Source organism: Oncorhynchus mykiss, chromosome 12 (assembly GCF_013265735.2).
Source record: "Oncorhynchus mykiss isolate Arlee chromosome 12, USDA_OmykA_1.1, whole genome shotgun sequence".
NCBI classification, from domain to species: domain Eukaryota; kingdom Metazoa; phylum Chordata; class Actinopteri; order Salmoniformes; family Salmonidae; genus Oncorhynchus; species Oncorhynchus mykiss.
In genome coordinates, this window is record NC_048576.1 from 13,496,141 (window position 1) to 13,562,098 (window position 65,958).

General features: G+C 43.5%; 4 protein-coding genes across 16 annotated transcripts in view; 2 read left to right on the plus strand and 2 right to left on the minus strand.

Annotated features, from left to right (window-relative positions):
- Positions 1-1,053, minus strand: part of LOC118937626 (probable RNA-binding protein 18) — a 30,162-nt gene extending 29,109 nt beyond the window's left edge. For 3 of the 10 annotated variants that reach the window (XR_005034881.1, XM_036936967.1, XM_036936969.1), the window contains exon 1: positions 223-1,052. The gene's annotated coding sequence lies outside the window, so the exon portion shown is untranslated. Of the gene's footprint in view, positions 1-222 lie in introns of all 10 variants that reach the window. The other 7 variants (XR_005034880.1, XM_036936970.1, XM_036936968.1 and 4 more) reach the window with 5 other exon arrangements.
- On the plus strand, positions 473-16,005 carry mrrf (mitochondrial ribosome recycling factor). Its single transcript, XM_021622676.2, has 7 exons — positions 473-556; positions 5,710-5,903; positions 6,178-6,333; positions 8,783-8,901; positions 13,973-14,064; positions 15,008-15,167; positions 15,351-16,005. The coding sequence occupies exons 2-7, from the start codon at positions 5,720-5,722 to the stop codon at positions 15,426-15,428; spliced, it is 789 nt and encodes a 262-aa protein (XP_021478351.1). The 5' UTR covers positions 473-556; positions 5,710-5,719; the 3' UTR covers positions 15,429-16,005.
- A 9,129-nt stretch (positions 16,006-25,134) lies between these two features.
- On the minus strand, positions 25,135-58,617 carry LOC110536995 (progestin and adipoQ receptor family member 3). Of its 3 annotated transcripts, XM_021622685.2 has the most exons (8): positions 58,410-58,617; positions 54,003-54,228; positions 53,624-53,786; positions 53,306-53,461; positions 52,942-53,139; positions 52,720-52,810; positions 48,405-48,453; positions 25,135-25,677 (listed from the first exon to the last, which is right to left on the minus strand). In XM_021622685.2, exons 2-8 carry the CDS (start codon positions 54,185-54,187, stop codon positions 25,641-25,643), a joined length of 879 nt encoding a protein of 292 aa, XP_021478360.1. In that variant the 5' UTR covers positions 54,188-54,228; positions 58,410-58,617; the 3' UTR covers positions 25,135-25,640. The 3 variants fall into 3 exon arrangements, with proteins under 3 accessions (XP_021478360.1, XP_021478357.1, XP_021478358.1); XM_021622682.2 differs by lacking the exons at positions 25,135-25,677; positions 48,405-48,453 and adding an exon at positions 49,756-52,589; XM_021622683.2 differs by lacking the exons at positions 25,135-25,677; positions 48,405-48,453; positions 58,410-58,617 and adding exons at positions 49,756-52,589; positions 55,005-55,632.
- Positions 40,724-48,988, plus strand: anxa3b (annexin A3b). 2 transcript variants are annotated; one of them, XM_021622678.2, is made up of 14 exons: positions 40,724-40,843; positions 41,481-41,517; positions 42,131-42,178; positions 42,280-42,367; positions 42,702-42,796; positions 42,952-43,065; positions 43,179-43,269; positions 43,851-43,930; positions 44,081-44,137; positions 44,385-44,478; positions 44,572-44,667; positions 44,755-44,813; positions 46,307-46,429; positions 48,556-48,988. In XM_021622678.2, the coding sequence occupies exons 2-14, from the start codon at positions 41,503-41,505 to the stop codon at positions 48,613-48,615; spliced, it is 1,020 nt and encodes a 339-aa protein (XP_021478353.1). In that variant the 5' UTR covers positions 40,724-40,843; positions 41,481-41,502; the 3' UTR covers positions 48,616-48,988. The 2 variants fall into 2 exon arrangements, with proteins under 2 accessions (XP_021478353.1, XP_021478354.1); XM_021622679.2 differs by having other exon boundaries at positions 40,765-40,843; positions 41,465-41,517.
- Positions 58,618-65,958: the final 7,341 nt, after the last annotated feature.

Genomic DNA, 65,958 nt, shown 5'->3' on the forward strand with positions numbered 1-65,958 from the left:
CAACCTACTTGTCACTGCATTGTTTAGCCAGAAACATTCGCTAGCAAGCTAGTTGACGTTAGCAATTCAGCTAACTATTATTGGCAAGGGATCGAACTAGATGACTAAAGACAAACTATAAAATACAGTTGTTTGTATGATGTTTATGCTCGCTTTACAATATGGATTTGCCATGAGCCTTTGCCATAGAGCTAACGTGTTTGTATCAGACGTTTAACTTACCCTATTCGGTAGAAACTTTCGCCTGACAGCGAACAGTTCAACTACTCCACGTCTGGTGATTACTGTACATATAGTACGTCAATAGACATCTAAAATTTCGTTAAAATACTTCGGTACACAGTACTCCGGTGAGCTAACTGCTAGCCGCAAGATTGCAAAACAAAGGCGCCATTTAATGACGTTGTGCACAACCTCACCCCTTTGAGAGCACACAAATTAATGACAGTCTACACATAGCATTTAATGTATGATGACGACGAACACAGCGTCAGGTTCAACTTTTTCCTATGCTCGTCACAGCCATGTGCAAGTAGACACATTTGACAAGATATAAGTAAGTAACTACTTTAAAATGTAGGACAATTGTTCTTGATATAGCTAGTAGTTACAATGTAAACATGTTCCAATCCCAAATATTCTCCTGCATTGATCCATTATTTATGTTTTAGTTCGACTGCGTACGCAACGACCTTTCTATAGCTAAATGCCACCACCGTTTAGCTAGCTAGCTTTAGTTAAATATCATCAAAGACTATGGAGGCATTGCTATCATATTAGCTAGCTTGCTTTTGTTTAACATTGTGTAACATGCATGAGTGATATTATTGATATATAGCCAACTGAAGTAGGCCGTCATTGTAAATCCGAATTTGTTCTTAATTAACTGACTAGGCAAGTGCCTAGTCAAATTAAGGTTAAATAATATGGGAGCCAAATAGTGCCCTTAGGCGAGTAGAAAGATGGCGTGCCCTTTAATTAAAGGGAAGTATTCTGACTGCATTTGTTCTTTGTTGTTCTGAATTAAAAGTCCTTAGTCCAGTGTAACAGGGCATCAATTTTACAATCAGAATTAAACTGTTAAAACAACATAAACATGAATTATTCAGAGGTGTCATGCAATGTGGGCATGCCAACTGGCCCCTTGCCGTTTTATGAAATATCAAAGAGATACAATATCTCACTGAACACCTGTGCTACAGTTTTTCTGCTTCACTTCACGTGTAAAGACAACCATCATCCCCCCCTCTATCCCTTCCACTGGACTCAGAGGCACGGCCAATGGTTATATCTATGATAAACACTGACGCTCAGGGGAGACACAAAAGAGTCATGCTTTTAAAAAAACTATCTCTTCCTGTAGCGTTACTACTAGCGGTGTTTGTCAGGGAGGCGGCCGGCTGCTGGCTTTGTGAAGGGAGTGATACAATCGCAGCCAACCTGGGTTTGTTTAGAGAATAAACCATGTGTATGGTCTCTGCCTTCTGGCCCAGATAGTATTGATAGAGTAAAGAGCTACAGACTGTACACAACACAGATGTTTCAGGTGAGGCTGTGCTGGATCCCCCTGCCTGCTTAATGTTCAGTCTCTATACACACACAAAGCAAGGTGGTATTATGACTAGAAGCCAAGCCCCTCACCCAGATGCAGGGTGTGTCCCAAATGGCACCCTATTCCTTATATAGTGCACTACTTTTAAGCAGAGTCCTATGTAGGAAATGGGACACAAACATTCTGTTGAGGTGATTTACGAGAGTGACGTTGACAGTGTGTATCCACCTGCGTGATAGTATAGTGCCCCATTTCTCTTAACGGTGTGTTCATCACACACAATGGAGGAAGTCATCCAGGGTATGATACACGGCTGGTTGTTCACACCCGTTGCCAATGAAAGGCACGGTTCAGAAAGACCCTCATGGATGAGTAGAGTTTGAGGGAGTTTTGGTGGGTGGCTGCTGAGCTCTTCTGTTCTGCACCCTGGAATGGAGATCCCCTGCCTCAGGAAAAATGTCCCTGGGGGGGAAATGTTGTGAAGTGTGTTAAAGATCTGAAAGAGCAATTTTCAGAACTATATGTTTTTTGTTGTTGTGAAAGATGGTGACTCTTTGTTTGGACTGATCTGTGACCCACTGACTAGCACCTCCCCCCCGTCAGAGGGGAATAAGTCAACCTCAAAGTTACACACAAGGATACTTTATTGACATGCACACAGTTGAAATGTACATGGAAAGGTAGTGGTTTTTGTGCATGCACACATCCCACAAGTCCAGAGAGAAGAGTCCAGTGGTTGTTGTGCTGGATAGAGATGAGTTTGCTGCGCTCTCTGACTGCTTGAAGGACTGACCATGCTACTGATCGTCGACTTTGGCGATGTCATTTACAAAATAGCCTCTAACACTCTACTCAACAAATTGGATGCAGTCTATCACAGTGCCATCTGTTTTGTCACCAAAGCCACATATACTACCCACCATTGCGACCTGTATGCTCTCGTTGGCTGGCCCTCGCTTCATACTCGTCGCCAAACCCACTGGCTCCAGGTCATCTACAAGTCTCTGCTAAGTAAAGCCCCGCCTTATCTCAGCTCACTGGTCACCATAGCAGCACTCATCCGTAGCATGCTCTCCAGCAGGTATTTCTCACTATTCACCCCCAAAGCCAATTCCTCCTTTGGCTGCCTTTCTTAACAGTTCTCTGCTGCCAATGACTGGAACGAACTGCAAAAATCACTGAAGCTAGAGATTCATATCTCCCTCACTAGCTTTAAGAACCAGCTGTCAGAGCAGCTCACAGATCACTGCACCTGTACATAGCCCATCTGTAAATAGCCCATCCAACTACCTCATCCCCATACTGTATTTATTTATTTATCTTGCTCCTTTGCACCCCAGTATCTACTTGCACATCAATCACTTCAATGTTTAATTGCTATATTGTAATTACTTCACCACCATGGCTTATTTATTGCCGTAGCTCCCTTATTTTACCTCAATTGCACACACTGTGTGTATATATATATATATATATATATATATATATATATATATATATATATATATATATATATATATATATATATATATATATATATATATATATATATATATATATATATATATACTTTTTCAAATGTGTTATTGACTGTATGTTTGATTATTCCATGTGTAACTCTGTTATGTCTTGAGCTGCTTTGCTTTATTCATGGCCAGTTCGCAGTTGTAAATGAGAACTTGTTCTCAACTAGTCTACCTGGTTAAATAAAGGTGAAATAAAATACATAAATAAAAAGGAGACAGGAGTTGGGGATCTGGGACCCAAGATGACTGCCTATGATTGGCTGACCCCTCTGTGTGATAAGGCCCCTGACCCCTAGCGACCAATCGATGGCTATGGCCAGAGGTGTGAAGGGCCAGTTTACTACCCATAGCCTAGCCTGCTAAGCTCCAGCGGAGGAGGGGAGCCTACTGCAGGAGTTAGAAAAGTCACAGAGTTTGTGTCCCAGAGAGAGGGCTGTTAGAATGAGAGGGTGTGCTTAAGGTTTGTGTGGAAACCTGTAAAATGGGTTACTTTGATGCATAGCCTATAGATCAAATCAAGGAACCAAGTGAGCTTCATTGCCTACACAACACTGCTCCATTACACGGCTTGTTGCACTTTTTAATATGGCACTGCAGAACGTCGATTGTTGGAGTGCTGTACTTTGGGGCCGCCCCTTTTGTGATGAAAAATGACATTGCGACGCTACGCTCCGTAGGGTCTGTCTCCGTAGGGTCTGTCTCCGTAGGGTCTGTCTCCGCAAGGCCTGTCTCCATAGGGTATAAATAGCCCTTAAGAGTCCCTGGGAGGGAATTTGTAACAGATTGATTTGACTGTTTAGAGCCCTACAGTGGAGGTGTCATACCCATAAAACCTAGCGGTCAAACAGGGAAATGGTTCTAATCATTTTTCCATAGGGAATGTTAGAAACATTTAAAATAAAGGCTGTGTTTGTGTAGACTTACCCTGGCGTGACGTTTTGATAACCCTGTGAATTTCTCTCGGATGTGTATCAATATTCGGCTCTATTTACACTGATTCGAAAATGCTAATTAGTATTAAAGTAGACATCATGCAAGACCACAGTCATCAATGACCTTGGACCACAGAAGGTATTTGCACCGGTGACCCACAATGCTGGGAAGATGAAGGCTGCTTGGTCTAAAGTGGAGGAGTTCTACCCTCACATCACACCCATTGGCTGTGCTGCTCATGCATTGAATCTGTTCCTCAAGGACGTCATGGCACTGAAAACAATGGATACACTCTACAAGAGAGCCAAGGAAATGGTTAGGTATGTGAAGGGTCAACAAGTTATAGTAGCGATCTACCTCACCAAGCAAAGTGAGAAGAATAAGAGCACCACATTGAAGCTGCCCAGCAACACCCGTTGGGATGGTGTTGTCATCATGTTTGACAGTCTCCTGGAGGGGAAGGAGTCTCCGAGAAATGGCCATATCACAGTCTGCCGATATGGACAGCCCCATCGAGGATGGGAGATACAATATGGCAGTCATGCCAACATATCTCATCAGCCACCTGGTGGAAGGGACTTTGTGGATCTGAGGCTCTTTCCCCTGTTGCCTCCATCCTCCAAATCCCTCTAACATCAGCAGCCTCAGAGTGCAACTGGTCCTTGTTTGGGAACACACACACCAAAGTACGCAACAGGCTGACCGATACAAGGGTTGAAAAATTGGTGGCCATCCAGGCAAATTTGAGGCTTTTTGAGCCTTACAACAAGCCATCCTCATGGTTGGAAAGTGACAGTGAAGATGAGACCTCAGTCTGATGATCAAGAGGTGGACATTGAGGAGGTCCAGGGAGAAGACATGGAAGCCTGAGAGGAAGACGACCAAAGCCTTAGTTTCTAGACTCTCATTTCTGATGTTGAAAACATATTTGGTAGTTGCGAGGGATCATCCCATATTCCCTTTAGTTCAGTGAAATCATCCCATGTTTAATTGACCTTATATTTAACTAGGCAAGTCAGTTAAGAACACATTTTTATGTTCAATGACGGCCTAGGAACAGTGGGTTTAACTGCCTTGTTCAGGGGCAGAACGACAGATTTTTACCTTGTCAGCTCGGGGATTTGATCCTGCAACCTTACGGTTACTAGTCCAACGTCCCATGTGAAGAGTCAACTCATTTAATTAAAGTTCAGTTTGTTACTACATTTTTATTTCTAAAGGAAGGATTTCATAATTTGGGATTGTCTACTTATAAGGTAAAGTTTTGTGTTTCTGGCTCCATGTGATATGGTAAATTTAGCCAATGCAAGAAACATCTACATTTTAAATGGTATTAATATTAATTTGCATATATTTCCATTAATTCCCACAGACAGTTTCCACCTCTGAATATTCCCCAAAATGTGCAACCCTAGTTATGACTCATACTGTTGTAATTGAAGCAGTAGTATACAGTATGTAGATAGACAGACACCTTCTGGTTAGTATTACAGATGCTACTACTGTACATGCGTGGTACAGTACTTCCATAGGATCGCTGCACGATGAAAAGAGAATTGTAACCAGATCTACAAACTGATATCTGATCACTTCATAGCTTTAGTGTTTTTATTAGCTTGACAGTCATGTTTTATCATCAGACAGTAATCATGTGTTGTCCATTCATCTTTGATGTTTCTTTATTTCTCCTTGTCACAGTCTGACAGCTATGACACTGAGTCTGCTGGGCCTAATGCGGCCGGCTTTGTGCCGATCCCTCGTCCCCATGGTGAGGTCTCCTCAGCTGGTAGTCATCTCCAGGGTCCAACTGCTGCTCCCAAATATCTTTCATCAAAACATGGTCCCCCCTGCTGCCTCCTGCGTACGCTTCTACGCCACCAAGAAGAGTAAAGGTGAGTGGAGGGCCGCTTGCCTCAGTAGCTTTTTATTTTAGCTGAAGGATTTAGCTAGCAGTGTTCCCATCAAAGGAAATATAGTGGTAGGGATCAAGACCTACTGAAGTGGTCAGAACATTCAGGAGGTTGAAAACCCCACTTCACTGTGTCTTGCTTTTATTTGTAATAACAGTGATAGACAAGACTACCAGCCCTCCTCTCCATCCTCTCCTTCTGTTATTCCCCTTTTGAAGTCTTTCTGAAGACCGCCTGCTTTTATTTCTTCCCTCAGCTAAGGCAGCAAAGGGCCAGGCTTCCAAAGTGAACATCAACTCCTCGCTGGTGGAGGACATCATCAGTCTGGAGGAAACGAAGGAGGATATGGCCGCCGTCCTCACCACCCTGAAGGACGACTTCAGCCGCAACCTGAGCATCAGAACCTCTCCAGGTGTGTAGGGGCCGTGGACTGTAAGGTAGGGGCTATTTCCATGGAGAGGATAGTCTCTCATGACCGACGGTTGATTATCTGGCCAGTGCACTCGGTTCTAGGTGCTGAGATTATGTAGAGGAAACCTTTCGGTTCTGTCAGTAGAGGAAACCTTTCGGTTCTGTCAGTAGAGGAAACCTTTCGGTTCTGTCAGTAGAGGAAACCTTTCGGTTCTGTCAGTAGAGGAAACCTTTCGGTTCTGTCAGTAGAGGAAACCTTTCGGTTCTGTCAGTAGAGGATACCTTTCGGTTCTGTCAGTAGAGGATGCCTTTCGGTTCTGTCAGTAGAGGATGCCTTTCGGTTCTGTCAGTAGAGGATGCCTTTCGGTTCTGTCAGTAGAGGATGCCTTTCGGTTCTGTCAGTAGAGGATGCCTTTCGGTTCTGTCAGTAGAGGATGCCTTTCGGTTCTGTCATTAGTGGTACCTGTCAGTACCACTGTCTGATGTTTCAATGAGGGATGCAAAGCTCTGAAGGCCTGACGTTTAAGTGTTGTCCTTCTTTGTAAGCTTTAAAAGACCAAAGTCAACTGTTGGTTTTCACTATTGATTGTTGGTTAAAAGATGAGGAAAAAGTGCATCTCCATCTGTTTACTTTCTCCCTGACAAATGGCCTTAGGGGAGGGAAGAGTGATCCCTGCCCTTTACCTTGACCCTGTTTCCTGAACTACATCCAGTTCAAAGCCTCCCCCTCTCCCCTCGTGGCAGACCAACCCTGAGAGGGGAGCTGAAGGGAGGGCCCCAGGGGGAGGAAGCTGTAATACCAGGATTTATACACCGATTAAATACCCCTCCCCTCTTCCTTCCTCCCTCACCTTCTCCATCCCTCTCTCCTTACAGTCTCCTTCTATTCTTCATCCTTACCCTCTTCCCCCCTCCTCCCCCTCTTTGCCCCTCTGTCCAGATGCACAGTAATCTGTGGAAGCAGCAGGATTTAGAGCTGACAGAAATTCTGACTGGAAAGATTCTGGAATGGGGGGAATCATGACATCATTTTGTTCTTGTGTGTGTTCGATAGTCTCATCTGTGCCTCATTAAAGTCAGCTTAGCTGAAGGAAGGGCTGTTGTATAGGACATGTTAATACGGTGAACCAGGCATCTGGGTACTCGCAGTCAGCGTGGAGGTATTACAGCCTGTTACTCTGTTTCTCTGCTGGAAGACTAACCTCTCTTGTCCATGGGAACGTTGGACTAACGTCAGGCTATCCAGTCCTCCCTGAACAGCTCGGTGTATACTGCCTCAGATGAATATACTGAAACGAGCATTTTCCCAACCCTTATATGTAACCGGTCTGGATGCCAGACATCCTCAACCCACAAACACACATTTACAACCCCAGTCTGTCTCCCAGAGATGGGTCAGAGCATTAGCTTCCATAGTTCAAAACAACTAGTTAATGTCATCCTCACGATCATAAGGTACCCCAGGCTAGAGCTCATGATCCCAGGGCACCCACCCACTAAACATCGCCAGTGTAAAGTCACACAGGATCCACCTGGAAGTCTGCTGTCTGATGGGACTTTATCATGAGGAACCCCGGGTCGGGTTGAGAACTAGAGAGAGGAAAGCTCTTACCTGAATATGTCCTGTAAGAAAACATTTTTGTATTCTGTTGCAAAATGTTTTTCTACAGTGTGCCCTACTGAACAAAACCCATGGTAAATGTTTATTTTTATTTTTGGAGAAGGCCTGTATTGTTGACTAGTAGTCTACCTTCTGCCATGTTGGGTCAACTGCCTGTGCCCTGACCAGGAAGAGTCCATTTGACTAATGGCTTTCCAGTCGATCCTCATCCCTCCTCATGCCGTTTAGGAAATTGCTGTGTGCCCTCTGGAAGCGCTAGCAGATGTGCAGGCAGCCAGGTCGTCTCTGGTCGACCAGCCGGCTCTAGCAGTTAGCCTGGAGACGAGGTTAGGGCTCGAGTAACACAGGCTAAAAAAGGTAGATTACTCTATGGTCCACCCCACCCTCCACACTTCTCCACTAGCGAGGGATAGAGTTGGTGATGTAAGCCAGAGGACGGCGAGGGAGGAAACAGCAGCGTCTGAGGTAAGCCATATGAGAAGAGGAGACCCATGTTGAAGCTTTGGTTCTGCAGTCTGCACTGTTAGGGGGTGACCGAGAGAGGAGATGAGGGTTGGGGGGGTACCTCCTGCACCCCAGCTGAAACCAAACCTGCATCCCACTCTGCCAACAGTCTGAGGCTTCATAGTGATCATACAACGGTTTAGTTGTCTTGGTCATGTCTTGTTTTATGCTGCGACTCAAGAATTATCTGTATTGTTTTTATATTCTGTTCATAAAGCATCTCAGAGGAGTAACATGACATGGACAGTGGGAACCTGATCCTAGGTCGGCACTCCTACTCTGACCTGCTGTATGAATACGGGCCCTGGTCCTTTTGGGTTTTCAGGAGCTCTGGATCACATCGTGGTGTCCACGGCAGACGGCAAGTTCCCACTGAACCAGCTGGGTCAGATCTCCATGAAGTCCCCTCAGCTCATCGTGGTCAACATGACTGGTTTCCCAGAGGTGAGCTCACAAATGCACAGTACAGACACACACTGTATGAACCACACTCTGGGCTGATGGCAACACATTTTGAAATTGGCATGTCATTTTAGAAACGTGGACTGAAATCGCCTACTCTTGTCTCATCCAGTGCATGGAAGGTTGAGCAGTGTTAAGTGTCGACACACAACCTCCATCGATCTCTCTCGTTCTCTTACTCCTTTCTCCTTCTCTGAAACTTGAGTCGGTTAGTGATCAATGGTTCAGGGAAGCTCTTTGTTCTGGGATAAGATTGAAACAAATGCCAAGACTCTGTGGTCAGCTGTCATCAGCAGGAAGTGACCGCGCTTTGCCCTCTGGGAAGGAGGAGAGCTAACTGCTCCAATAGATTCTCTCTTTCTCACAGACACACTGAAACGGAACAACTCTTTCCCTCTTCTCCCTGTGTTTCTCCTTCCCCTGGTCTTTTCTCCCTCCAGCATCCTATGTTGTTAATGAGGGTTGTCCCTGTCTAATTCTGGGATCAGTTTTAAAGGGAGCTTGATGCTCTTTGGCCTTGGCTCAGATCCATTTAGTACTGCAGAGTACTACATGAGCAGATGAACCTGGAACATAGTACTCTTGTCACCGTAGGTGTACTAATACATAATTCATGAGAGATCACAGCTTTTAGATTTGCAGATTTGTTTTTGTGAATACTCATACGGGTAAACTCATGCGGATAAGCATATTGTCATTATCAGAGACCCCCCCCCCCCCCACAAACTACTGTAGCATAAATACTGGAGGCTGACGGGAGGGGTCGGGAGACACTGTGGCCCCGTCCGACGTTACCCCTGAATGGGGCCAAACAGGCAGGATATAACCCCACCCACTTTGCCAAAGCACAGCCCCCACACCACTAGAGGGATGTCTTTAACCACCAACTTACCATCCTGAGACGAGGCAAAAGATCTCCCCCTTGGCATGAACCCAGGGTGTGAACGGCAGGACCAACGGGTAGGAGATGGGTAGGAGCAGGCCCATGTAATGCTTTGTAGGTAAGCAGTAAAACCTTGAAATCAGCACTTGCCTTAACAAGTCAGTGTAGAGAGGCTAGCACTGGAGCAATATGATCACATTTTTGGGTTCTAGTCAGGATTCTAGCAGCCGTATTTAGCACTAACTGAAGTTGATTTAGTGCTTTATCCGGGTAGCCAGAAAGTAGAGCATTGCAGTAGTCTAACCAAGAAGTGACAAAAGCACTCCCATTACCTAATAGTCTTAACAGCCCTGCTAAGGCAACACAGGGGTGACTGCACAGCACCCAGAGCAAATAGGATTATAATTATTCACATCAATTACCCATGAACCTAACGAGAGACCATTGTTTTCCAGCCATTCAGTACTGCAGTTCAGTGTTACTGCAAACCCCCAGTGTCTGTTGTGCAGTGGTGATGGCAGCATGAATTAAACCACTTAGATCTGAAGGAACAAAGAGGGTGTAAAAGGCCTGTGTGGGATCCTCAACATCATTAACCAGCTGTTTACTTTGGCTCTGTTCATTCCTCTTGGTTGGACTGTGGCTTTGAACTGGCTGTGTTTATTCACAATTTAACATATTAACCAGAACATGCCTGGTGTTTACAGAGCTGGCTAGAACAGAGCACAGCATTCCCCCACTTTTCCCTAATGGCTAGAGCTGTAGGAAGTAATGATGAATTCAGTACTGAGAACAATCAAACAGAGGTATGGGATGGCTCTCTGGAGTAACTTGAGAATAGGAGAGAACCAGAGAATGGGAGAAGCTGTTTATTTAATCATTCATTTTTAACCCCCTTTTTCTCCCCAATTTCGTGATTACAATCTTGTCCCATCACTGCAACTCCCCAACGGGCTCTGGAGAGGCCTCCGGAACATGACCCGCCTAGCCGCGCTTCTTAACACCCAACCACTTTACCTGGAAGACAGCTGCACCAATGTGTCGGAGGAAACACCGTTCAACACTCTCCCTCGGGCACCTCTCCTTTCTGTCTTCCCTGTTTCTGACGCTCTCCCTCGGGCACCTCTCCTTTCTGTCTTCCCTGTTTCTGACGCTCTCCCTCGGGCACCTTTCATTTCTGTCTTCCCTGTTTCTGACGCTCTCCCTCGGGCACCTCTCCTTTCTGTCTTCCCTGTTTCTGACGCTCTCCCTCGGGCACCTCTCCTTTCTGTCTTCCCTGTTTCTGACGCTCTCCCTCGGGCACCTCTCCTTTCTGTCTTCCCTGTTTCTGACGCTCTCCCTCGGGCACCTCTCCTTTCTGTCCAACCACCGTTAGTTCTAACATACATCTCCTAGATAATGATTCTGTTGTCTACCAGACCGTTAGTTCTAACATTCATCTCCTAGATGATGACTGTTGTGTACCAGACAGTTAGTTGTAACATACATCTCCTAGATAATGATTCTGTTGTGTACCAGACAGTTAGTTGTAACATACATCTCCTAGATAATGACTGTTGTCTACCAGACAGTTAGTTGTAACATACATCTCCTAGATAATGATTCTGTTGTCTACCAGAACTAACGGTCTGGTAAACATACATCTCCTAGATAATGACTGTTGTCTACCAGACAGTTAGTTGTAACATACATCTCCTAGATAATGATTCTGTTGTCTACCAGACCGTTAGTTCTAACATACATCTCCTACATGATGACTGTTGTGTACCAGACAGTTAGTTGTAACATACATCTCCTAGATAATGATTCTGTTGTCTACCAGACCGTTAGTTCTAACATACATCTCCTAGATAATGACTGTTGTGTACCAGACAGTTAGTTGTAACATACATCTCCTAGATAATGACTGTTGTGTACCAGACAGTTAGTTGTAACATACATCACCTAGATAATGACTGTTGTCTACCAGACCGTTAGTTGTAACATACATCTCCTAGATAATGATTCTGTTGTCTACCAGACCGTTAGTTCTAACATACATCTCCTAGATAATGACTGTTGTGTACCAGACCGTTAGTTCTAACATACATCTCCTAGATAATGACTGTTGTCTACCAGACCGTTAGTTCTAACATACATCTCCTAGATAATGACTGTTGTCTACCAGACCGTTAGTTCTAACATACATCTCCTAGATAATGACTGTTGTGTACCAGACAGTTAGTTGTAACATACATCACCTAGATAATGACTGTTGTGTACCAGACCGTTAGTTCTAACATACATCTCCTAGATAATGACTGTTGTCTACCAGACCGTTAGTTCTAACATACATCTCCTAGATAATGACTGTTGTGTACCAGACAGTTAGTTGTAACATACATCACCTAGATAATGACTGTTGTGTACCAGACCGTTAGTTCTAACATACATCTCCTAGATAATGACTGTTGTGTACCAGACAGTTAGTTGTAACATACATCACCTAGATAATGACTGTTGTGTACCAGACCGTTAGTTCTAACATACATCTCCTAGATAATGACTGTTGTGTACCAGACCGTTAGTTCTAACATACATCTCCTAGATAATGACTGTTGTGTACCAGACAGTTAGTTGTAACATACATCTCCTAGATAATGACTGTTGTCTACCAGACAGTTAGTTGTAACATACATCTCCTAGATGATGACTGTTGTGTACCAGACCGTTAGTTGTAACATACATCTCCTAGATGATGACTGTTGTGTACCAGACAGTTAGTTGTAACATACATCTCCTAGATGATGACTGTTGTGTACCAGACAGTTAGTTGTAACATACATCTCCTAGATAATGATTCTGTTGTCTACCAGAACTAACGGTCTGGTAAACATACATCTCCTAGATGATGACTGTTGTCTACCAGACAGTTAGTTGTAACATACATCTCCTAGATAATGATTCTGTTGTCTACCAGACCTAACGGTCTGGTAAACATACATCTCCTAGATAATGACTGTTGTGTACCAGACAGTTAGTTGTAACATACATCTCCTAGATAATGACTGTTGTCTACCAGACAGTTAGTTGTAACATACATCTCCTAGATAATGATTCTGTTGTCTACCAGACCTAACGGTCTGGTAAACATACATCTCCTAGATAATGACTGTTGTGTACCAGACAGTTAGTTGTAACATACATCTCCTAGATAATGACTGTTGTCTACCAGACAGTTAGTTGTAACATACATCTCCTAGATAATGATTCTGTTGTCTACCAGACCTAACGGTCTGGTAAACATACATCTCCTAGATAATGACTGTTGTGTACCAGACAGTTAGTTGTAACATACATCTCCTAGATAATGATTCTGTTGTCTACCAGACCTAACGGTCTGGTAAACATACATCTCCTAGATAATGACTGTTGTCTACCAGACAGTTAGTTGTAACATACATCTCCTAGATAATGATTCTGTTGTCTACCAGACCGTTAGTTCTAACATACATCTCCTACATGATGACTGTTGTGTACCAGACAGTTAGTTGTAACATACATCTCCTAGATAATGATTCTGTTGTCTACCAGACAGTTAGTTGTAACATACATCTCCTAGATAATGATTCTGTTGTCTACCAGACAGTTAGTTCTAACATTCATCTCCTAGATAATGATTCTGTTGTCTACCAGACAGTTAGTTGTAACATACATCTCCTAGATAATGACTGTTGTCTACCAGACAGTTAGTTGTAACATACATCTCCTAGATAATGACTGTTGTCTACCAGACAGTTAGTTGTAACATACATATCCTAGATAATGATTCTGTTGTCTACCAGACTGTTGTGCTGTATAGAATATATTCTATAGTGGAAAGAAGCTACTCAGAATCTCCTTTTCCAATGCATAGTGAGTACCCAGCCAGGACCCCCCCCCCCCCCCTGTTCCCAGGAGACCCCGCTCTGACAGCATCCCACAGCACTTTCACACTGCATGTGCTCCCCACACACACACCCTAGCCCCCCCCCAACCCCCTCTACCAGAGATTCTACACAGTTCACCCAGCTCGCCATGGATCAAAGCCAGCATGACCAAGGACCGCCTGTGTCTGCAGTGAGAGTACTCCTGCCCCAGTCCCAGCTGGCAGTCATTAGGTTCAGGTCGAATGTGTGTTTGTGTCCCCAGGCTGTGGCTGCTGCCACCCGCGCCCTACGAGAGAGCAGCATGAAACTCAACCCTGAGGTGGACGGAACCATAATCAGGGTGGCCATTCCCAAGTGAGTCAACCAGGCTGGGCCAGAACACTGTCTCTACTCTCTCTGTTTTACCATTTCTCTCCATGTCTTTATATTTTATCCTCCTACTTTTTCTCTTTCCAGTAATGAATTATCTCGTCAGTCCCTTCCCTGACCATCTGTCTCCTTGTAAAGAAATGCATGGATCTGTCTGTGGTTTCCAGGAGTGTCTGACACATTTATCTGACTGTCACCCAACTGTAACAGTTGTACAACTTCAGTTCTCTGACCAATTCTGCTCCCTGCCAAATCAAATAGCTTGATGTGCAGCCGTCATTCGCTTAACCACAAAAACATGTGGGTACGTCACAAATGGCACACTACTCCCTATGTAGTGCACTGCTTTTGACCCTGTAGTGAATACATTAGGGATGCAGGCTGTGTGATTAATAAGTACGCTCAGCAGCAGGTGCTTGTCTGGCAGCGCAGGATAGGGGGACGGACAGACGGACGCCGCCTTCCTCTGCAATCAGTCTCAGCACGCAACAACATTTGCATTTCTAAAGAGAGCGAGCGTCTTGATTGGCCCAGAATCAGTAATTACACATTATTGTTTGCAGTAAATAGACACCACTCTTGGATTGTTTGCAAATAGTCCCAGGCAAAAATACCAATTACAGAAAATAAAGTGTTAGCTGTTACACCAGCAAAACAAAGTTGTTGACTGTTCTGTGACCATAATACGTTTATTTTTGTATTTTTTTGTGGCACAGAGAGCCAGTCATTTAGCCAGGTATTGTTTTAAGGAATTTAATGCTTTGGGCATTAATATGATTTGTGCCTACTTTCTCCCATAGAGAGAATATTAAACAGTGTGTTTGTGCGTGTGTGTATTCATGCTTTGTGTGTGTGTATTCATGCTTTGTGCGTGTGACTGTGTGTGTGTTTATCGCTCGTAACACTGTGTGCTAATGTGTCCATGCAGGGTCACGCGGGAACACAGGGAGAACCTGGCTAAGCTAGCTAAGCAGTTCGGTAACAAGGCCAAGGAGTCTCTGAGGAGGGTGAGGTCCAACGCTATCACTCAGGTGAAGAAGGCCAAGGACACCGTCTCCGAGGACACCATCCGATTGGTGGAGAAACAGGTACTGAGATCCCTCAACCTGTCTCCTATCGGAGGACAGAAATACAATGGTTATAATAGTCAAAGGCTACAAACGTTCAGATGAATCCTTACTGTTTTTTGTGGCACCCCGTATCGTTTTACAGTATTTCTATAATATTAATAGTTGTCTAATAAGAATGTGTCTGTTCTCCACCTCTCTCAGGTTGGGCAGATGGCGGACAGCTTTGCAGCAGATGTAGACAAGCAGTTGACTACCAAGACGAAAGAGCTGCTGGGGTGACGACTAACAGCACCACACCTTTATTTTTGATACTGTCACGTTTGGAACGGTTCCTCCTGCATATATGACTGGACACGATACTGGACACTAGTTGGAGGTTTGTTTGGCGCTCGTTGGGGGCTTGTTTGTGTGTTCCAGAAGTTGGCATTGCACAACAGCGGCTGCTGGGTTCCTCACTCACTCTCGTCTTCAAACAAACACAGAGGGGAGAAATGGTATTTTAATGGCTTCTGGGAGCCTCCTAATCAAACTGATGCTACAGAGAGCTGTGTTTATGTAGGAAGCACCTCTGAGACAGAGACAATCTCCCAGAGGACAGGAAGAAGAGATATCTACGTGGTGCCAGGGTTTGTTTCAGATTCACCCTTAAAGGGATAGTTCAGCTATTTTACACGTGACATTTTTGTTTCCTTCCACTTGGAAGCAGCCTCTCGACATGGTGACTGCAACCCTTGTAACGCCACACCAAACTCACTGATTCGTTCTGTCAGTTTGTCCAGGATTAATCCTACAGCTACCAATGACAAAACAATAAAGTGGCTACTACCATTCTGTATGGGTGCCATTACCTGAAACACTGCTTTGTACGTCCTCTGTTCTTTCTTCTTTACCTTTGATGTTAGTTAGATGTTAGATTAGTGAGTGGTAATGGTCTACTTTCTTGCTCTGTACTAAATCATAATGTATCACACCATTCATCTATTAGGCAGGGTCTTAATATGGTGGTTTGCTTGGCCTGAGATGCTACACACACACACACAGATGGTCATTGGATAAACAACAGTTTAGAGGAGTGCACAGATGAGGGACCTGGCAGTGTTTCTTGTGAGTCTGGGTCCATATGTCAGTAATTTGGGGGCATTGTGTACCTTGGCCCAGAACATGATCGATGGAGGAGTGAAAGACTCAAGTCCCTGGCCCCGAACGCAGCTCTGGAAATTGCTTTCAGCTGAATACTTTAATTTCATTTGACATTTATCAACTGAATTACTGGTCCTCCGCTCGCAGCCTCGCTGTGTTTTACTACTGCTGCCATGGAATAGAGGGACGGTGAGGAGAGAGGAAATTGATTTTCTTGTACATTTTTACCAGCGGCACGAGTCTAATTGGCTCAGTAAACTTTTGAATTGACAGTGTTAGTGCACTCCCTTTGGACACCAACATCTGGCTGGGAGGTTAAAGTAAGGAGACTTACTGTAACTACCTGGCTGTAGTCCCTGATGTTACATTATTTCAGTTGAAGCAAGGAACTGTAAGTATCTCGCAGGGGCCTTGTCCTCGTACTTTACATGCAGATTTTGCATGTTTGAATTATACAGTTTTGGAGTCTTGTGAGATGCTTGTGACAATGGTGTAACATTGATATACCGGTTAGGTTTGGTGAGTATACTTCACTAACGGCTGGCAGAGGGGTTGTGCAGGTGATCAAACCTCCCTGCCAGTGCCGCTCTGATTACACACCCAACACCCAGCCCATGTTCCTGAATGGTGGTAACGAGGGCGAGAGAGAGCGAGAGAGAGGGCAGTGAAGCACTTCAGCGGCCATAGGCATATGGGACACATTTCTATCGCGCCTTCACCCTGTGAAGTGTATGAGCCACCCGACAATCTCATCAAGAATCCAATCAGTGATGATGTAGAATACACCTCTGGTGTGATGGGATGACTTTCAGCCCGGCAGTTTGTGTCATAGGGGAAGATTCACTGCATATGTAAATCAGACTGTACATTATCATGGATTTGATGTTCAGAAAGATGTTAGGTGTTAGGAGAGAGGGGAGCTAAATTGGAGGGATAGGCACAGACTAAAAATAATAGGCTCTGTACAGTTTCTGATCTGCAATTCATATTTGGTGATGTGTTTGAAATATACTGAACAAAAATATAAACGCAACATGTAAAGTTCCCCTGTTTCATGAGCTGATTTTAAAGATCACCAGAAATGTTCCATACTCACAAAAAGCTTATTTCTCTCATATTGTTTACAAATATGTTTACATCCCTGTTAGTGAGCATTTCCCCTTTGCCAAGATAATCCATCCACCTGACAAGTGTGACATATCAACAAGTTAATTAAACTGCATGATCATTACAAAGGTGCACCTTGTGCTGGGGGCAAAGGCCATTAAAATGTGCATTTTTGTCACATAACACAATGCCACAGCTGACTGCAGGAATGTCCACCAGAGTTGCTGCCAGAGAATGGAATGTTCAATTCTCTACCATAAGCCGCCTCTAACTTTGTTTTAGAGAATTTGGCGGTACATCCAGCCGGGCCCTCACAACTGCAGACCACTTGTGACCACGCCAGCCCAGGACCTCCACATCCGACGACTTCACCTGCGGGATCATCTGAGACCAGTCACCTGGACAGCTGATGAAAATGAGGAGTATTTCTGTCTGTAATAAAGTCCTTTTGTGTGATAAAACTAATTCTGGTTGGATGGGCTAAATATGAATCCCAGGCCCACCAATGGCTGCTCTCCTGTCCATCCTTGTGAAATCCATAGATTTAGGCCATAGACCTAATTCATATATTTCAATATACTGATTTCCTTATATGAACTGAAACTCTGTAAAATCATTGAAGTTGTTGCATGTTGTGTTTTTATATTTTTGTTCAGTACAATTAAGTCAGTTTTCAGATAAGAACGAGTGCCCTTGTAGGTCTACTGTGATAGGCTACAATTTTGATGGCCTGCTATGCATTTATTTTTTATTTTATTTATTTATTTCACCTTTATTTAACCAGGTAGGCTAGTTGAGAACAAGTTCTCATTTGCAACTGCGACCTGGCCAAGATAAAGCATAGCAGTGTGAACAGACAACACAGAGTTACACATGGAGTAAACAATTAACAAGTCAATAACACAGTAGAAAAAAAAGAGTCTATATACATTGTGTGCAAAAGGCATGAGGAGGTAGGCGAATAATTACAATTTTGCAGATTAACACTGGAGTGATAAATTATCAGATGGTAATGTACAGGTAGAGGTATTGGTGTGCAAAAGAGCAGAAAAGTAAATAAATATAAACAGTATGGGGATGAGGTAGGTAAAATTGGGTGGGCTATTTACCGATAGACTATGTACAGCTGCAGCGATCGGTTAGCTGCTCAGATAGCAGATGTTTGAAGTTGGTGAGGGAGATAAAAGTCTCAAATTTCAGCGATTTTTGCAATTCGTTCCAGTCACAGGCAGCAGAGAACTGGAACGAAAGGCGGCCAAATGAGGTGTTGGCTTTAGGGATGATCAGTGAGATACACTTACTGGAGCGTGTGCTACGGGTGGGTGTTGCCATCGTGACCAGTGAACTGAGATAAGGCGGAGCTTTACCTAGCATGGACTTGTAGATGACCTGGAGCCAGTTGGTCTGGCGACGAATATGTAGCGAGGGCCAGCCAACTAGAGCATACAGGTCACAGTGATGGGTGGTATAAGGTGCTTTAGTAACAAAACGGATGGCACTGTGATAAACTGCATCCAGTTTGCTGAGTAGAGTATTGGAAGCTATTTTGTAGATGACATCGCCGAAGTCGAGGATCGGTAGGTCAGTTTTACTAGGGTAAGTTTGGCGGCGTGAGTGAAGGAGGCATACGGTTCAGGGCTAATTGAATGTCATGTGAGGACTATCTGAAGACTGGAATGTGTGACTCTGGGGTCATAGGGTCAAATGAGTATGTAGGATGACTGATATACATTAATGCAGAGGGTGTTGAGCCTATATGATGCTCTACTGGGTCTAATCTAGGCCTTATAAGCCTTTCCACCCACTCAGAAATATTTATTATAGTATGGAAATTGTTATTGCGTATATGAAACACCATTAGCAGGAGGTGGGGCATCTTAATCATCAGGTAACTAATACTGGGGAAGAAAACTGCTTCATTTATTTCCTCTATATTGATCTGGCCTTGTGGCCAGTGATAACTGTTGACCTGGCCTTGTGGCCTGTGATAACTGTGTTGATCTGGCCTTGTGGCCTGTGATAACTGTGTTGACCTGGCCTTGTGGTCTGTGTTGACCTGGCCTTGTGGCCTGTGTTGACCTGGCCTTGTGGCCTGTGTTGACCTGGCCTGTGATGACTGTGTTGACCTGGCATTGTGGCCTGTGATGACTATGTTGACCTGGCATTGTGGCCTGTGATGACTGTGTTGACCTGGCCTTTGAGACATTTCAGTGTCACAGGTGGAACGTGCGCTCGTTTGGGGGGGTCCCTGGGCGCGTCCATGCACGTCTCGCCACGTCTCGCCACGGGCTCGGCTGCCCGTGCACCCGTCGCAGTAAGGAAAGACCGATCCCCTTCTAACAGAGAGAGGCTTTAATCTGAAGCGTTTAAAACGTCATTCCAAATCGTCTGGACGTCGTGATTACCGGCACAAGAGGAATTATATATTTAGCTTTATGTCCGCCGTGATTTCTTCCCCCCCATTTTTTTAAATCTTAAGTGATTGGTACCCTCAATGGTTCCTATCTCTGAGGAATTGACATCATCCCCTGGGAACACTGTAATCAAGGATATCAGCACGGCGAGGGTGTGATGGGGCAGGGGTATCATAAATGACAATGTTCTGTGTTCCTATGCTAATATGACCCCTACTACAGCACAGACATTAATACGTTCATAAGTAAATGGCTAAGGCTATATTTGAAAATGTATGGAGGTGTTCAGTTCAGTCCCCCACTCTCACAACAACCCTTTTGTTACAGTATGTATGGTACAGCGGGGCAAAAAAGTATTTAGTCAGCCACAAATTGTGCAAGTTCTCCCATGTAAAAAGATGAGAGAGGCCTGTAATTTTCATCATAGCTACACTTCAACTATGACAGACAAAATTAGAAAAAAAATCCAGAAAATCACATTGTAGGATTTTTAATGAATTTATTTGCAAATTATGGTGGAAAATAAGTATTTGGTCACCTACAAACAAGCAAGATTTCTTGCTCGCACAGACCTGTAACTTCTTCTTTAAGAGGCTCCTCTGTCCTCCACTCGTTACCTGTATTAATGGCACTTGTTTGAACTTGTTATCAGTATAAAAGACACCTGTCCACAACCTCAAACAGTCACACTCCAAACTCCACTATGGCCAAGACCAAAGAGCTGTCAAAGGACACCAGAAACAAAATTGTAGACCTGCACCAGGCTGGGAAGACTGAATCTGCAATAGGTAAGCAGCTTGGTTTGAAGAAATCAACTGTGGGAGCAATTATTAGGAAATGGAAGACATACAAGACCACTGATAATCTCCCTCGATCTGGGGCTCCACGCAAGATCTCACCCCGTGGGGTCAAAATGATCACAAGAACGGTGAGCAAAAATCCCAGAACCACACGGGGGGACCTAGTGAATGACCTGCAGAGAGCTGGGAACAAAGTAACAAAGCCTATCATCAGTAACACACTACGCCGCCAGGGACTCAAATCCTGCAGTGCCAGACGTGTCCCCCTGCTTGAGCCAGTACATGTCCAGGCCCGTCTGAAGTTTGTAAGAGAGCATTTGGATGATCCAGAAGAAGATTGGGAGAATGTCATATGGTCAGATAAAACCAAATTCTAACTTTTTGGTAAAAACTCAACTCGTCATGTTTGGAGGACAAAGAATGCTGAGGGGCTGTTTTTCTGCAAAGGGACCAGGACGACTGATCCGTGTAAAGGAAAGAATGAATGGGGCCATGTATCGTGAGATTTTGAGTGAAAACCTCCTTCCATCAGCAAGGGCATTGAAGATGAAACGTGGCTGGGTCTTTTAGCATGACAATGATCCCAAACACACCGCCCGGGCAACGAAGGAGTGGCTTCGTAAGAAGCATTTCAAGGTCCTGGAGTGGCCTAGCCAGTCTCCAGATCTCAACCCCATAGAAAATCTTTGGAGGGAGTTGAAAGTCCGTGTTGCCCAGCAACAGCCCCAAAACATCACTGCTCTAGAGGAGATCTGCATGGAGGAATGGGCCAAAATACCAGCAACAGTGTGTGAAAACCTTGTTAAGACTTACAGAAAACGTTTGACCTCTGTCATTGCCAACAAAGGGTATATAACAAAGTATTGAGAGAAACTTTTGTTATTGACCAAATACTTATTTTCCACCATAATTTGCAAATAAATTCATAAAAAATCCTACAATGTGATTTTCTGGATTTTTTTTCTCATTTTGTCTGTCATAGTTGAAGTGTACCTATGATGAAAATTACAGGCCTCTCTCATATTTTTAAGTGGGAGAACTTGCACAATTGGTGGCTGATTTAAATACTTTTTTTGCCTCACTGTATATAGTTTATAATGTTACAGCCCACCCTTAGCAAGGCTTCACCAGTTTGAGAAAGCAAAACATGTTGATAGTTGAAGTTGCTGCAAGACCTATTATTGCATTGACCGTCTTCTTGACTTTTTTGACCTTGTGAATGACCTCTCACTTGTGGCCTTGTCTCTATGTACATAAAGACATGTGCGAGGCCTGTCGTGGCCGTTAGTGCTCTTAAAACATGTCAGTTGATTCAACAGCCTATTTTATGGTTGAGAATGTACTTGCCGTTCTTTCGGACTGTGATGACATTTTGAAGGCCAACTTGCAAACAGGTGATACCTGTTAATTACAACACTAACTTGTGCTACAACAGTTTATTGGACACATTGCTAGTGTCAATGTGTATGTTGACTCTAGTGGTCCCATCTCTAACAGACACCCCAGCATCTTTACTCCAAGACTGTTTTAACCTCCTAAAAAACCTCCTAAAAGTGAATCAATACTACCTCCTAACCCATACCAAAAGTCCCTTAAAAGATGCCTCAGCACACAGTCCACCACTTGACTCCAATCCTTAGGTCGCTCAAACTCTAACGGATCCTGAGATATCCTCTGAGATATCCTGAACTAGACTAATACATGGTAATTCCCTTATAAAAAAGAAGTGATCATTTGCTTTCCAAAGGCCACAGATAAAACAGGAAGTTGGTTCATCTGAAACCTGATCCGGCAGGAAGGAAGGACTCAGGAACCAGCGTTGAGATCTTTCACCAATCATATTCATCACAGCCGGTTGGCCCGGGCAGGCCCAGACTCATTAGGTCGCAGCACTGCACTTAACTAAACATCTTTCCCATAAAATAAATGCTTCCAGGTTACTCTGCCTTGCCCAGGTTGCCTCTTCACCCTGCCTCGCCTCAACAGCCCATCTGATCTCAATTACCTCAGTGAGTTGGTTGGTGGTGGTGGAGTGATCGGACCTGGGTTCAAATAGTGTTTTAAATCTGTCAAATGCTTTGAGCGATCGCTTTAACCTGCCTTGGGTGACAGTCAGATGCAACAGGGTTTGTGGGTTGGACTGTTGACTTTTCTTCTGTTTCCATTGCAACAGGCAAGCTCAATCAAGCACAGATAAAGTATTTTAAATCTTTTGGAATAGTATTTGAACCCAGGTTTGACTGGTGGTGGCGTAGTGATACCGGACCCCTAGTCTTGACTCAAGGCCATGGCAACTGGTGAGACGCCGAGCCGTACCCCGACACAGATCTACCTGCTCTCTATCCCTCTCATTTAGAATACAAGGGTTGTGTCCCAAATGACATCCTATTCCCTATATAGTGCAAAGGGCTCTGGTCAAAAGTAGTGCAACATATAAGGATTTGGGACATCGCCAATAGGGCAAGAAGAGGGGAAAGCGTTATTGAATAATTGGTTCCTGATGCTTTCCGCCCCTTTCCTTTGGAATATTAATGACCAAATAGTTCTCCTAGTGCACTACTTTTGACCACAGAGAATAGGGAATATGGTGCTTGCCCAGTGCCATTTGAGACACATGGTTGATGTTGTTGGAGGAAGTAGGGCCTAGGGTATAGGAAGAAGTCCTATTTGATGGGTTTAACTGTCATTTTGTGGGAGGAGATCAGACAGTTGGTGTGGAGTTCCAGTTCCAGAGGATGTAGAATAGTTTTATTTTTAGGACTGGAGGATCTCAGAAGCCTTGGGGCCCATCCCAAATGGCACCTAATGGGCCCTAGTTAAATGTAGTACACTATGAAGGGAATATGGTGCCATTTGGGACACAGGCCATCTGAAGATCTAGGCTCAGGCTGCTATAGAAGTATTTGTGGCACAGGCTAGCGGATTAATGTTCTGGAGCATGTAATTTCTTCATAGGTCACATGCGAAAAGTCAATCAGCAAACAGGAAAGACCAGAAAGCAGAAATCTGCAGAACATATGTTCTGCTCCGATTGGTGTCTAACAGAGATGTTTTCTGTTGGCTTATTTCAGATCTGATTAAAGATACGTTGCAGGTAAAAAGTCTGAGACTAGGATTCCTCTGTTACACTGTCTCGCTCTCTCTAACTCCCCCTCCCTCTCTCACCTGTGCAGGTTGAATTTACCCAGGTATCCACTTGCCATGGAACCTGCCAGTGTCAAACTGGATGTAGGCTAGGCTACAGACTACATGCTTCAGATCGGGAATTGATTTTATATCCATTGTGAACACACTTTTTTTTCTATCACCCTCTCTTCTTCAATCACCCACTTACCTGTAGTTTATTAAGGCATGGTTGGTTTCCATAGTAACCACAAGTCCACATCCTCTCAGCATCATTGTAAATGTGTTTACAAGGAGATGAGAGGGCACCACCTTGTGACAGCACATAAACTAACTATCTGGTTGCCACAAACACTCAGAGGGGGATACAATATGTGTTCCCATGTATCTTGTTCCAAAAACACCATTCTGTTTTGTAATCATTGCTGCTCAGTCCAGTAAGATATATATAAATATCTGCTGCTATAACTCCTGTGGTTACGCTATTGTTATTTAAGTTAAGGAATTAGTGTTATCTGCCCGTCTGTGACTGAATAGGCCCAGTGGACTATAGAGTCTTTATTGGGGAGCTCAGCTCTGTGCTCCTTCAGTTGTATTGAGAGGTTTCTCTCTCTTTAATGGAACACTCTCACAGTGTTCTAGAATCATCAGTGATGAAAGTCTTTGTTCTGTTCTGACTCACAGAGAACCCCTCCCTCAACCTCATTATCTCCAGACCCAATCTCCCCGAGTGTGCTGCTACAGTCAAGATTAGAACATAGACAAATGGTGCCGTTAAAAAAAGCAAGCAACCAAAAACGCAGAGCACTTCATGAGAGGAAAATACCATCTTGAGTGAATAAATTCTACTTAACGCGTGTTGGAGCTAGAAGACGTACAAGGTGAAAACTTCTGAGAAGGATTTTGAGAAGACAACTCATTCTCAATATCCTCTTCTATGGTTACAGCCCTCTTTACGCCAGAGATGGTCTGTCTATAAGGTAATAGGACTCATGTCATCCGTTGGATTCTCAAATGACCAATCTGAAGTTAAGATAGAGTTTGTCATAAGAGTCAGGGAGGACTAGAAACAATTGTGTAATTCTTCATTTAGCCTAGTAAAATGCATTAATTGAAGCCCATCCCCAAAAAATGTTTTGTAGAGATGTTGACTGAGTGTAAACTATACAAAGAAAGAAAGTCACACATTCTAATTATGCTCCCAAATGGGCAAGACAACCAACGTTTCTGCACACAGTACCTTCTTCGGGGTTTCTTGGTAAACGCTTGAACCAGGTTATGAAGCAAAACTGTGCAGCCAATGAACACAGTGAGGGGTGTGTCATAGTAATTAAGGTAATGAGGGATGAAAAAGTCGAACTGTTAAACTCTTATTTTACTGCGTGTGTCAAGATGTTGAATACACGAGGCAGTTATTTACATAATGTCAACATGATTAGATTTAATACAATACATCACGTTAATATCATCTTATGATTAGATTTAATAGAATACATCATGTTAATATCAATCATTATTGTTTACATTTAATTTACTTGAATCTTTTTCATAATTTAATTATATTTTTTTCATTTAAGTAGGCAAGTCAGTTAAGAACAAATGATTATTTACAATGACAACCTACCCAGGCCAAACCCAGATGACCCTGGGCCAACAGTGCGCTTCCCTATGGGACACAGCCTGGATTTAATATCTTCTCGTGGTTCAAACATAATGCATAATGAACATCATCAACATGGGAAACATGATATGCAGTATCAGCTAATAAGCTGTGGGCAAAACATGTTCATTGGGTTGAAATGTTCATATGAAGGGCCTGAGATCAAAGTCAATATTCAAACCACTAGGGGTCAGTGTTTTCAGGTGGGAGATCCAGTTGGCTTCCCTCTAGCAGTGATGTCTCAATGTTACCTCTTCTCCTTGGTAGGGTAACATGCTCCATACCTGTGTATATGAGGGAGGAAATAGGATGGTTGGCTTCAAACAAAGTAGGCTGCTACTGGGTAGTCAGTGTTCTTCCACCTGACTGAGCTGTGGTGTTCAGCAATTGGTTGGTTTGTCTTTTCGTTTGCCTTCACCGCTTCATTTAGCCAACAGAGGGAGACAGAGACTGATAGTCTCACATAGAAGTAACTACTAATCTGTAGCCTACCTTCGCTGCACTAATATTCCATGTGGCATGGGTGACAGGTTTTCTATAGTGTGTTTCTATATTTAATCTGGGTTGAACAGATAAGCAGATAGTATTTACACTGAGTATATCAAACATTAGCAACACCTTCCTAATATTGAGTTGCACGCACCTTACATATTGTTTTACCTGTCTCCTCCCTTACACTGATTGAAGTGGATTTGCCATCAAAAAGGATCATAGCTTTCACCTGGATTCACCTGGTCAGTCTATGTCATGTAGTTAAAGTGTTGGATACACCGTGGATGTACACATGAATATGAACAAAATGGTGTGAGGCCGTACTGACAGAATAATGTGCTTTCTGTTTGCACTAAGATAATGGCATCATTTAAACACTCACCTGCTTCTAGGCAGCCAACTATGTCCTCTTTACAGAATACTTAAGTCTCCCACGTAAACACAGATACATGCATGCATGAACACACACACACAGACTTATTCTATCATCCTCCTTTTGGTCACTAGGGTCTGCACAATGTCTGTCCATTTGGAAGGTCAAGGGAGCCTCTTTCTGTCTCCACCTCCCTCTCTTTCCCTCCCGCGCCACAACAAGTGGGACCATGGACGGTAACCTGTTGTCCTTCATGCTGTTTGGGGTGGTGGTGTGGATGGTGTTGGTTGTCTACCTGTGTGGTACTGCTATGCTCCCTGTGCTGGAAGAACCAGGGAGAGGAAACTGACACAGAGAGTTCAGGGGTTACATCTGCTGAGATCACAGAGATCCTGTGAGAACATGACAGAAAAGGGGAAGAATACTTTGTCCTCATTCCAGAGGTTAAGTGCCTTGCTCAAGGGCACAATGGTAGGAGATGCAATTAGGATGCTGACTTCCCATCATCTTTTCATGAGAGACTTGGGATTTGAACCGGCGACCCTCCAGTTTTCTGTCTCTCTTTGCTTTTGCCCCAAGCAACCTTATCACTGGTAAGTAGAATTTATTTTCTTACAATTTCTTACAATAAGATGAAACCTTATTTAGTACCTCTTATTTAAGCGATAAGGCCCGGAGGTGTGTGGTATATGGCCAGTATACCATGTCTAAGGACTGTTCTTATGCACCGTGCAACATGGAGCGCTTGGATACAACACTTAGCCGTTGTGTATTGGCCATATACTACAAACCCCCAAGATGCCTTATTGATATTATAAACTGGTTTCCAATGTAATTAGAACAGTAGTCAAGCCATTTGTGTCATACCTGTGGTATACAGTCTGATATAACACAGCCTTCAGCCAATCAGCATTCAGGGCTCGTACGACCCAGTTTATAATATATATTTATTCTATCTAGAGATGCCAAAGTGGCGGATCAGGTGTACTTACAGTGAGAGTTAAAATTCTAGTCCAGTGGTTACATATTTAGTTAGTTAGTCCAGTAGTTACATATTTAGTTAGTTAGTCCAGTAGTTACATATTTAGTTAGTTAGTCCAGTAGTTACATATTTAGTTAGTTAGTTAGTCCAGTAGTTACATGTTTAGTTAGTTAGTCCAGTAGTTACATGTTTAGTTAGTTAGTCCAGTAGTTACATGTTTAGTTAGTTAGTCCAGTAGTTACATGTTTAGTTAGTTAGTCCAGTAGTTACATGTTTAGTTAGTTAGTCCAGTAGTTACATGTTTAGTTAGTTAGTCCAGTAGTTACATGTTTAGTTAGTTCGTCCAGTAGTTACCTGCTTAGTTAGTTAGTCCAGTAGTTACATATTTATTTAGTCCAGTAGTTACATGTTTAGTTAGTTAGTCAAGTAGTTACATGTTTTTAGTTAGTTAGTCCAGTAGTTACATATTTAGTTAGTTAGTCCAGTAGTTACATGCTTAGTTAGTCTAGTAGTTACATATTTAGTTAGTTAGTCTAGTAGTTACATGCTTAGTTAGTCTAGTAGTTACATGTTTAGTTAGTTAGTCTAGTAGTTACATGCTTAGTTAGTCTAGTAGTTACATATTTAGTTAGTTAGTCCAGTAGTTACATGTTTAGTTAGTTAGTCAAGTAGTTACATGTTTTTAGTTAGTTAGTCTAGTAGTTAGAGACTGGCATGTTTTACATGTATACTATTTACATATTAAATTGTCTCGCCTTGTGATGAGAACTACAGGGTGATCTATGAAAGGGCTTTTCCAAACCCTGCCTTTCATACTGAAACTACATTTAAAACATTTGTTGTATGACTTGTTTTAATTTGAGTGACAGGATATTTGTACATAATATACTGAACAAAAATATAAAAACGCAACAATTTCAATCATTTTACTTTAGTTCATATAAGAAAATCATTAGGCCCTAACCTATGGATTTCCCCCACAAAGGCGCTTCATTATGGACAGAAATACTCCTCAGTTTCATCAGCTGTCCGGGTGGCTGGTCTCAGACGATCCCGCAGATGAAGAAGCCAGATGTTGTGGTCCTGGGCTGGCTTGGTTACACATGGTATGCAGTTGTGAGGCCAGTTGGACGTACTTCCAAATTCTCTAAAACGAAGTTGGAGGCGGCTTATGGCATATAAATTAACAGTAAATCCTCTGGCAACAGCTCTGGTGGACATTCCTGCAGCTCCCTTAAAACTTGAGACATCTTTTGCATTGTTTTGTGTGACAAAACTGGACATTTTAGAGTGGCCTTTTATTGTCCCCAGCACAAGGTGTACCTCTGTAATGATCATGCTGTTTAATCAGCTTCTTGATATGACACACCTGTCAGGTGGATGGATTATCTTGGCAAAGGAGAAATGCTCACTAACAGGGATGTAAACAAATTTGTGCAAAACATTTGGGAGAAATAAGCTTTTGTGTCTGTGAAACATTTCTGGGATATTTTATTTCAGCTCATGAAACATGGGACCAACACTTTACATGTTGTTTATATTTTGTTCAGTATAATATATATTTTTGCATAAACATGAAAAATGTGAGGGTTAGTTTAGAATATTTTCTTTCAAAGGTATATTATTGTTACCCACTGACATTTTGAATAACAGCACCTCTGTCATGCTGATCCTCATCACAGGGGAACCACAGGGGTGGGTGCTGAGCCCCCTCCTGTTCCCCTGTTGCCCCATGACTGTGTGGCTATGCACGTCTCCAACTCAATCATCAGGTTTGCAGATGATACAACAGTGGAAGGCCCGTTTACCAACAACAACGACAAAGCCTACAGGGAGTAGTGGTGCCAGGCAAATAACCTCTCCCTTAACGTCAACAAAACAAAGGAGCTGATCGTGAAATACAGGAAACAGCAGAGAGAGCACGTCCCCATCCACATCGACGGGGCCACTAGAGAGTGTCAAAAGCTTCAAGTTCCTTGGCATGCACATCACTGAGGAACTGAAATGGTCCCTCCGCACAGCCAGTGTGGTGAGGAAGGCGCCAATTCAACCTCAGGAGGCTGAAGAAATTCGGCTAAGATCCTCACCAACTTCTACAGATGTACCATTGAGAACATTCTGTCAGGCTGTATTCACCACCTGATACAGCAACTGCACCACACGCAACCGCAGGGCTCCCCAAAAGGTGGTACGGTCAGCCCAACGCATCACTGGGGGCACATTGCATGCCCTCCAAGATACCTACAGCACTTGGCCAAGAAGATCAACAAGAACCTCCGCCACCCGAGCCATGGCCTGTTCACCCTGCTACCATCTAGCAGGCAGAGACAGTACAGGTGCATCGAAGCTGGGACAGAGAGACTGAAAAACAGCCTCCATCTCCAGGCCATCAGCATGTTAAACAGCCATCAATAGTCGGCCTCTGCCCAGTACCCTGCCCTGCACTTTAGAGACTGCTGCCATAGTCACGTTTAATAACGAATTATTAGTGTTCATGTAAACTGAGTATGGCAATATGTTATTGTTATTATGTAAACATTTTACACTGCTTGTCTTAATCAGAGTACGGTCAGTATACGCTGATTAAAACACCTGGTTTTCTGAGCAATCTTTAAAATTATTAGGGCATGTAAACAGCTTAATCGACGTTCCAGTGGTGTAGTTGATCTGCGCATGTACTAACACCCTCCCTCTTATTAGAGCTCTGCTACCCTACCTGGGCCCCGACATTATACACATCAGGTTAAAACTGGGTAGGGCCTGCTTTTTCATCAATAACTAGGGTACGGCAGAACTCGGCTAAATTGATCACTAACATTCTGAAGCTGAGTCATGCTCTGCAGTACAGTCAAATCTGACTAACACCTTTTTCATTTAACTAGGCAAGTCAGTTAAGAACAGATTCTTATTTTCAATGACGGCCTAGAAACAGTGGGTTAACTGCCTGTTCAGGGGCGGAACGACAGATTTGTACCTTGTCAGCTCGGGGGTTTGAACTTGCAACCTTCCGGTTACTAGTCCAACGCTACCCTGCCAACTAAGATCATAACATGGTGACAGAAGTGCTTCAACCTCGTCAAATATAAGTCGGCAGAGATTATTTCACAGAAAATAATGTTCCTTGAGTTTTGTCAGAGTTTAGAGTGATGAAAAGTAGCTAACAGCTAACTGCTGTCTCATGTCTCTTCATTGAGCAGAGCAGCCCAAACGGAGCTGTTAATATGGGTACTCACAAACTCATAGCCGCCATGAGCAGAGTGCATAGAGAACGAATTGTGTGCAGAGAGGTGTGTGTGTGTGTGTGTGTGTGTGTGTGTGTGTGTGTGTGTGTGTGTGTGTGTGTGTGTGTGTGTGTGTGTGTGTGTGTGTGTGTGTGTGTGTGTGTGTGTGTGTGTGTGTGTGTGTGTGTTTGTGTGTGTGTGTGTGTGTGTGTGTGTAGGTAGGTAAGTAAAGAAATAAAACAACAGTAAAAAGACATTTGAAAATAAGAGTAGCAAGGCTATATAGAGACACCGGTTAGTAATGGTTTGCAAGCCCTGCCACATCCGACGAGCGTCGGAACCGGTGTAGTATGATTCAACCTTAGCCCTGTATTGACACTCCCTGTTTGATGGTTTGTCGCAGGGCATAGCGGGATTTCTTGTAATCTTCCGGGTTAGAGTCCCGCACCTTGAAAGTGGCAGCTCTACCCTTTAGCTCAGTGCGAATGTTGCCTGTAATCCATGGCTTCTGGTTGGGGTATGTACAGTGCCTTGCGAAAGTATTCGGCCCCCTTGAACTTTGCAACCTTTTGCCACATTTCAGGCTTCAAACATAAAGATATAAAACTGCATTTTTTTGTGAAGAATCAACAACAAGTGGGACACAATCATGAAGTGGAACGACATTTATTGGATATTTCAAACTTGTTTAACAAATCAAAAACTGAAAAATTGGGCGTGCAAAATTATTCAGCCCCCTTAAGTTAATTCTTTGTAGCGCCACCTTTTGCTGCGATTACAGCTGTAATTCGCTTGGGGTATGTCTCTATCAGTTTTGCACATCGAGAGACTGAAATATTTTCCCATTCCTCCTTGCAAAACAGCTCGAGCTCAGTGAGGTTGGATGGAGAGCATTTGTGAACAGCAGTTTTCAGTTCAGTCCACAGATTCTTGATTGGATTCAGGTCTGGACTTTGACTTGGCCATTCTAACACCTGGATATGTTTATTTTTGAACCATTCCATTGTAGATTTTGCTTTATGTTTTGGATCATTGTCTTGTTGGAAGACAAATCTCCGTCCCAGTCTCAGGTCTTTTGCAGACTCCATCAGGTTTTCTTCCAGAATGGTCCTGTATTTGGCTCCATCCATCTTCCCATCAATTTTAACCATCTTCCCTGTCCCTGCTGAAGAAAAGCAGGCCCAAACCATGATGCTGCCACCACCATGTTTGACAGTGGGGATGGTGTGTTCAGGGTGATGAGCTGTGTTGCTTTTATGCCAAACATAACATTTTGCATTGTTGCCAAAAAGTTCAATTTTGGTTTCATCTGACCAGAGCATCTTCTTCCACATGTTTGGTGTGTCTCCCAGGTGGCTTGTGGCAAACTTTAAACGACACTTTTTATGGATATCTTTAAGAAATGGCTTTCTTCTTGCCACTCTTCCATAAAGGCCAGATTTGTGCAATATACGACTGATTGTTGTCCTATGGACAGAGTCTCCCACCTCAGCTGTAGATCTCTGCAGTTCATCCAGAGTGATCATGGGCCTCTTGGCTGCATCTCTGATCAGTCTTCTCCTTGTATTAGCTGAAAGTTTAGAGGGACGGCCAGGTCTTGGTAGATTTGCAATGGTCTGATTCTCCTTCCATTTCAATATTATCGCTTGCGCAGTGCTCCTTGGGATGTTTAAAGCTTGGGAAATATTTTTGTATCCAAATCCGGCTTTAAACTTCTTCACAACAGTATCTCGGACCTGCCTGGTGTGTTCCTTGTTCTTCATGATGCTCTCTGCGCTTTTAACGGACCTCTGAGACTATCACAGTGCAGGTGCATTTATACGGAGACTTGATTACACACAGGTGGATTGTATTTATCATCATTAGTCATTTAGGTCAACATTGGATCATTCAGAGATCCTCACTGAACTTCTGGAGAGAGTTTGCTGCACTGAAAGTAAAGGGGCTGAATAATTTTGCACGCCCAATTTTTCAGTTTTTGATTTGTTAAAAAAGTTTGAAATATCCAATAAATGTCGTTCCACTTCATGATTGTGTCCCACTTGTTGTTGATTCTTCACAAAAAAATACAGTTTTATATCTTTGTGTTTGAAGCCTGAAATGTGGCAAAAGGTCGCAAAGTTCAAGGGGGCCGAATACTTTCGCAAGGAACTGTACGTACAGTCACTGTGGGGACGACGTCCTCAATGCACTTATTGATAAAGCCAATGACTGATGTGGTGTATTCCTCAATGTCATCTGAAGAATCCCGGAACATGTTCCAGTCTGTGATAGCAAAGCAGTCCTGTAGTTTAGCATCTGCTTCATCTGACCATTTTTTTTATAGACCGAGTCACTGGTGCTTCCTGCTTTAAATTTGGCTTGTAAGCAGGAATCAGGAGGATAGAGTTGTGGTCGGATTTACCAAATGGAGGGCGAGGGAGAGCTTTGTACGAGTCTCTGTGTGGAGTAGAATTGTTTTCCCTCTTTTTGCACATTTAACACGTTGATAGAGATTTGGTAGAACTGATTTAAGTTTCCCTGCATTAAAGTCTCCGGCCACTAGGAGCGCCGCCTCTGGGTGAGTGGTTTCCTGTTTGCTTATTTCCTTATACAGTGCGGTCTTAGTGCCAGCATCTGTCTGTGGTGGTAAATAAGTCCCATCAGGTAGTCTGATGTCAGATGTGTTCATGTAAACAGGATTATTAGAGAAATCGTTCTTTAAGTAAACATTTTAAACTAACTATTATATTAATCTGACTATCCATAATAATCGTATTGTGTGTGCATATAACCGTACTCATTGAACATTGGTCACTAATAATGTCATGTACTGTCATGTTGTCTTGTCTCTGTCCTTTCCCTTCACCCTGTCTCCCTCTGCTGGTCGTGTTAGGTTACCTTTTCTCCCCCGCTTTCCCCCAGCTGTCCCTTGTCTCCTCTAACTACCCATTCACCCCGTTCCCCACCTGTTCCCTTTTTTCCCTCTGATTAGGTCCCAATATCTCTCTCTGTTTCTGCTCCTGTCCTTGTCGGATTCTTGTTTGTTTGTTTGTGTCATTCATGCCTGAACCAGACTGTCGTCATGTTTGCTGTAACCTTGTCCTGTCCTGTCGGAATCTGCCGGTCCATCTGAGCCTACCTATGTTTGGTAATTAAAGAAGCTCTGTTTAAGTTGATTCGCTTTTGGGTCCTCATTCACGCACCGTAACAGAAGAATCCGACCAAGAATGGACCCAGCGACTTCGGATCCTCTCCACTCAGCCGTCGAGATCCAGGGAGCGATGCTAGGCAGACACAAGCAGGAATTGTCTGCTGCTCGACATGCCGTTGAGACCCTGGCCACCCAAGTCTCCAACCTCACAGAACAGGTTCACCATCTCCGCCTCGATCCACCGGCCACTTCCAGGGCTTTCGAATCTCCGGAGCCCAGAATCAATAACCCGCCGTGTTACTCTGGGGAGCCCACTGAATGCCGCTCGTTCCTCACCCAGTGTGATATTGTGTTTTCTCTCCAGCCCAACACTTACTCCAGGAGCACTGCTCGTGTCGCCTACGTCATATCTCTCCTTATTGGACGGGCTCGTGAGTGGGGCACGGCAATCTGGGAGGCAAGGGCTGAGTGTACTAACCAGTATCAAGACTTTAAGGAGGAGATGATACGGGTTTTTGATCGATCTGTTTTTGGGGAGGAGGCTTCCAGGGCCCTGTCTTCCCTATGTCAAGGCAATCGATCCATAACAGACTACTCTATTGAGTTTCGCACTCTTGCTGTCTCCAGTGGCTGGAACGAGCCGGCCTTGCTCGCTCGTCTTCTGGAGGGTTTCCGCGCAGAGGTAAAGGATGAGATTCTCTCCCGGGAGGTTCCTTCCAGCGTGGATTCCTTGATTGAACTCGCTATTCGCATTGAGCGACGGGTTGATCTTCGTCACCGAGCTCGTGGAAAGGAGCTCGCGCTCTCCGTCGCCTCCCTCTCCGCATCACTACCATCTTCCTCTGCCGGCTCGGGTGCTGAGCCCATGCAGCTGGGAGGTATCCACATCTCGACTGAGGAGAGGGAACGGAGAATCACCAACCGCCTCTGTCTCTATTGCGGTTCCGCTGGTCATTTTGTCACTTCATGTCCAGTAAAAGGCCAGAGCTCGTCAGTAAGCGGAGGGCTACTGGTGAGCGCTACTACTCCTGTCTCTCCTTCAAGATCCTGCACTACCTTGTCGGTCCATCTACGCTGGACCGGTTCGTCAGCTTCCTGCAGTGCCTTAATAGACTCTGGGGCGGAGGGCTGTTTTATGGACGAGACCTGGGCTCGGGAACATGACATTCCTCTCAGACAGTTAAAGGAGCCCACGGCCTTGTTCGCCCTGGATGGTAGTCCTCTCCCCAGGATTCAGCGTGAGACGCTACCTTTAACCCTCACTGTTTCTGGTAATCATAGTGAAACCATTTCTTTTTTAATTTTTCGTTCACCTTTTACACCTGTTGTTTTGGGCCATCCCTGGCTAGTTTGTCATAATCCTTCCATTAATTGGTCTAGTAATTCTATCCTCTCCTGGAACGTCTCTTGTCATGTGAAATGTTTAATGTCTGCTATCCCTCCTGTTTCCTCTGTCTCTTCTTCACAGGAGGAGCCTGGTGATTTGACAGGGGTGCCGGAGGAATATCACGATCTGCGCACGGTGTTCAGTCGGTCCAGGGCCACCTCTCTTCCTCCACACCGGTCGTATGATTGTAGTATTGATCTCCTTCCGGGAACCACCCCCCCCCGGGGTAGACTATACTCTCTGTCGGCTCCCGAACGTAAGGCTCTCGAAGATTATTTGTCTGTAGCTCTTGACGCCGGTACCATAGTCCCCTCCTCCTCTCCCGCCGGAGCGGGGTTTTTTTTTGTCAAGAAGAAGGACGGGTCTCTGCGCCCCTGCATAGATTATCGAGGGCTGAATGACATAACAGTGAAGAATCGTTATCCGCTTCCTCTTATGTCTTCAGCCTTCGAGATCCTGCAGGGAGCCAGGTTTTTCACTAAGTTGGACCTTCGTAACGCTTACCATCTCGTGCGCATCAGGGAGGGGGACGAGTGGAAGACGGCGTTTAACACTCCGTTAGGGCACTTTGAATACCGGGTTCTTCCTTTCGGCCTCGCTAACGCTCCAGCTGTCTTTCAGGCATTAGTCAATGATGTCCTGAGAGACATGCTGAACATCTTTGTTTTCGTTTACCTTGACGATATCCTGATTTTTTCACCGTCACTCCAGATTCATGTTCAGCACGTTCGACGTGTCCTCCAGCGCCTTTTAGAGAATTGTCTTTTTGTGAAGGCTGAGAAGTGCACTTTTCATGCCTCCTCCGTCACATTTCTCGGTTCTGTTATTTCCGCTGAAGGCATTAAGATGGATCCCGCTAAGGTCCAAGCTGTCATTGATTGGCCCGTCCCTAAGTCACGCGTCGAGCTGCAGCGCTTTCTCGGCTTCGCGAACTTCTATCGTCGTTTCATCCGTAATTTCGGTCAGGTGGCAGCTCCTCTCACAGCCCTTACTTCTGTCAAGACGTGCTTTAAGTGGTCCGTTTCCGCCCAGGGAGCTTTTGATCTCCTCAAGAATCGTTTTACATCCGCTCCTATCCTTGTTACACCTGACGTCTCTAGACAGTTCGTTGTCGAGGTTGACGCGTCAGAGGTGGGAGTGGGAGCCATCCTTTCTCAGCGCTCCCTCTCTGACGACAAGGTCCACCCATGCGCGTATTTTTCTCATCGCCTGTCGCCGTCGGAACGTAACTATGATGTGGGTAACCGCGAACTGCTCGCCATCCGGTTAGCCCTAGGCGAATGGCAACAGTGGTTGGAGGGGGCGACCGTTCCTTTTGTCGTTTGGACTGACCATAGGAACCTTGAGTACATCCGTTCTGCCAAACGACTTAATGCGCGTCAGGCGCGTTGGGCGCTGTTTTTCGCTCGTTTCGAGTTCGTGATTTCTTATCGTCCGGGCTCTAAGAACACCAAGCCTGATGCTTTGTCTCGTCTCTTCAGTTCTTCAGTAGCCTCCACTGACCCCGAGGGGATTCTCCCTGAGGGGCGTGTTGTCGGGTTGACTGTCTGGGGAATTGAGAGGCAGGTAAAGCAAGCACTCACTCAAACTCCGTCGCCGCGCGCTTGTCCTAGGAACCTTCTTTTCGTTCCCGTTCCTACTCGTCTGGCCGTTCTTCAGTGGGCTCACTCTGCCAAGTTAGCCGGCCACCCTGGCGTTCGGGGTACGCTTGCTTCCATTCGCCAGCGTTTCTGGTGGCCCACCCGGGAGCATGACACGCGTCGTTTCGTGGCTGCTTGTTCGGTCTGCGCGCAGACTAAGTCCGGTAACTCTCCTCCTGCCGGCCGTCTCAGGCCGCTTCCTATTCCCTCTCGACCGTGGTCTCACATCGCCTTAGATTTTGTCACCGGACTGCCTTCGTCAGCGGGGAAGACTGTTATTCTTACGGTTGTCGATAGGTTCTCCAAGGCGGCTCATTTCATTCCCCTTGCTAAGCTTCCTTCTGCTAAAGAGACGGCACAAATCATCATCGAGAATGTTTTCAGAATTCATGGCCTTCCGTCAGACGTCGTTTCGGACAGAGGTCCGCAATTCACGTCTCAATTTTGGAGGGAGTTTTGCCGTTTGATTGGGGCTTCCGTCAGTCTCTCTTCCGGCTTTCACCCCCAGTCTAACGGTCAAGCAGAACGGGCCAATCAGACTATTGGTCGCATCTTACGCAGTCTTTCTTTTCGCAACCCTGCGTCTTGGTCAGAACAGCTCCCCTGGGCAGAATACGCCCACAACTCGCTTCCTTCGTCTGCGACCGGGCTATCTCCTTTTCAGAGTAGCCTCGGGTACCAGCCTCCGTTGTTCTCATCTCAGTTCGCCGAGTCCAGCGTCCCCTCCGCTCAGGCTTTTGTCCAACGTTGCGAGCGCACCTGGAAGAGGGTCAGGTCTGCACTTTGCCGTTATAGGGCGCAGACTGTGAGAGCTGCTAATAAGCGTAGAACTAAGAGCCCTAGATATTGTCGCGGTCAGAGAGTTTGGCTCTCCACTCAGAACCTTCCCCTTAAGACGGCTTCTCGCAAGTTGACCCCGCGGTTCATTGGTCCATTCCGTATCTCTCAGGTCATTAATCCTGTCGCAGTGCGACTTCTTCTTCCGCGATATCTTCGTCGCGTCCACCCGGTCTTCCATGTCTCCTGTGTTAAGCCCGTTCTTCGCGCCCCCGCTCGTCTTCCCCCCCCCCCCCCCCCATCCTTGTCGAGGGCGCACCTATCTACAGGGTCCGTAAAATCTTGGACATGCGTCCTCGGGGCCGTGGTCATCAGTACCTAGTTGACTGGGAGGGGTACGGTCCTGAGGAGAGGAGTTGGGTTCCCTCTCGGGACGTGCTGGACCGTGCGCTGATTGATGATTTCCTCCGTTGCCGCCAGGTTTCCTCCTCGAGTGCGCCAGGAGGCGCTCGGTGAGTGGGGGGGTACTGTCATGTACTGTCATGTTGTCTTGTCTCTGTCCTTTCCCTTCACCCTGTCTCCCTCTGCTGGTCGTGTTAGGTTACCTTTTCTCCCCCGCTTTCCCCCAGCTGTCCCTTGTCTCCTCTAACTACCCATTCACCCCGTTCCCCACCTGTTCCCTTTTTTCCCTCTGATTAGGTCCCAATATCTCTCTCTGTTTCTGCTCCTGTCCTTGTCGGATTCTTGTTTGTTTGTTTGTGTCATTCATGCCTGAACCAGACTGTCGTCATGTTTGCTGTAACCTTGTCCTGTCCTGTCGGAATCTGCCGGTCCATCTGAGCCTACCTATGTTTGGTAATTAAAGAAGCTCTGTTTAAGTTGATTCGCTTTTGGGTCCTCATTCACGCACCGTAACAAATAATGTGTACATCATGTTTATTGTTCTGAAATCGTTTCTGTAGTTAGATAGAGATACCATTAGCATTCCTGCAACAATATTCTGTTGAAATGTAATTTGATCTCTGCGAAATGAAGCTAATTGATTACTCACTCATACTGTATTCTCGACAAAGCTCATCCTATATATCTACTGCTGTACATACCTATTTCCTACTTAGGATACATTATCTATACACACCACACATTTATATGTATTTCTGACTTTGCACATTCTGATATTTCTTAATTTCTTGTTTCTTCTTGGGATTATTTGTGTATTAGTATTGTACTGTTAGACATTCACTGCTGGAGCTAGAAACACAAGCATTTACTGCACTGCTGTAAATGCATTTACTGCTGGAGCTAGAAACACAAGTATTTCACTGCACCTGCTTAAACATCTGCTAATCTGTGTAAGCGACAAATAAACTTTGATTTGATTTTACATACCCTCTGTAGATTGAATTGTGCAATGTTGACTTTGGCAAGGTAGAAGATGAGACTTGAGTTCCAGGATCCGGTTGAAGTAAACATTTTAATACAAAGCTTTTCGGGATACAAGTAGTCATGTAAAAATGCAAAGGCTAACAGCACCAGAGGCTAACATGGATGGGATAACAGCACCAGAGGCTAACAGCACCAGAGGCTAACAGCACCAGAGGCTAACAGCACCAGAGGCTAACAGCACCAGAGGCTAACAGCACCAGAGGCTAACATGGATGGGATAACAGCCCTAGTGTCCAACAGCAAATGGTTACAAAGACATAATGGCTTAGAAGCCAAATGGCCTAGAAGCCAAATGGCCTAAGACTAGTCATTCTGAATTATAAACTGGGTGGTTCGAGCCCTGAATGCTGATTGGCTGAAAGTCGTGGTATACCAGACCGTACACCATGGGTATGACAAAACATTTATTTTACTACACTAATTATGTTGGTAACCAGTTTATAAAAGCAACAAGGCAGCTCGCGGGTTTGTGATATATGGCCAATATACCACGACTAAGGGCTGTATCCAGGCACTCCGTGTTGCGTCGTGCTTAAGAACAGCCCTTAGCCGTGGTATATTGGCCATATACCACAGCCCCTCGGGCCTTATTGCTTAATTATACATTATATATTAAAACCAACTGATACAACTTTCAATTGAACAATGAGAACAGTGAGTCATTTGCTACTTTGAGTACAGATGTATGTTCAGTCAGTTCAAGGTTTGATTGTCACAAGTTGAGGCTTGTGAGTAATTAAGCAGGTTACTTATGATGTGATTGTAAGCAAAGACGTGTGAGGATATCACATCTTGGTCATCTGGGTTGCCCCCTCACCTCCTTCCTTTCATAGTATGATAACATGCCTCAAGTGAACACTAGGTATTGCCTAGATACATCCTGAATGTTTGTAATAGAGTCTGAAATGTGCAGGGTATTGGAGTAGGGCCACTGGGTGCTATGAGATCGATATAGCTCCCCCTGTCCTCATACCATACACAATTGTATCATGGCTCAACTCACAATTGTAATCAAGGGACTGTTATGTGTAATTACTGTGTGTGGTGTCATCCTCACGGCTTTTATTTATCTGCAAATACAGAAATAAGGTTTAGGGGTGTTGGCCTGAAGTTGCAAATTACAAATTGTAAGTGGACTTTAAACGTTGGGTGCGGCTATCTATGTAAACAATTTGAAATAGTTTCTCAGTCATGATAAACATAGCAGTAAGACATGTATATAAAAAAATACATCTATTTCCCACACCTTGTTTTGGTATCTAAAAGGTTTCACATTGACCATTGTTTTTGCAGGCATTTATTTTTATTTCACTGATTAATTAGTAACTCAGTACTTGGACAGACACATCTGCGACTGTTCCCTCACAATGCAAATAGAACTTTGGACTCATTATTGCTACATGTGTATTATGTTAGATTCCTTAAAAGGGAGTCTCTATGGAGTATCTCTACAATACTGCATGCTTATGTTTGTCTAATCATGTCCATTCAAATGCAGTCATTATATTGGATAGACAGTGGCTACATGACTGTGAGATTTTCACCAGGACACTGTTAAATATGTTGTCAAAGAGAAACGTAATAGTGACTCGTCATCGTCAGGTTGTGATCAGCTGATTCAATGTATCGCTGAGTGATGGTTATGCAGTGCCACAATGTAATAATGTTGTCCAACAATGTATTTGCAACTCCAGTACCATCATGACAGATAATAAAAATGCACCAGGACCACCATAATTGATCCTATTAGTATGACTGTACCACAGATGTATTTGCAACTCCAGTACCATCATGACAGATAATAACAATGCACCAGGACCACCATAATTGATCCTATTAGTATGGCTGTACCACAGATGTATTTGACTGTTCTATCCGTTTAAAAGCGAGGAGGGATTTGGGAATATTACCGGTAGTGACTTCATTTCCCGTTGTGCCTATGGGCGTTGGCTTCTACACTCTAGTAAAAAGGTGTGGCCAGTTGACAACTATAGCTCAGGTAAGGCGAAACAACTTTTTCTGATATTTAACAAATTATAACACGGAAAAATGTAGGACTATCGAAGGTATACCACGCTATTGTTCAAGTTTAGTGAAGTGCGTCAAGTAGTATACTGTGGTTCTTTTTCTCGACAATAATTATTTTCACCCGATGTGATACAGTTTGTCATAATCTCCGAAAAATATTTGTTGTATTTAAAATCGTTAACGTACGCAATTGATTTAGATTATTCTGATTAAATGCCTAAAGTAACACACCTACCATAGTTCTCGAAAACCCCTTCTCTCCTTAGGGTTCTCACTGGTTAATAACTTCGCCCACGGCTGGCTCCATGTGAACTATAATTCCGAAGCTGTTTAAATATTTAGAAATGTCAATCATCGCTTGCGAAACTGTTTTCGAAAAACATATGCCCCTTTTTGATATCAGCAAGAAGTAATATTTCAAATAAAAATGTATACTTACATTATACGTTAGTGTCTATGAATGGGCTAACCTACCAGTACGGTGGAATGTGCAACTTTGCACTGTCAATGAAGATGGATTTGGAATTGCTGTACAAATTAGGCCTATGCAGAGCATAATCAAATAAATATGAATCTATGAATTGCTACCCAGCTCCTTCCCCCCTCAGGTGTAAAATATCCACTGCTGCAATGGCCAATGTTTGGGTAAGTTACCGGATATGTCACTCTCTAATTTCTGTAAAGGAAATACTTTTTCCTACTAATTGTTTCAGATGATTGCTGGTTCTGTTTACACATCTCTAAGCCACTTCTGTCCATGGCCTGTGTTTGTTGACTTGTTTCCAAGTAACTTCACTCCTCCACAGTCTTGAGAGCAGACTCACATCTTTAAAAAAAACAATGAACCTCAAGACCCTTTCGAGTAGCTATGCGTTGATACTTCCAAAATGTAAATTCTTCAACCCTTACCATGTACCTATGTTTGTCCTCTGTTGCGTGCCATTCTTAGTTTGCTGAAATTCATACGTTTTAATAAAACGTTAATCAAATATACCACAACCACACAAATTGTGCCAATTTAATCTTAACAAGGAAATAGTGGTTGGTTGTATTTGATTATTAAAGTATGCTTTTTCAGCAAACAAAGGCAGGCAAGAGGTTAAATCATACGGACATGGCAAGAGTTTAAGAATGTACATTTTTGAAGTGTCAACACACAGCGAGTCGGAGGTTCATTGGGGGGAAAGAACTCAGTGGAGGATGACTGCTGGTCTTTGTCAATAATGATCTGCTGGTAATCTGTACATTTCCTTTTCAGGGTGACTTGGATCTCCTTTTGGATTCACCTTCCTCTTTGACAGTAACGGTAAGCCTACGAAGTTACACTTGTATTTCAACTATGGGCTATGTACCTTAATGTAATTAACTCGTTTTTGCTGTTTCTTGATATGTGTTTCTGTTTCTCAGTCTCCCGCCCGAGGAACCATTAAAGAGAAAGCGGGATTCAAAGCAGCAGAAGATGTAGTTGCTCTACGGAAGGCCATAGAGGGAATAGGTAGGAATGTCAATCAACCCACCCACCATATTCTCTAAGCTCTTCACTGTACTCTACCACATACCAACCAAGAAATAACTTATTTGATGCCTCATGATAGGAATTTTTACTTTGATGGGAATTTTCTCTCCATGTGATCCTGTGTAGCTCAGTTGGTACAGCATGGCACCTGCAACACCAGGGATGTGGGTTCAATTCCCACAGGGGACCAGTATTTTTTTGAAGTATGAAAATGTATGCCCACACTACTGTAAGTCACTGGATGAGAGCGTCTGCTAAATAACTCAAATGTAACATTTCAGTTTCTATAAACATTGTGTGTTGATGTTCTCAGGTACCACTGAGAAGACTCTAGTTGAAGTTCTAACCGGGAGGAGCAATGCCCAGCGTCAGCTCATCTGTAAAGCGTACCAGGAAGCTGCCAACAGGGTACAACTATCCCTCTACTACTCTAAATATTAGCAGCATGATAGTTTTTTAAAATTAGAATTTATATAAAACATCTCGTCCAGATATCCCTGAATATTGCATGAGTCAATATCCATCCCTGTTGATAACCCATGGCCTTTGTTTGACCCCCCCAGACATTAGTGGATGACCTGAAGGGGGACACCCATGGGGACTTTGAGGACTTGTTGGTTGCTCTTGTCACCCCTCCTGCTCTTTTCGACTGTCATGAGGTCATCAGAGCCATCAAGGTAAGGGACATTTATCTGTATTAGGTACCTATCTGGTACCAAACATTACTGTAAATGACCATTTATCATGTACTTTGTGCATACCTGCCTGTTACACACACACACACACACAGGGTCCTGGGACAACTGAGGCGACTTTAACAGAGATATTTGCCTCAAGATCCAACAAGCAAATCAAGGCTCTATCTGATGCTTACTTAGCAGGTTAGTACTCTCTAAACTATCTTAGTATGTACTACTAAGGGCTCCCGAGTGGTGCCTTAGACTGCTGCACCACATCTCAGTGCTAGAGGCATTACTACAGACCCTGGTTCGATTCCAGGCTGTATCACAACTGGCCGTGATTGGGAGTCCTACAGGGCGCAGCAACATTCGGCCTAGCGTGGTTAGGGTTTGGCCGGGGTAGGCCGTAATTGTAAATTAGAATTTGTTCTAAAACTAAAACTCTAATAGTTCGCATAATTTCAGTTTATGTGATAAAATAAGCAAGTATAGTGTAGAGAATCATTGTACCATCTAAACCACTGTGAAATGATATTTTCCATAACGAAAAATATTGTTGTATTAGCTGTTTGAAGTTACACCGAAAGTAAAAGATGCAAAAACTACATTTAAGAATGGGAAGCATAGAAATGGCGCACGTAAAACAGATTTACTCTTCTTAGAATGATAGATCTATAACCCACATTTTTGTGAATTTGGTCGGTCGCCTGAAAAGTTACATATTAATTGATTGTCAGTCATCTGTTAGTTGGATACTAATAAGATATTGTATTTGACCACAGAAACTGGGCGATCGATGACTCACGACCTCAAGTCTGAGGTATCTGGGGACTATGCTACAACACTTCTCATCTTGGCTGAGGTAAAATGAGAACTTTGTCCCCAGGGGGAATTTGACTTGGACTTAAAAGTAACAGTGGTATTTCTGTTACATAGTTTTTTTTTAGCTGCTTGTGACCTGTAAATCTTAGATTACTTTTTCAATCTTTTGGTTCGGTGTCTGTCATTTAAGGGAAAGCGAGATGAGAGTACGAATGTGGACCCGGCTAAAGCTAAAGCGGACGCTAAGGTACATTAAGATATGATGAATTTTGCAACCATGCTCAGTATTTCACTGGTCTTGGTTTTAAGCTTTTGGGAGTGACTCACTCAGACGTCCTGCCAAAGACTTGTTATCGTGAAGTGTGTACCATAATGTAATTAAATATATTGTTTTGTTCCTCTTCCATGTTCGCTCACTCAAGCCAGTGCACGATAGTGTCTAACATGTACTGTACTACCTCTGTATCTCTCTCGGTGTCCCTCCCCCTCTCTAGGCCCTGTACGAGGCAGGAGAGAAGAAGTGGGGGACTGATGAAAGCAAGTTCATTGACATCCTGTGTCACCGGAGTGTTCCTCAGCTGAGACAGAGTTAGTAACCTTGGTCTAGCAAAGCACTGACGGACTCAATACTGTAGTCTTCTATGATGATGATGATGTGTGATCCTCTCCCTCCCCTTACAGCCCTAGTGGAGTATAAGGCCCTGAGCAACAAAACTCTACAGGAGAGCATTGAGAGGGAGATGTCAGGGAATCTAGAGGATCTACTGGTGGCTATTGGTACGAAGGACTATTCACAGGTCTTGTTGCCTATCACGCTCAAAGATGTGTACACTGTTATCGCTAACAAACCCTTTGACTTTCCAGTGAAATGTGTGAAGAGTGTTCCTGCCTACCTGGCTGAGAGACTGTTCAAAAGCACAAAGGTGAGCAGAAGTCTTCTTGTTTATGCATTTTACAAATTGCTTACGGTATACATTTTCTTTTTTTAAGCCTCTTGCACTATTCTCCACCCGCAGAGCCCAACGGGATACAAGGTCATAGTGCACGGTAGAGGTCGACCGATTTCTAGTTTTCGTAACAATCGGAAATCGGTATTTTGGGGCGCCGATTTGCCGAATTATATATATATATATATTTTTTTTTACATCTTTATTTAACTAGGCAAGTCAGTTAAGAACACATTCTTATTGTCAATGACGGCCTAGGAACCGTGGGTTAACTGCCTTGTTCAGGGGCAGAACGACAGATTTTCACCTTGTCAGCTCGGTGGGATCCAATCTTGCAACCTTACAGTTAACTAGTACAACGCAATAACGACCTGCATCCCTCTCGTTGCACTCCACAAGGAGACTGTTACGCGAATGCAGTAAGCCAAGGTAAGTTGCTAGCTAGCATTAAATGTATCTTATAAAAAACAATCACTCATAATCACTAGTTAACTACACATGGTTGATGATATTACTAGATATTATCTAGCGTGTCCTGTGTTGCATATAATCTGACTGAGCATACAAGTATCTGACTGAGCGGTAGTAGGCAGAAGCAGGCGCGAAACATTCATTCAAACAGCACTTCCGTGCGTTTTGCCAGCAGCTCTTCGTTGTGCGTCGAGCATTGCGCTGTTTATGACTTCAAGCCTATCAACTCCCGAGATGAGGCTCGTGTAACCAAATTCAAATGGCTAGCTAGTTAGCGCGCACTAATTGTCGTTTTGTTGCTGGTTCGAGCCCAGGGAGGAGCGAGGAGAGAGACAGAAGCTATACTGTTACACTGGCAATACTAAAGTGCCTGTAAGAACATCCAATAGTCAAAGGTTAATGAAATACAAATGGTATAGAGGGAAATAGTCCTATAATTCCTATAATAACTACAACCTAAAACTTCTTACCTGGGAATATTGAAGACTCATATTAAAAGGGACCACCAGCTTTCATATGTTCTCATGTTCTGAGCAAGGAACTTAAACATTAGCTTTCTTATATGGCACATTTTACATGGAACATATTGCACTTTTACTTTCTTCTCCAACACTTGTTTTTGCATTATTTAAACCAAATTGAGCATGTTTCATTATTTACTTGAGGCTAAATTGATTTTATTGATGTATTATATTAAGTTAAAATAAGTGTTCATTCAGTATAGTTGTAATTGTCATTATTACAAATAAATCGGCCGATTTTAATCGGTATCGGCGTTGAAAAATCATAATCGGTCGACCTCTAGTGCACGGTGCCTAGCCTGATGTCAGATCTGTTTGTGCTGTCTTGACAACTCCTATTGTCGTGCCAAACTGCACAAACAGATCTGGGACTGACATGTTTTATTTTTGTTTCATTTCTTCTAATCCAGTGGGCTCCGGTGGTGTAGAACGTTCATCTGTGGGGTTTTGGGATTAATCCAGTGGTTGTGTGTTCAGGGCGTGGGGACCACCGAGTCCATTCTGACCAGGATCATGGTTGGCCGCTCTGAGATGGACATGCTGGACATCAGGGCAGAGTTTAAAAAGCTGTTTGGCTGTTCTCTCTACTCCACCATCAAGGTATTTGCTGATAATCTTGCTGACTGGTAACATACTTGTCCCATAGCTACATTTCATGGGGTAAATCTTCTATCTTTTACAGCTCGATTTGTTTTGACCAATTAGTTACAGTGCATTCAAAGTATTCAGACCCCCTTGACTTTTTCCACATTTTATGTTACAGCCTCATTTTGAAATGGAATAAATTGATTTCCCCCTCATCAATCTACACACGTTCCCATAATGACAAAGGAAAAAAACAGGTTACATAAGTATTCAGACCCTTTACTTAGTCCTTTGTTGAAGCATGTTTGGTAGTGATTACAGCCTCAAGTCTTCTTGGGTATGACTCTACAAGCTTGGCACACCTGTATTTGGAGAGTTCTTCTCTGCAGATCTTCTCGCGCTCTGTCAGGTTGGATGGGGAGTGTCACTGCACTGAAGGTCTCTCCAGCGATGTTCGATCGGGTGTAAGTCCGGGCTCTGGCTGGGCCACTGAAGGACATTCAGTCTTGTCGTGAAGCCACTCCTGCATTGTCTTGGCTGTGTGCTTAGGATCGTTGTCCTGTTGGAAGGTGAACCTTCTCCCCAGTCTGAGGTCCTGAGTGCTCTGGAGCAGATTTTCATCAAGGATCTCTCTATACTTTTCTCCGTTCAGCTTTCCCTTGATCCTGACTAGTCTCCCAGTCCCTGCCACTAAAAAACATCCCCACAGCATGATGTACATCTATCACTCCAGTGTTTAATTGCTAAATTGTAATTACTTTGCCACTACTGCCTATTTATTGCCTTACCTACCTAATCTTACCTCATTTGCACACACTGTGTATATAGTTTTCTATTGTGTTATTGACTGTACGTTTGTTTATCCCATGTGTAACTCTGTTTATGTCGCTTTGCTTTAATTTGGCCAGGTTGCAGTTGTAAATGAGAACTTGTTCTCAACTGGTCGACCTGGTTAAATTAAGGTGAAATAAAAAATGCTGTCACCACCATGCTTCACCATAGAGATGGTGCCAGGCTTCCTCCAGACGTACCGCTTGACATTCAGGCCAAAGAGTTCAGTCCTGGTTTCATCAGACCAGAGACTCTTGTTTCTCAGGGTCAGAGAGTCTTTAGGTGCCTTTTGGTAAACTCCAAGCTGGCTGTCATGTGCCTTTTACTGAGGAGTGCCATCCGTCTGGTCACTCTACCATAAAGGCCTGATTGGTGCTGTGCTGCAGAGATGGTTGTCCTTCTGGAAGGTTTTTCCCCATCTCCACAGAGGAACTCTGTAGCTCTGTCAGAGTGCCCATTTGGGTTATTGGTCACCTCCCTGAGCAAGGTCCTTCTCCCCCGATTGCTCAGTTTGGCCAGGCAGTCAGATCTAGGAAGAGTCTTGGTTCCATTTAAGAATGATGGAGGCCACTGTGACCTTGGACCTTCAATGCTGCAGAATTTATTTTGATACTCTTTCCAAGATATTTGCCTCAACAGAATCCTGTATTGGTTTTTGCTCAGACATGGACTGTCAACTGTGGGACCTTCTATAGACGTGTGTGTGCCTTTCCAAATCAGGTCCAATCAATTGAGTTTACCACAGGTGCTCCAATCAAGTTGTAGAAACATCTCAAGGATGATCAATGGAAACAGGATGCACCTAAGCTTAATTTCGAGTCTCATAGCAAAGGGTCTGAATAATTATTTACATGTATTTCTGTCTTCGCTTTGTCATTATGGGGAAGTGTGTGTGTATATTTAGAGGGGGATATTTTATAAGGCTGTAACGTAACAATGTGGAAAAAGGCAAGGGGTCTAAATACTTTCTGAATGCAATGTATCTGCTGATTTTCATTTAATGGCTGTTGAAATAAACATGATTGGAATGTAGGTTTGAAAATAAATACATCTTGTGCTTTTATTATTTGGTCAGCCAATCTGACCTGCATGCGATTGCAAATCAGACATTTTTATTGTGATTTGGGGATTTTTTGGGGGGGGTGGTTTTCTTTCTTACCTGGTCAGTCGTAAGTGTCCAGTTACTATGGCAACGCTCTGAAGATTCTCTGTGGAGGAAATGACGATTAACTAGTAGGATCTGTGAAATTGATCATACTCTGTGTCATAGCCATGTAAAAATCCTCTCCATCCCTGTGTTCCAATTGTAGTCTGAAACTGCTGGAAGTTATGGACAAGCTCTGCTGAAGCTGTGTGGGGAAGACGACTAAGGTTCTGTCTACTTGGCATTGAGGAGCCTCCCACCGAAGGATCATAACAATGTGAAGGCTGCAGTGCACTGCACAGGTTCAATTTATTATAGACACACTCACTGTTACCCTGAGAAACATGGATATGTTTGTTTCAATGTTCACAAAGTTTGACATTGGGGATGTGTAACCTGGAACATGTGATCAGCCAGCCCAGACACACTCCAGGATTCCTTAGCCAGTCACCTATTTCTGTTTTGTGTTTCCAACATTTACATTCCTGAATGCATCTCATTAAGGCAAACCTTTATTGGTATTATCCAAATTATTATAGATATCAGGAAGGTATTCTCTGTTCTTGTATGAGAAGTGCTATTAAAAATGTTTACTAACAGTTGCTTGTCATGTGGTCCTTTGTCCAGTGGGTGGTGAGAAAGCATATCTGCAGAATACCATGTCGATCAGTGATTCAGTTTAGAAATGTTCAATTCAGTTTTCTTGTTTTACAAAGACTTAAATTGGCTAACAATAACTGACAATGCTTCTGAATCAGATGTGAAATGGAGCTTTTCTTTTAATACAAAGCCCAGATCTCATCCTGTAATCCTCAATGTTGACATGAAATGCGGTGATTAAGCAGGTAAAGCTGTTTAGCCTAATTCTGATCATTTATGATTAGTATTTTACATGGCATGAATATTTAATCTCTGTCTGCACCTGAGAATAAAGGCAATTTGTCAAGCGAGACAAAGTGTGATAAATCCTCCTGCTCTGCAATGTTTTGCCAACATTGTCATAAAGAAAGATATGCTTAGTCGTTATCTCAGGCAAGACTGTCTAATCTGGAGATTTGTCTGTTGGGAGTATCTAACTCTAACCCTTTCTTACACAATTCCAATTAGTTGCTGTAAGAAAAGAACAATGGCTGTCTAATCCCCCAATTTGCACTGGGAGGTCAGAGATTACAACAGATTGTAGAATGGGATTAATTGAAAATATTGTTTTGACAACTGCCTTTGTATAAGATGTGATGGCAAGGAGACTATGCTCTCGTTAACTTTGAGGAGGATGCCATTTTCTAATAACCGTATATAGCCACAAGTGAAAGTAAATAATGAGTAATGGCTTCTTTTTTCTGACATTTGAATTCAACAATGACAATCATTTTAGGCATTCTTTATTAATTTATAATACTCGAGACATGTCATATTACAGATTAAAATAATGTGTCCCTTTAGTCAGTGCATTCCAGCATTCAAAAGTAAGTCCAACAATAATGCCTAAATGAATGGAAAAACAAATGTTGGACAACCAAAGACCGACATTATAGCAACCAGGTAAAATACAGTGAAATAATTAAAGGCATACTTGAAACAAAAGCTCATTTACAAACAAGGCTAACGAACAGTCAATATAGGCTGTGAATGTCACAGTGGGCCTTTAACGGCTGTGATATGTTCTGAGCATCATTATCTGACACGGTCGAATGACCTCTATGGGTATTAGCTACACAGTAGGAGATCTACAATACAGGAGGCTGGTGAGGGGAGGACGGCTCATAACAATGGTATTAAAACACTTCTATGTCATTCCATCAAATCAATTCCAGCCAATTACTATAAACTTGTCGTCCCCCCCCCAATTAAGGTGCCACCAGCCACCTGTGATCTACAGGACACCATATTGTGCATAGATAGACCTGTCAGTAATGTGATTGTAAAACCGTACAGTATTAGTCATACAATAGATAATACTGGCCTCTAAAGTATTTGTTCTTATGCAGTTGTTCACACACCCATGTACTATATAGTAAGCATCATCAGCGGGGTTGCAAACACTGGGTGCAACCTGTTTTCAGTGGAAATGGAAGAGCTTGTGACGCGACTTCAGCTTTTGGACGCTTAAAAAGAAGACGCTCCATCTTAACTCCTCCTTCACATTTACTGGATTGGTTGAATAGTGCAGAAGAGAACCTCCCACAAGTTATTAAAAAAAATAAATATCATCAGGACCAGAATGTGGGGTATTCTACTCAGGTGTTTCTTTTACGTCGATACGTTAGGTTATATAGTAAGTGAATAGAGGGACGGATTCATAAATAGTCTATTAACAAACTAATTAAAGCAAGGGTCATTTACTCCCAATCTATTTAATTGGGTTTATGTTTAAATGTAACCAACTCTCTAAACAATTCCTGAATCAGCCCTTAGATTCAAGTGGATTGTGAGAGGAAGGGGTTCAGTTGACCACTGATACTAAAAGTAACCCACCATTAATGAAATACAGTAAGATAACTACTCAATCCCACCATTAATGAAATACAGTAAGATAACTGCTCAGCCCCACCATTAATGAAATACAGTAAGATAACTACTCAACCCCACCATTAATGAAATACAGTAAGATAACTGCTCAGCCCCACCATTAATGAAATACAGTAAGATAACTACTCAACCCCACCATTAATGAAATACAGTAAGATAACTACTCAGCCCCACCATTAATGAAATACAGTAAGATAACTACTCAACCCCACCATTAATGAAATACAGTAAGATAACTACTCAGCCCCACCATTAATGAAATACAGTAAGATAACTATGCAGGCAAAAACAACTGAACATAGGCTCTATGTTCGGTTTCCAAAGGATATATATTCTAGATTGCACATAACCCTTGTAAAGTCCCATGTGCTCAAGAAAGCATTTCAAGAAGTACCATTTCACAGCATGTAACATTCAAACAGTAGCTTACATGCAAATTAATAGATACAAATCAGGTTAAAAAAACTATATTGAATACGAAAAGATAATCGGAGAATAACAGAAAATGTTCAGTTGAAGCTGTACTGTGTGTCCTAGTGACTTCACCAAGACTAGTCCCAGGTCTGTTTGTGCCATCTTGCTTCCCAGACCTGCGACCAGGCTATGACTGACATGTCTTTCCTTCTTATAACCTGGCCTTACAGAAGTCTCAGCAGAAAGCAGATACGATTGCATACCACTAATCGCAATCCTTAAAACCAGAGAGATGGTTCCACTCTTTTACTTGTTCGCTCTTTCTACAGACATCTGCAAGGTCTAACGGTATGGTTATAGTTGTTCTGGTAGGGAGGCTACTCTCTTGTCTGCTTGACTGGGCATCTGTATGATAGAATTCTAGAGGTCTGTAGTCTGGTTTAATTGCATCGAGTGGCTGCAGTACAGGTTGTTGCTCTGTCGGTGGCTGAGCCAGCTTGAGGCTATAGTCACTGTTTGTGTAGCAATCTGGTCTCTCAGCATTTTGTATTATTCTGTATGTAATTCTGAGACACTTCATTTAGTATGATATGTTATGTTTCGTATTGTATGTATTAATTTGTGGATGTCATCATCCATTTCATATGATAAGTTATGAATTACAATTTGGATGATATGTTAAGAATTTGCTAAATGTACAATTTGTTATGAATCTGTAAATGTACAATATGTTACAAATTTGCAATACGTATGATATGGTACGAATACCAATTAGTTGTACCCAACGTTAGCTAGCTGGCTAATGTTAGCTAGTTTAGGGTTATGGGTTAAGGTTCGGAGTTAGGTTAAAGGGTTAAAGTTAGGGGAAGGGCTGGTTAAAAGAGTTAGGGGAAGGGTTAGCTAACATGCTAAGTAGTTTCAAAGTAGCTAAAAAGTTCAAGTAGTTGAAAATTTTCTAAAGTTGTCCGTGACGAGATTTGAACACACAACTTTTTGGATAGCTAGGCATTCACCCACCCATCCACCTCGACCAACCACCCATACCAAACGTAACATATCATACTAATTTGAGTGTCCCGGATGTACTTTTACTATGTTACATCTAGTCTATGAGACCAGGCTGGGTGTAGAAAGGAGGGCATGGCTGGCTGTGCCTGAATTTCATTATATATACTGCAGTCTGGTGCCACCAGTAGAGCAAAAACACCACAAGGACATGCCACACCTGGTGGCTGGCACCCAGATAGTTCAGTTGACCTGTGGAGGTCAAAGTGCATCACAAGGTCACTTGAGCAAGACAAGGTGCACTTAATCACATGAGTGGTTATTTGCTATACAAGGTAATTTGTACTATTGTGGAATAGATGTGTCAAGCATGAAGGCTCACCTGGGAAGCAGCGTTCTGGGATTTTAGAGATGTAAAAGAGGAACGCAGCTCCAGCTATCAAATACATCACAATCACACGAGGGAGGAACAACTGCAGACAGAGAGAACAGATGGTAAGGGTAACCATACTTGACTCTGATGCATAATTGTACTGTTTATGAATGTGTTATGAAGTCAACACACTTTCAAATAAAGTGTTGATTCAGGAACCTGTTGCCTCACCTGGACGACAGCTGAGCCGAGGCCTTCATTGAGCCAGACCCAGTGGCCGGCGGGGATGATCCCGTAGCCAGCCACGGAGCAGAAGATGGCAGTACGCTGGTGTCGCCACTCCTTAGAGTGGTAGTGAGGGTGGATCTGAGCTAAGAACACGGCCAATATCAACGCTAGAGCAGTCACCAGGTACACCTGTCTCCAGAACTATTGATGAGAGAAAGAGGGAGGGGGTAGAAGACAGGAAACGGGGAAAGATATGTGGGGAGAAGAGATGGGATTTCAGAGACAGTTTGCACAAGTATACATTTACAAAAACAAACAGTATAAGTGGAAAAAGAAAACAAATAATGGAATGTATTGTTGAACATACAGTGATGCAGTAGAAGGCATAGAAGACCCCTGGAATGTAACAGCCCAGGATTCCCACAGAGATTCCAACGAAGTCCAGCGCCAACCAGCGGTGACATGTCTTCTCTGAGAGGTGGCAGGAGAACATGTGATACCCTGCAGAACACAGCATACACACCTAGAAAAACAGGTCAAATACACCAGCATTACTTCTCCTGAACACAGGTAAGACCTGTAAACCACAACAAAATAAGACTGACAGATAGCTGTGACCTCTCACTCTCTTTCTTTCTGTCCATCTCTCTCACTCTCACTCTCACTCACCCACCCAAACACACACCTGAAAGCAGAAGAGTGCTATGCAGTAGATGACATAGTCTTCTCTGTTGGCACCTGAAGCCGGCAGGACTGTAGACATGTCATTCACCCCCAGTAGGAAGAACAGGAGGAAGCCCAACAGATGAGTCCATATGTTGACTGTTTCATTGGACAGCACAAAGATGCTAGAGGGGTGGAAAACAATACACAACAACTAGCCTGGTTCCAGATCTGTTTGTGCTGTCTTGCCAACTGCTATGGTAAATTTGTTTGACATGACAATAACCATATGAGTTGGCAAGACAGTATAGACCTTCCCAGGCTATACAACAACTAGCAACAACACTGTACAACAACATCTAATTTACATTGAGCTTAGCTATATTATTCTCTTGACATACCTTTTTAAACAAAGTTTGGATTGTAAACGGGCTCTGTATCCATCTGTAATGTATGGGTTTTCTTTCATGAATAACGGGATCTGTTCAAATGTGTACAGGCGGATTCCCCTCGGCATAAGGACGGGCCAGTAACTGGCCAGCCACTGGTAACTTCCCAGGAGTAACTTGAGGAGTTTATGAGGCATTTTGGATCATCAGATTTCACGGTTCTGGCACAGGTTTAAGGCTGAAAAGATGAAAAGGGCACAACAGGGTAAAGTTATGGCATGGAACTAAGGGGTCACTGCAATCTAAGGTTGGCCGAAGATACCGACCCTATCATTATGCTTGTTTACACTGAGCTGCACTGGGGTCTAAACGCAATCATGGTTACATTAAGACACTGTGGAGCCGACAGGAGATAAGGGTCGGAAAACACACCTCAATTAAGGGATGGGTACTGTACTGCAAGTAGTACCTTATCCACACTTCATCTACACTGTACACACATCCACACTGAAAAACTGGAAAACAGTCCTTTGTGTTATCAGGCTAGCTAACATCAGCCAAAGCAGCCATTATGGAATGGCACGTGGCGTTGAACAACAAAGGAGCTGATTGGCTGACCCTACATTCCAAAATGACTGCGGTGGCTACTACTAGCTAGCATGAGAACAAAAAGGGCAGTTTTCTGGGAAAATTAGCAGTATTTCAATCTTCTCGATGTATCAGTGTGGATAAAGGTCAAATTTAGTGGCATATCCAATCCTGCATTGAGGTATGTTTTCCGATCCATATCTCGTGCCAGCTACAGTGTCTTAAAAGCTGATTTTATGGTCAATCCGAGTCTGCAGTGGCTGTACAGCGTTTACAGCGATGCGGCCGCCGCAGAAGTCAGAGCATTCATACATCTTGAGCTTCGGGCAGCTGTCATACGCATGGTCTCGTAGTGACTCAGGATTCATCTCTATAGCCATCCAGCTAATTACGAGCAACTGGCTAAACAAAAAGAAAAGACCTTACCTCTTCTGAGTTGTTGGAGTCCGTTTCCCGCTGCTTGACATAGCTCAGCCAAAATAGCATGAAGTAAAAAAGGATGCACTGTTTTCCCACCTGCATCTCTATCCCGAATCTCCTCACTGCCCCCCAGCAAAATCAGCCTACATTTAGGCTGTTGTTTATGTGTATTTCACACTATATGTTTGTATGGAGGTCAACCCCAATACATGTTCATGTCATCAATCAACTGCATTACAGTTTAAAACGACTTTGACTACACCACCAATTTCTGTGTGCTAGCTACGCTAACCTGCTTATACAAACGGGAGTTAGCATTCTTCTAAACCTGAAAAGGGGAAACTTCTAAATGTTATGCAGCGAAAACAGCTAAATATATCCAAATCAGAATTTAGTACCCACATTGTGGGCCTGTTACAATACATCAATCATGGCGGATTTGACAAATATTCACTTAGATCAGATTTGTTGAATGTGCGCCAATCCATTGCCCTTCTATCCCACACGGTCTGCATTCCATTGACCTCTTTACTGCATCTACAGTTGAAGTCGGAAGTTTACATACACCTTAGCCAAATACATTTAAACTAAGTGTTTCACAATTCCTGACATTTAATCCTTGTAAAAATGCCCTGTCTTGGGTCAGTTAGGATCACCACTTTATTTTAAGAATGTGATATGTCAGAATAATAGTAGAGAGAATGATTTCTTTCAGATTTGATTTCTTTCATCACATTCACAGTGGGTCAGAAGTTTACATACAATCAATTAGTATTTGGTAGGATTCCCTTTAAATTGTTTAACTTGGGTCAAACATTTTGGGTAGCCTTCCAAAAGCTTCCCACAATGTGTTGGGTGAATTTTGGCCCATTCCTCTTGGCAGCTGGTGGAACTGAGTCAGGTTAGTAGGGCTACTTGCTCGCATACGCTTTTTCAGTTCTGCCCACAAATTTGCTATAGGATTGAGGTCAGGGCTCTGTGATGGCCACTCCAATACCTTGACTTTGTTGTCCTTTAGCCATTTTGTCACAACTTTGGAAGTGTGCTTGGGGTCATTGTCCATTTGGAAGACCCATTTGCGACCAAGCTTTAACTTCCTGACTGATATCTTGAGATGTTGCTTCAATATATACACATAATTCTCCTTCCTCATGATGCCATATATTATGTGAAGTGCACCAGTCCCTCCTGCAGCAAAGCACCATCACAACATCATGCTGCCACCCCCGTGCTTCACGGTTGGGATGGTGTTCTTCAGCTTGCAAGCCTCCCACTTTTTCCTCCAAACATAATGATGGTCATTATGGCCAAAGAGTTATATTTTTGTTTCATCAGAGCAGAGGACATTTCTCCATGTGCAGTTGCAAACCGTAGTCTGGCTTATTTATGGCGATTTTGGAGCATTGGCTTCTTCCTTGCTGAACGTTCTTTCAAATTATGTCGATATAGGACTCGTTTTACTGTGGATACAGATACTGTTGTACCTGTTTCCTCCAGCATCTTCACAAGGTCCTTTGCTGTTGTTCTGGGATTGATTTGCACTTTTCGCACCAAAGTACGTTCACCTCTAACAGACAGAACGCATCTCCTTCCTGAGCGGTTTGATGGCTGGTGGTCCCATGGTGTTTATACTTGCGTACGATTGTTTGCACAGATGAACATGGTACTTTCAAGCATTTGGGAATTGCTCCCAAGGATTAACCAGACTTGTGGAGGTCTACAATTGTTTTTCTGAGGTCTTGGCTGATTTCCTTAGATTTTATCATGATGTCACGCAAAGAGGCACTGAGTTTGAAGGTAGGCCTTGAAATACATCCACAGGTACACCTCCAATTGACTCAAATGATGTCAATTAGCCTATCCGAAGCTTCTAAAGCCATGACATCATTTTCTGGAATTTTCCAAGCTGTTAAAAGGCACAGTCAACTTAGTGTATGTAAACTTCTGACCCACTGGAATTGCGATACAGTGAATTATAAGTGAAATAATCTGTCTGTAAACAATTGTTGGAAAAATGACTTGTGTCATGCACAAAGTAGATGTCCTAACCGACTTGCCAAAATTATAGTTTGTTAACAAGACATTTGTGGAGTGGTTGAAAAAATAGTTTTAATGACTCCAACCTCAGTGTACGTAAACTCCCAACTTCAACTGTATACCTATTATTATTTATTTTGAACCTTTATTTAACTAGGCAAGTCAGTCAAGAACAAATGTTCATTTACAATGACGGCCTACCCCGGCAACGCTGGGCAAATTGTGCGCCGCCCTATGGGACTCCCAATCATGACCAGATGTGATACAGCCTGGATTCAAACCAGGGACTGTAGCGATGCCTCTTGCACTGAGATGCAGTGCCTTAGACCGCTGCGCCACTCAGGAGCTTCCTCCACAATGTCTTTCCAGGAGTTCAAATTTATTTTTGTGTCTTTGAAATCCCTACATAAAGATGTATTATATTGGTGAATTTGTTCTGATAGCCTTTCGTCAAAGTTCTCCATGTTTTTTTGTGAAGTAAGCAAGTTTGTGTTTATACAGGATGAACTGCACCCCCTCCTACCATCAACCAATCATGTCATTGTGGAGCTATATGCAGTGCTTGACTTGGACTGAAATAGGTGCCGGTACGGTTTATATTTATGTGAAGCAGCTCTACAATACTTTTGAGCTAATATTCTGTAAGAGGAACAGGAGCTCAAGCAGTAGAAAATGTGAGTTGCTGGTACTAGTGGGTAGCCTAGTGGTTAGAGTGTTGGGCCAGGAACTGGAAGGTTGTTGGATTGAATCCTTGAGCTGACAAGGTAAAAATCTGTCATTCTGAACAAAGCAGTTAAACCAATGTTCCCCAGGTGCTGAAGACATTGATTAAGGGAGCCCCCCCTGCAGCTCTCTGGGTTAAATGTGGAAGATACGTTCAGTTGGACAACTGACTAGGTATCCCCCCTTTCCCTACTCAGCTCCTGACAATATTAAGCACTGGCTACATGGAAATATGTGTAGCTGTTGAGCCATATGGAGCTAGATTTGGCATTTTCAAGCCCCCAGAGGCTCTGCAATTTTGCATCATAACCTCCACATGGAGCCTCCTGGTGGCATTGACAGATCAAGAATACATTGTATTTTAATGTAACCATGATTGCGTTCCGACCCCAGTGCAGCTCTATGTAAACAAGCATAATGGTAGGGGTCAGTATATTCTGGCAAGCATAACGTTAGATCGCTTTTTTAGGAAAGACTAATAGAGGATCTGAACCTATGACTAATAAAATTGGCAAGTCAACATGCTTTTGGTAATAGATTATTTATTGGAATAAATCAGAGCTAGGCGATTGATCAAAATATATGCATTCCAACTTGAAATTTAGCCGGACATGCTAGCATGCGGAATTGATCTCGCAGAGAGAAAATTACCTTTTGTTGCATGCTATCGATGGCTACGTAGTGTCATCTAGCTACAATACACCTTACTCTGTGATTTAGCAAGCAATTAATACAATATTTTAAGCAGCTGGCTAGCCCAGCAGCTCATGCTAGAAAATACATAAGCACAAAACAAAAAACAGAGTTCTAAAATTACACAATGGACATGGCTGCGCAAGTCGTGCCCGAGGACCCCCTCTCTGGACTTTATAAACTGCCTGAATACAATACGATCAAAGACAGTAACTCTGTGGTACGATTTCATGAACACCAGTTTAAGTCTGGGTGGCTCCAAATATCTGATCATAAATAAAAGCTTTTTTATGGCCCATCTGGATATTATGGAAATGACCCAAATGGCCAAATGTATATGATTTTTGATACAGCTAAAGCAATGATTTCATTTTACTACAATGAATAGCTATACTGGAGAGATAGAAAGATATGAACAAGTCAATTTATTGAAGAATATAGAATATTATTTGTAAAAAATGATGTGGTATTTATCCATAATCTAAATGAATTATTTTGATTTCCAATAGCCTAGTACTCAAGTACTGAGATCAGTTTGGCCGTGTTCCTCGATTGGCTTTGATTGCCGAGAAAGGTATCCCAGCTGTCCCCCTAAAAAAGTATGCAGCAGACTAGGGGAGAACATAGAGATAGATAGAGGACTCATCTGTGACAGAATGGACAGCCACAGCGCCATTATGGCTACAACCCATAGGAAACCCCACCCAGATGACTATTTTGACTACTTTAAAATGGTGGAAGCATAGTGGCTGCCGCAATAGCGCTGCCCACGCTAAAATAGCATTTTGGCCACTAGAGGCATCTATCATTCTCTATGGAGGAGACCGCTTGCTCCCTCTTGAAGTCAAGGAAGTTCAAGTCCGACCGCTGTACTGCAGGCATTTGTTAGCAGAACTAGGCCCCATTATAGTGAATGGAAAAATGTATATCTTTGTGTAAAAAAAAAAAAAAATCGAAGACAATTATGGTACCAATAATTTATTGTAATACACCAGATCTATGTCCTTTTAACAATTTATTTAAATCGCTCACAGAAGAAGTTATAAGGATAATGTATTTGCTAATAGCAGCCAGCAGTAGACTACCCAGGTTGGCCTAGTGCTTGAGTTACTGAGGTTGCGTGCAACATCACTTTCTGGAGTAGCCAGAAGTACAGTCCTTTTGAGGAGATCGGAATCTCCATTGCATCGTATTACCGCCTATTGTGTACGTTGCCCATTGTACGTCAGTGGGCCATACGGTGCAGTCTGGACGATTCTGGGACAGGGAGAGCTCTCCTTCATGGAGTGAATGGGAGTCAATTGAGCGCTAGCTTAAAAACAATATTGTATGGTTTTGAAATCGTGACATTACGTACTTTCGAGGAAAATAGGTACGTTAGCTTAGCAACCACATGACGTAGCATGACGCGGGAAAGTGAAAGCGATTGGTCGACAGTCTGCTGGGTGGGGCGTTATACTACCTCCATTCATTGCCCAATGGGATTCCTATTTCCTCCTTTTTTATATCTCTAGAGTAGATCAAACTGCGCATGTTATGTCTCCATGAGACTGGAGGCGAAAGAAACGCACACCAGTTTAGGCAAGGTTCTGGCTAGCAGAATAGAACACACAAAAACAGAAAAGAGAGCCGCACACTCTAGGAGCTCAGATGCAATCAGTTAATAACCTAATAATAACCTAAGCTGCTGACAACATGCAATAATAACCAACGTCTGTCGAAACGTTGGTTATTAGGTTATTAAGTAATTGCATCTGAGCTCCTAGAGTGTGCTGCTATCCTTCCTTTTTTCATGTCTCAATCAGACCGCATCGTATGCAGGAACCCCTCTTTCTACTTCCCTTGGTACCTTTTTTTAGCTAGGACTCCGGTACACAGGCGGGAGTTGGGGGCGCTCCAGTACAGTAGGTGGTAATGCATCATAACCTTGGATGCCAACCGCCAATTAAACTCCATGGAATAAGAAGAGGCGGGAGCGATATCTACGACAACCGTAGACTGTCGACCCCGCCTGTTGGGCAATGCATTCCCGTAGTTCTGTTAACCACGGCGAATGCAGGTGTTCGGCAGGCGGGAGCGAAGGACACTGCTAGCTAGGACACTGGTGGTATAGGTATCTAGCTAGCGAGCACACCGATAGTGTACTTCATCCCCGCCTGTCGGGCACTGTTTTCCAACAGTTCTGTTAACAACTGCGAGGGCAGGTGTTCGGCAGGCATTACTAGCTAGCTAGGACGCCAATACACAGCAGGTGGGAGGCAGGTTCTGTTAAGGCCTTTGCAGACTGTACGATGTTAGCTGTCTTTTGCCATGATTTTGACATCCCAGACAAAATGTCCATGTCGTGGGCAAATTCTTAGGTTGTAAATGATTGTCGGACGTCTTAGCTCGTTCAGTGTGACGGTCTAGGTCTGCTGATTCAGTACCACTACGTCTTGGCTCATTCAGTGTGACAGGGTCTAGGTCTGCTGATTCAGTACCACTACGTCTTGGCTCGTTCAGTGTGACAGGGTCTAGGTCTGCTGATTCAGTACCACTACGTCTTGGCTCGTTCAGTGTGACAGGGTCTAGGTCTGCTGATTCAGTACCACTACGTCTTGGCTCGTTCAGTGTGACAGGGTCTAGGTCTGCTGATTCAGTACCACTACGTCTTGGCTCGTTCAGTGTGACAGGGTTTAGGTCTGCTGATTCAGTACCACTACGTCTTGGCTCGTTCAGTGTGACAGGGTTTAGGTCTGCTGATTCAGTACCACTACGTCTTGGCTTGTTCAGTGTGACAGGGTTTAGGTCTGCTGATTCAGCACCACTACATCTTGGCTCGTTCAGTGTGACAGGGTCTAGGTCTGCTGATTCAGCACCACTACATCTTGGCTCATTCAGTGTGACAGGGTCTAGGTCTGCTGATTTAAGTACCACTACGTCTTGGCTCGTTCAGTGTGACTGGGTCTAGGTCTGCTGATTTAAGTACCACTACATGCAGTTGTAGGTTCCGACAAAGTTCTAGCAGTGTCACAGTTTTTTTTGTCTTTATCGTGTAGTGTGGCTGGTGTTACGAGCCGATCGGTTTGACTGATCTATAGGAACACCACCGGCACTGAGTATGCACAAAATAATATGATTATTGTGAATAGTCAAATTAATATGGGGCTCCCGAGTGACGCAGTGGTCTAAGGCACTACATCTCAATGCTAGAGGCGTCACTACAGACCCTGAATAGATTCCAGGCTGTATCACAACCGGCCGTGATTGGGAGTCCCATAGGGAGGCGCACAATTAGCCCAGGGTCGTCCCGGTTAGGGTGTCGCTGCAGTTGCTTCTCACCAGCTGCACCATGCAGCCATCACCTGGCTAGTGGGAGGCACTATTTGTCAACCAATGATTAAGATGGCCTCCACACTCTTCCTCTCTTCTTTAGCCTTTGCAGGTTAACAAAGATGGTGTAGCAGGACATGCAGATGATGATGATGGCACCACAACAGTGGCACCTTTGCCCATCTTCTGTCCATCTTCAACTATTGCACCAACATGGTCTGAAGAACATGTTCATCAGCAGTGAGGCCTCCCTTTACTGCTTCTCCAGACATCTTACAGTCCTTTTTCGTACTCTCATTCTCTGGGCAATAGACAACTTCTGCCTCCATCCGACCGGAGTGGGATTGTAGGTGGTGCTGTAGATTTACAGGTTCTTTGACAAAGGCTTATATGCAAATAAAAAAGGGATCAAGCCCAATGCATTTTACAGCCATCTTTTAGTCTTTCCCCCATAAAATGATTATCTCCTTCCTAGAAAATGAAAGGAGGATCTGACATAATTCTCTCTTCTTCTGTTTGTCCTCAGGGACAGGAAACAGAAGCAGGGTTTTTCATGTACAGTAAGCATTAGGTCACATTCTTAAACAATGAGATTATATCATGGCATTTAACAACATGAATGAGGTTATAGGCCTACAGTCTGGGGAACAATATTAACCCATTGTTGTTTTGAGTTTAAAATGAAACCCTTTATTAGTACAAGCTTTCCGCAAACAGAAGTTAAACAGGTTGAATAAGAAAGAGAAAGTTATTAGACGCTTCATTTATGGATAATAAAATACACAAAAAGGCTCTCAAGAACACAGTTATCCTCCTAACACAGTATGCCATTGTGATCTATGGATAAACATTAATTACAATATGACTCTGAACAGTATGCACGTGTAAGTTGTATGAAGGAGAGTTTATAAGGGAGGTAAGAGATCTGAGGTATTCTGATGCTTAACTTTTTGTATGTTTAAATTGTTTTATTTATTTAACCAGGCGAGTCAATTACGAACAAATTCTTATTTACAATGACTGCATAGCAAAAGGCCTCCTGTGGGATGGGGGCTGCTATAAAAAAAAAATTTAAATGTAGGCCAATACACACATCACTACAACACTATAAAACAGAGACCTAAGACAACGACACAACATGACAACAACTCAAGATGGTAGCAACACAGTGTGACAACATGGCAGCAGCACAACATGGTAGCAGTACAAAGATGGCACAAACATTGTTACAGTGCATTCGGAAAGTGTTCAGACCCTTTGACTTTTCCCAAAAAAGGTATTTAACCTTTATGACGACCTACCCTGGACAACGCTGGGCAAATTGTGCACACCCTATGGGACTCCCAATCACGGCCGGATGTGATACAGTCTGGAATCGAACCAGGGACGGGACTGTAGGCTGTAACTGGGCTCCCGAGTGGCGCAGGGGTCTAAGGCACTTGCACTGAGATGCAGTTACAGCCTTATTCTAAAATGGATTAAATAAATAAAAATCCCCATCAATCTACCAACACTACCTAACAATGACAAAGCGAAAACAGGTTTTTAGACATTTTTGCAAATGTATTTAAAAAAAATCTGATACCTTATTTACATAAGTATTCAGACCCTTTGCTATGAGACTCGAAATTGAGCTCAGGTGCATCCTGTTTCCATTGATCATCCTTGAGAAGTTTCTACAACTTGATTGGAGTCTACGTGTGGTAAATTCAATTGATTGGACCTGATTTGGAAAGCACACACCTGTCTATATAAGGTCCAACCATTGACCAGTGCATGTCAGAGCAAAAACCAAGCCATGAGGTCGAAGGCCAGATTGTGTCGAGGCAAATTTTCTGCTGCATTGAAGGTCCACAAGAACACAGTAGCTGCCATCATTCTTAAATGGAAGAAGTTTGGAACCACCAAGACAAAGGTGGGGGGGGGGGGGGGGATTGGTACGGGAGGTGACCAAGAACCTGATGCCTCACAGAGCTCCAGAGTTCCAGAGTTCCTCTGTGGAGATGGGAGATCCTTGCAACCATCTCTGCAACACTCCACCAATCAGGCCTTTATGGTAGAGTGGCCAGATGGAAGCCACTCCTCAGTAAAAGCCTGCTTGCCAAAAGACACCTAAAGGACTCTCAGACCATGAGAAACAAGATTCTGTAGTCTGATGAAACCAAGATTGAACTCTTTGGCCGGAATGCCAAGGAAACCTGGCACCACCATCCATAAGGTGAAGCATGGTGGTGGCAGCATCATGCTGTGGGGATGTTTTTCTGCGTCAGGGACTGGGAGACTAGTCAAGATCGAGGGAAAGATGAAAGGAGCAAAGTACAGAGAGATCCTTGATGAAAACCTGCTCCAAAGCGCTCAGGACCTCAGACTAGGGCGAAGGTTCACCTTCCAACAGAACAACGCAGGTGTGGTTTCAGGCCAAGTCTCTGAATGTCCTTGGATGTCCCAGCCAAAGCCCGGACTTGAACCTGATCGAACATCTCTGGAGACCTGAAAATAGCTGTGCAGCGACGCTCTCCATCCAACCTGGCAGAGCTTAAGATGATCTACAGAGAAGAATGGGAGAAACTCTCCAAATACAGGTGTGCCAAACTTGTAGCGTCATACCCAAGAAGACTCTAGGCTGTAATCGCTGACAAAGGTGCTTCAACAAAGTACTGAGTAAAGGGTCTGAATATTTTCTGAATGCACTGTAGGCACAGACAACAGCACAAAGGACAAAATGGTAAAAAAAACCACATTGAGCAGCCACAAGTGTCAGTGAGTGTCCATGATTGAGTCTTTGAATGTAGAGAGATGGAGATTAAACTGTCCAGTTTGAATGTTTTCTTGCAGTTCGTTCCAGTCGCTAGTTGCAGCGAACTGAAAAGAGGATCAACCCAGGGATGTGTGTGCTTTGGGGACCTTTAACAGAATGTGACTGGAAGAATGGGTGTTGTATGTGTAACCGATGTGAAATGGCTAGCTAGCTAGTGGTGGTGCGCGCTAATAGTGTTTCAATCGGTGACATCACTCACTCTGAGACCTTGAAGTAGTGGTTCCCATTGTTCCCCTTACGCTTTTGTGGCGCGATGGGTAACTATTGTCTGTGTGCAGAGGGTTCCTGGTTCGAGCCCGGTGAGGGGATGGATGGAAGGTATACTGTTACATATGTGGAGGATGAGGGCTACAATAGATATCTCAGATAGGGGGAGGGAGGTTTACGAGGGTTAAATAAATAAGCATCAACCAGCGGGTCTTGCCCCGGGTATACAGAGATGACCATTTACAGAGGAGTATAGAGCGCAGTGATGTGTCCTATAATGAGCATTAGTGGGAAATCTGATGTCCGAATGGTAAAGAACATCTAGCTGCTTTAGAAGCACCCTTTGCAGATGTTAGCGCAGGTGCAGGGAAATGCTTGTTTCCAGCTTCAACAGTGCAGTAATACCTAGCTAAATGCTTGTGTTTCTAGCTTCAACAGTGCAGTAATATCTAGCTAAATGCTTGTTTCCAGCTTCAACAGTGTAGTAATACCTAGCTAAATGCTTGTTTCCAGCTTCGACAGTGCAGTAATACCGAGCTAAATGCTAGTGTTTCTATCTTCAAAAGTGCAGTAATACCGAGCTAAATGCTAGTGTTTCTATCTTCAACAGTGCAGTAATACCTAGCTAAATGCTTGTGTTTTCAGCTTCAACAGTGCAGTAATACCTAGAACAACAAAAAAACAATACACACATAATGCAAAAAATAAATATCAGAACAAGCAATGTGAGAGACTGGAATATACATATATATACAGTGAGCTCCAAACATTTGGGGAAAGTAAATTTTTGTGGGGTTTTGGTTCTGTACTCCAGACCTTTGGATTTGAAATGATGGCGCAGACTGTCAGCTTTAATTTGAGGGAAATTCATCCATATCAGGTGAAATGTTTAGAAATTACAGCACTTTTTGTATACAGTCCCCCATTTTAGAGGACAAATTCCCTTGTGTATTAAAGTAGTCAAAAATGTTGGTCCCATATTCCTAGGTCACAATGATTACGTCAGGCTTGTGATTCTACAAACTCGTGGGACGCATCTGCTGTTTGTTTTGGCTGTGTTTCAGATTTTGTGGTCAATAGAAATGAAGGTAAATGATGTATTCTGTTCTTTTGGAGTCACTTCTATTGTATACAATCTAAACGCAACATGCAACAATTTCACATTTCAAG

Bases quoted from the DNA above. Each gene is read 5' to 3' on its own strand.
- anxa3b (XM_021622678.2), top strand. The intron at 42,179-42,279 runs GTAAGCCTACGA...TCTGTTTCTCAG, and splicing joins CTTCCTCTTTGACAGTAACG to TCTCCCGCCCGAGGAACCAT. The intron at 42,368-42,701 runs GTAGGAATGTCA...TGATGTTCTCAG, and splicing joins GAAGGCCATAGAGGGAATAG to GTACCACTGAGAAGACTCTA.
- mrrf (XM_021622676.2), top strand. From the start codon at position 5,720: ATGACACTGAGTCTGCTGGGCCTAATGCGGCCGGCTTTGTGCCGATCC. The intron at 6,334-8,782 runs GTGTGTAGGGGC...TTGGGTTTTCAG, and splicing joins GAGCATCAGAACCTCTCCAG to GAGCTCTGGATCACATCGTG. The intron at 14,065-15,007 runs GTGAGTCAACCA...GTGTCCATGCAG, and splicing joins ATCAGGGTGGCCATTCCCAA to GGTCACGCGGGAACACAGGG.
- LOC110536995 (XM_021622682.2), bottom strand. From the start codon at position 54,187: ATGCCTCATAAACTCCTCAAGTTACTCCTGGGAAGTTACCAGTGGCTG. The intron at 53,462-53,623 runs GTGTGTGTTTGG...CTGTTTTTCTAG, and splicing joins TAGCACTCTTCTGCTTTCAG to GTGTGTATGCTGTGTTCTGC. The intron at 53,140-53,305 runs GTATGTTCAACA...TCTCATCAATAG, and splicing joins ATGCCTTCTACTGCATCACT to TTCTGGAGACAGGTGTACCT.